At 37.9% G+C, this 58161-nt stretch overlaps 1 protein-coding gene and 1 pseudogene across 1 annotated transcript; both read left to right on the plus strand.

The window, feature by feature from the left end:
- The first annotated feature begins 2023 nt into the window (after positions 1-2023).
- LOC131839264 (small ribosomal subunit protein uS2-like) lies at positions 2024-3030 on the plus strand (annotated as a pseudogene).
- A 2289-nt stretch (positions 3031-5319) lies between these two features.
- On the plus strand, positions 5320-36917 carry MRPL42 (mitochondrial ribosomal protein L42). Its single transcript, XM_059186520.1, has 6 exons — positions 5320-5404; positions 6982-7147; positions 12971-13034; positions 15509-15593; positions 22779-22942; positions 36744-36917. Exons 2-6 carry the CDS (start codon positions 7078-7080, stop codon positions 36787-36789), a joined length of 429 nt encoding a protein of 142 aa, XP_059042503.1. The 5' UTR covers positions 5320-5404; positions 6982-7077; the 3' UTR covers positions 36790-36917.
- The last annotated feature ends 21244 nt before the right edge of the window (positions 36918-58161 follow it).

Here is a 58161-nt window from a genome sequence, read left to right on the forward strand (position 1 = left end):
GGGACTCGATCCCAGGACCCTGAGATCATGACCCGAGCTGAAGGCAGAGGCTTAACCCACTGAACTACCCAGGCAGCCCCATATATACATGTAGTTTTAAAAAAAGAAAATCTATAAATGCAAGTATATGTTGTTTATTTGTATATGTATATTTTTGGAATAAAAGAAAACATAAATATGTGTTTGTGTGAAAAAGAGGGAAATTGAGGGAGAACCAGTCTGTCTGGTTCATATGTCAGCTCCACTATTTACTGGCATAGGATTTTTTTTTTTTAAGATTTTCTTTATTTATTTGACAGAGAGAGACAGAGAGAGAGAGAGAGGGAACACAAGCAAGAGGAGTGGGAGAGGGTGAAGTAGGCTCCCCACCTAGCAGGGAGCCCAAAGCAGGGCTTGATACCAGGACCCTGAGATCTGGACCTGAGTCGAAGGCAGACGCTTAACTACTGAGCCACCCGGGCTCCCCAGGATCTTAAAACAGTACACATAACGTGTCCAATAAATGTTAGCTATTTTAATACAGACAAAAGAAGAGATGAAAAGTGGCAGATTATACACTGAGGTGTTACAGTGATTATCTTATTGGGTGTGGTTTTTTTTTAACATCTGTTATTAGTTTTTTTAATATACATTCTCTATTTGGAAATGAGCATTGCACAGGTTATGCTGACAGGTGCTGTAGTCAGTAGTTTCCAGGCTCAATTCACAGGTCTACCAGGTGTACCGTGCATGATGCTGAACAAGTTATTTCCCTTCTCTGTGCTTCTGGAACTTCATTTGTATAATGACAGTACAATAATTATACCCACCTCCTAGGACTCTCAGAAGGAATAGAAAAAAAAAAAAAACCTATGTAAACTGTTTGAAGATTAATTTCTGACACGTGGTAAGTACTCAAAACTGTAGACAATTTTATGTAATAAAATATAAATTAGAATTTTTAGAAAGATTAGTCCTTGTGGCTTGGCTTATTGCTCTGGAGTCTTTGATCTCTGACTTATATAAAAAGTGACTTTATTCTATGAAGTTAGGGAAGAAAAAAATCCATCCCCTTCTCAGCTGAAACCATTTGAAGCCAACATTTTGTCTGTTTCATCACGTTACTAGCACGAATTTAAACTGCTTTTATGTAGGCCAGTGTAAGTTACTGCTGGCATTTCCAGTTTGTATTGGGGGGAATTATAGTTTTAAACTTGAGGGCATCATATTTCTTTACGACATGCCTCTTTTAGCTACTCTCACCCCACGGTCTCTTGGTTTCCATAGTGCCTCTCTCCTTGCTGGGTGTCCTCTTCCATGCAACCTCTCAATGTTGGAATTCCCTGGGCCCACATTCTGGGGCCTTTTTCTCATTCTTTTTTTCTACAGTATCTCCCTATATGCACTCAACCTTCCCCTGGCTTCAAATCGGCATCTAGCCTACACTCTATTCTTCAGACACATCTGTCCAACCACCTGCCTCCTTTTATACTTCTATTATATCTCTATTTACATCTCAGAGATATCTCCAACTCAGCAATGCCCAAATGGAATTACTCATCTCTATCCTCACCGCTCCTCCCCTCCCCCGCCCAGCCTGCTCCTCTTTCAGTCTCGGCCTATCTCCTGAACCACACCACCTTCAAGGTAGTCATCAAAACATCTCCTGAGATGTCTTTCCTCTCTCTTAACTCCCACATCCAATAATCCAGCAGGTTCAGCCATCATTTCTACCTCCAATGTATACCTGGACACTCTGACTTCGCTTCCTCTCATGGTTGCCATCCTCTACCACGTCACCACTCCTCACAAGCAAAACCCCAGTGATATTTTAAAAGCATAAATCTGGGGCACCTGGGGTGGCTCAGTTTAACCAACTGAGCATCTGTCTCAGCTCAGGTCATGATCAAGGATCCTGGGATGGAGCCCCATGTCGGGCTCCCTGCTCAGCAGGGAGTCTGCTTCTCCCTCTCCCTTTGCCCCTACCCTTGTCTCTCTCTCTCAAATAAATAAAAGCTTTAAAAAATTAAAATATAGCTTTCTGCGCTACCCAGGGAAGGGTCCATACGGCGTTGTTTCGCGTTCCCATCGTAACTTAACCGAGAAACTTTCACACTGTCCGGAGCCCTTGATGTCCTGCAAATGAAGGAGGAGGATGTCCTCAAATTCCTTGCAGCGGGAACCCATTTAGGTGGCACCAACCTTGACTTCCAGATGGAACAGTACATCTACAAAAGGAAAAGTGATGGTATCTACATCATAAATCTGAAGAGGACCTGGGAGAAGCTTCTGCTGGCAGCTTGTGCCATTGTTGCCATTGAAAACCCAGCTGATGTTAGTGTCATATCGTCCAGGAATACTGGCCAGGGAGCTGTGCTGAAATTTGCTGCTGCAGCTGGAGCCACTCCCATTGCTGGTCGCTTCACTCCTGGAACATTCACTAACCAGATCCAGGCAGCCTTCCTAGAGCCAAGACTTCTGGTGGTTACTAATCCCAGGGCTGACCACCAGCCTCTTAGAGAGGCGTCTTATGCTAACCTTCCTACCATTGCTCTGTGTAACACAGACTCTCCTCTGCGCTATGGACATTGCCATCCCTTGCAACAAGGGAGCTCACTCAGTGAGTCTGATGTGGTGGATGCTGGCCAGGGAAGTTCTGCGCATGCGTGGCACCATTTCTCGTGAACACCTGTGGGAGGTCATGCCTGATCTCTGCTTCTACAGAGATCCTGAAGAGACTGAAAAGGAAGAGCAGGCTGCTGCTGAAAAGGCTGTGACCAAGGAAGAATTCCAGGGTGAATGTACGGCTCCAGCTCCTGAGTTCATGGCTACTCAGCCTGAAGTTGCAGACTGGTCTGAAAGCGTGCAGGTGCCCTCTGTGCCTAGTCAGCAGTTCCCTACTGAAGACTGGAGCGCCCAGCCGGCCACTGAAGACTGGTCTGCAGCTCCCACTGCTCAGGCCACTGAATGGGTAGGAACAACCACTAAGTGGTCTTAAGCTGCTCTTCCACAAAGGCAAACAAAAAGGAAATAAGGTTGACGGAAAATAAACAGTTTGTAAAAGTCGAAAAAAAATTAAAATATAAAAATAAATACAAACATAAATAATATCATATCTCTTTTTTGGTGGTAGAACACTTCAGTGACTCCATACTGCATTTAGCATAACACCAATGCATATGGCCTCTGTTCTGATGGTCACTACATAATGCCTATAATGCCCAACATGACCTGGCTCTTACTCACCTCATCTCCTGTCACTCTCCTCCACACCATATTCCAGCAGAGGATAAGATATTTCTACCCCCTTTAGACTTCTAAGTTATTCTCTTTTCCTAGAGCTGTCTCTACTCTCTTTCCCATGCACATTGTTGGTTTCTTTTCTCATCTCAGCTTTGTCATTTTTCCCCCCTGGTCCCAAGAAGTGAGTCTTCCTGTTGGTCAGTGGTCCCCACGCAGCTCTCAGCCATCAAGATGTGTCCTCTGGGGGCGCCTGGGTGCTCAGTGGGTTAAGCCGCTGCCTTCGGCTCAGGTCATGATCTCAGGGTCCTGGGATTGAGTCCCGCATCGCATCGGGCTCTCTGCTCAGCAGGGAGCCTGCTTCCCTCTCTCTCTCTCTCTGCCTGCTTCTCCATCTACTTGTGATTTCTCTCTGTCAAATTTAAAAAAAAAAAAAAAAAGATGTGTCCTCTGGAGTCATTATTGATCCAGCCCTCTTCTGCATTGCATAACAAATGTTTAACAAGTCCAGTTGATTGTTCATTCAAGTCTGTTTCTCTTCTCTGTCTCTTCCTCCAACATAGTTCAGAAAGACTAATGTCTTGTAATCAAGACAGCTTTGAAGGACGGACAAGATTAGAAAGGACAGACATGGGCCCTAAGATTAGTAGCAGAACAAGCTTGGTATTCTGTAGAAGTAAGGCAAGGCACCAAAGCAGCTCACATTTATTTTTCTTTACTGTGAACTTATATTATGTCCACTTATTTTCAATATTAACCACTCAGGATTATGCCCTTAAGTTTTTATTTTTGTTTTTAAAGTAGGCTCCAAGTCCAGCGTGGAACTTAAAACAGGGCTCAAACTCATGACCCCAAGATCAAGACTTGAGCTAAAAATCAAGAGTCAGACACTTAATCAACTGAGCCACTCAGGCACTCAGATCACATGGCCCTTGGCTTTCAAGGAGTTTATTGTCACACTTGAATACATGATAAAAGTTATGAATTCTTTTCGGAAAAATGTAGATATGTACAGATTTTTGCAGATCATTAGGAAAGGAATTCCCAGGCTAAACTGCTGCTTCAGCAGTCAATCAGCTATTGTTTTGGATGTCTGCAGGGTTATTGTTTCATTGGTTCAACAAATATTAGAGGCCTACAATGGGGCCAAATGCAGTCCTACATGTTAGGTTTTGCAGAGTATAGAACACAATAGGTACTTGTTCCTGCCTTCATTGAGCTTGCATTCCAGCATAGAACAGACATTAAACAAGGAAACAAATGATAATAGAATGTTACATAATGGTAAATGTTATGAAGAAAAATAAAGGAGAGCAATGGTTAAGGGCAGATGAAGTTCTTTTTCTTTCTTTCTCTCTCTCTTTTTTTTTTTTTTTTTTAGATTTTATTTATTTGACAGAGACACAGTGAGAGAGGGAACACAAGCAGGGGAAGTGGGAGAGGGAGAAGCAGCCTTCCTGCCAAGCAGGACTCCATCCGAAAACCCTTGGGATCATGATCCAAGCTCAAGACAGATGCCTAACAGCTGAGGCACCCACTGATATGGTCCTCTCCAAGGTGTTATCAGAGCAAGACCTGTATGAAATAAAGCAGTTGTCATGAAAAGAGGTGAGAGAAAAGCACTGCTGGCAATGAGAACCGGAAGTGCAAAGGCCGAGGGGCCTTCTCTCCTCACAAAAGCAAAAGGCAATGTCCAGGATTTTGCACATTTTCTTCTTCTCCTAATGAATAGCCAGTACAATTCTAAGAACACAGTTTTGGGCTTTCAGGTGGAAGGGCCTCCCCACTTCCCTGTGTCAAAAGTCAAATCCAACCCCACTGGCCTTCAGTGCTTCTCTGAAGTTACTTCTTCCCCCCCAGGAAACCTTAGCTTACCCACAAGGATCGGCCTTGAGCTTCTCTAACAATTTGTATAAAGTTTTTAAAAAGATAGTGCTTGTTACTTTCTAAGGATGTGTGCGTGGGGCAGTGATTTTGTGCTGTTTTTGAGGTAAGGTTGAAGCAAACAGCTACAACTAAACACAGGAACAAATTTAGTGATGCCGCCCTCACGATTCCATCTGGAGCTCTTCCCGCGGAGACTACATTTCCCAGAGTGCCCCGCGGGCCAGGGAGGCGCGAGAACCGGTGTGTTCTAGGACCCGGATTGAGGTAAAATGGCGGGCTCGTGGTGAGCGGCTGTCAGGTAACTGGTGTCCTCTCTTTCTCCGGCCAAGGAGTTTCTAGAAACTAGGCAGGCCCAGAATCCTTACGGGGAGATGTCGGTGTCTCCTACCTGTCGTCCCTGGCTGGGTAAAGCCCCTAGTTTCAACATTCTGGATTCGTCCTGCAGAAGGGTTGGCGTAGGGCCGTGCCCTTCCTGTGGGGCTCCCCTCGTGCCTGGGCTGATCGCTTGGGGACCTCTCCAATCCAGGTTTTTCGGTTCTGTCCCTGGGTGCTAGTCCCGACGTGCATGGTAGCGTGTTCCTCAAACCGCGGTTGCTTTGAGGCTCTCCGCAGCTTTTGCTTCGGGGTTGAATTATGGGTCAAGGAATGAATTTCTATCCCTGGAGTGAGTAATCTCACCTTCCAGCTGCCGTGATTGAAGGGACCTAAGGTCCCCCCAGATACTTTGTTCCTTGGTTCGTGGTCAGAAGCTATGAGTTTGCGTTCCACCCATGCAACCTATAAAGCAGTGGTATGGTGGGCAGTAAATCGCTTGACCTCTCTGAGCCTCAGGTTCTCAGCATATAAAATGGAGATGCCTATTTCACAGACTTGTGAAAGAGCATATCATGTATAGGGCAGCGAGGTTATAACCTGTAAAAACCACGCTGTATGCACTCAGGGAAAGTGATGCAAATGTACTGACGTGCAAGGAATCGCGCTGCATAGTTTAGTCTAATAAATAAGACTATGAGGTCTATGTCCCTATTCCATTTTATCACTGTTGCGAGAAGGGAATGAAGAATCATCGAGGCGGATTAAAAACAAGAGATGTAGCAATGGTTCTAAGTCATTTACTGACAAAAACCATGGAGGTTATGCTTGCTTTCCCCATTTTACCCTGAAGAAACAAAGGGTCGTTTAATTAATGACTTGCCCGAAGTTTCCCAGCTTATAAGTGACTGACTGTAAAGTTCTTGGAAGCAAATCATTTAAATTTTGTACTTAAGTTTTTTCATGAATGAAATAAAGATACCTGTCGTGATCAGTAGAGTAAAATGAAATGGTAGTGAAAGCACCTTGCAAAGTTAAAAACCTTAATATAAGAAGGTGAAATTTTACTTGGGACTTTCGTGTTTATATGTGTTCCTCTAAATCGGTATTTAATAGGTAAAGGATAGACTTTGCTTAATATTTAATTTAATTAGAAACAATCCTACTTCAAGTAATGTAATAAGATCTTGTGTATGGTACCTGAGAGGCTGTACACAGACACCTGAGCATTATGAAGGAGGATGTTTAGTGTAGCATGTGTGAGTGACTGTTTCTAAGCAGAATTACACATTTCCTGCGTGCTCACTAAGTGGAAAGAACTACACTAGGTGCTGAGAAGTTTGCAATTAAGAAAAATAATAATGGACATAGTTCCAGGACTTTAGGTCTTACATTTTGGTGTTGTTTTTTATCATATATCACATGGAAATGGAAAGTTGTTTAGAAGTTTTTCTTGTGACTGTAGTTCTAGCTAGCAATTCCTTTTGTTCTGGTAGCATTCAATATATTGTATCATTTTAATTTATCATGGGTAGTACTAATTTTTCTTTATCTTTTATACAGGAATGAAAATAGATATATGCCTTGAAGAAGATTTTAAAATCGGTTTCTCTTCAAATCATCTTCTTTCATACCACCCGATAAGGATCTTGATTCACCATGGCGTTATCAGCAATAAAATGGGTGATATCAAATAGAACTCTCTGGAAACATTTATTTCCAATTCAAAGTGAGCTTTTTTTCATGTTTGAAATTTTTCAAATATAGAAACTCATGTTCACTGTAGAAAATGTAAAGTGTTTAGTTGTTAGGCAAAAAAAAAAGTGTTTAGTTATTGTATAAGCCTCTTAATGGGAGTGTTTGCAATGATGGGAAAGGGGAGAAAGTCTAAATGGCTATCAAAAGGGGATGGATAAATTTTTGGCACATCTTTATGAAGATCAAACGGCTGTCACCAACATGAAAAGATCTCTAAGTAGAAGGGGGGAAAGTATGTCACAGAACAGTATTTATTGTATGATCCCATTTGTGCATTTAAAAGAGGATCTACAGGGGCGCCTGGGTGCTCAGTGGGTTAAAGCCTCAGCCTTCAGCTCAGGTCCTGATCTCAGGGTCCTGGGATTGAGCCCTGCATTGGGCTCTCTGCTCTGCAGGGAGCCTGCTTCCTCCTCTCTCTCTGCTTGCCTCTCTGCCTATTTGTGATTTCTGTCAAATAAATAAAAAAAATATATATATATAAAAAAGATCTACCATATACATATGTGTGTGTATGTGTGTATATATATGTATATATATACAGAGTAAAATGTTTGGACCAAAAAGGTTTTCTGTATATGCTACTAGTGGGATTTAGCTGAGGGCAAGTGAGGAATTGACAAAGGGGAACTTTCTGAATTACTTTGCATTCATTATGTTTTCACATACCGCTTTTTTAGTAGTTCTTAATACTAGCAAGTAAAGGGCAAATTTACAATTCCATCTTACAAAAATCATTGCTCATATTTAGGATTTCAGTTGTATTTTCTTTGTCCTTAGTCATTTAAAAATATGTATGTATGCTTATATTTAACATAAAAATACATTTTATATTTAATAGTATATAAAATATTTATAATTTATAGGGGCATCTAGGTGGCTCTGTTAGTTAGCAGAGCATGCAACTCTCAGTCCCAGAGTCATGAGTTCAAGCCCTGTGTTGGGCATGGCACCTAGTTTTAAAAAAAAGAAAAAAAAATTTTTAAAAGATTTTATTTATTTACGACAGAGAGAGATCACAAGTAGGCAGAGAGGCAGGCAGAGAGGGAAAGGGGGAAGCAAGCTCCCTGCCAAGCAGAGAGCCTGATACAGGGCTGGATGCCAGGACCCTGAGATCATGACCTGAGCTGAAGGCAGAGGCTTAACCCACTGAGCTACCCAGGTGCCCCAAAAAAGAAATTTATAATTTATATAATATATAATTTGTACTTTTCTGAAGAAATGTACATGGTCTAATATTTTCTTAAAAGCCTAGGGATACATGTTTGATAGTCAAAACATTGACCCATATAAATAAATAGACTATTAAAATCTTATTTCCCAACCAGTCTTGCTCTCACTCTCCATTTCCTCTGTGAACTCTCTTCTTCCATATCTAAAGCAGATATGGTTAGAGTGTAATAATCGGTTTGCTTTTTCTTTAGTTGTGCTAGCCAACTTTTTTACACATCTCTGGCTGACCTTAATCTCTTCCTTCATGTTTCCTATTTATTGCCATTTGTAATTGAATGTTCATTGAATTAGGGGAAAAGAGTTGAAAACTGAGTAATCAAGTGAATTAAGGAGGAAATTGTTATGAGACTAGATATAAACTAAAATCAGGGGGTCCTTGGGTGGCTCAGTTGGTTAAGCCTCTGACTTTTTTTTTTTTTTTTTTCAAGACTTTATTTCTTTGAGGGAGAAAGTGAGAGAACACAAATGGAGGGTGAGAGGCAGAGGAAGAGGGAGAAGTAGACTACCCACTGAGTAGAGAGCCCAATAGCTGGCTCTGTGCGGGGCCGATCTGGGATCATGACCTGAGCCTAAGGCAGACACTTCACCTGCTGAGCCACCCAGGCACCCCTTTGGCTCAAGGTGTCAGGGTTGTGAGACGGAGCCCTGCATTGGGCTCTATGGAGTGTGGAGGCTACTTATGATTCTCTTTCTCCCTCTCCCCTCCTTTCTCTCTCTCTGTCTCTCTCTCCCCATCACTTAAAAAACAAAAAAGAACAAAACAAAACAGTAGTTCTTGATTATTTAGGAGTATTTTTGTTGTTGAGAATTGGGAGAGAGACTTCTGCTTGTCCTCCGCTTGACTCTGAATAGAACCCAGCCTCTCGGCTGATGATAAATCAGACCTAATCATTTTTTCCTAGTTCATGTAGCAATTAGCCATCGCTGAGGTCAATCTGAAAACCAGTTAATCTGCCCCAGGATAAGTGAAAATTATCTATGTATACTTTACCGACTAGATTATAAATTTGTAATGTTTAATTTATTTTGGTTTCCTTAGTACCTCTCATACGTGGTAGATGATAAATGTTTGTGAACTGATTGGAATAGACTGGTGTCATCAAAATATCTAGTTAACTACGAATTAATTTAGGCTACCCCAGAAAATTACTGCATTATTACTCAGTCATCCTAATATTCAGTAACTGCCTAACTTCTTGTATCCTGAAGCCCCTTGTTCTCCACAAGTCCTATCATTACTATTATTGAAGGTAAAGTAGAATTACTGTTACTGATACCTTATATGAAAAGGAAGAACAGTAAGATTAGAGGCAAAGCAAAAGCGAGAAAGTTCAGTGAGCAGAAATAAAAAGGCCTCCCATAGGCCAAAAGGAACATTTAAAACCTTTCAAAATATGCAATCAACAATGGGAATGTAGGGAATATTTTACATGTTTTTAAGCATACTAAGTCATTTGATCTTTAAAACTTTGAATTTTACAACATTGAATAATACTACATGGTAGGTATTTTATGAAGATGAAGGAACTTAAATTCTCTGACCCCTCAGAAACTTACCCAAGGTTGTATATCTGGTAGATGAGAGCTGTGATCGAAACTTGGGTCTTCCCATCTTATGTAGTTGAATACACTTTGTGCTGTATATTCTTTCCTGTAGTAACTTAAAATATTGAGTATTTGAAGGTTAAGTGGGACTGTCAGTTTGTTTTTAAGATTTTATTTATTTATTTGACAGAGAGAGAGACAGTGAAAGGGAGAACACAAGCAGGGAAAGCGGAAGAGGGAGAAGCAAGCTTCCCGCTGAGCAGGGAGCCCCATGTGGTGCTCCATCCCAGAACCCTGGGGTCATGACCTGAGCTGAAGGCAGATGCTTTACTGAGCCACCCAGGCACCCCAGGACTGTCAGTTTTTATAGGTCTTATCAAAAAGCAGTTAAACGTGTGTACATAAAAAGAATAGCCTGTAAGTTATGGAGAGCTGACTCGTTGAAGTTCTTTTTGATAAATTGAGTTGACTGATGTTAACTTTGGCATTCTTTTTTAAAAAAGGTTTACTTATTCAATAGAGAGTGAGAGAGCATGCGCTCATGTGTGGGGAGGGGCAGAGGGAGAGAGAGAATCCTAAGCAGACTCCCCACTGAGCACATAGCCTGATGTTGGGCTCAGTCTTAGGACCCTGAGATCATGACCTGAGCTGAAATCAAAAGTTAGACGCTTAACTGTCTGAGTCACCCAGGTGCCCCAGTTCTAATTATATATTTAAAACCTCTGATATTTACCATATTTAGAGTTTTTCTCTCGATAAAGTGTCAGATGAATATCTCTAGTTATGTACTGATTGTGAATGAGTTAGCATTTTAGAGGCAGTTCAGCAGTCACTTCTCTGTTAGTAACCGCTGTAGGGGACAGAGTCATGATCAAGGTGTGGTTCCTGGCCTTAAGGAATTTATCTACACTTGTAGGTGAAACAGATGTTTATGGAAATAAGAAACAACTGAATATGACATAGAATGTTACGTATGTGATGAGGGTACAAACAAATATCTGTGTAAGTACAGGGTAGAAATTTAACAGTTTCTTGCTGAACTGAAACACCGTTGCCTTGAGTTTTCTCTCCTGCCTATTTTAAAAACACTTAATTCTGTCAGTCCTGCCTTTGCCACCCAACCCAACCCTGTTTCTTTCAATGAATGTGTATCACCTAGCTGGTTTATGTTCAGAGACTACAAACTTCTTTTCGTATTAATTCATACATAATTGAGAAGATTCCCAACAGTGTGAAGAAAATAAGTGTAAATAATGTTAACATTATTTACGTCATCCTCTGACTTGTCATGTTGAATGCTCCTCTCTGTATTAGCACAGATCATTGAAAATCAAATCTTTTTGAGAGATGAGGTTAAATTTCTAATTCTTTGCATTTTATTATATTACATCAATAGAATTTTGGGATTGACATTTTGCTGAGCAATCTTTTGTGATAAAAGTGAGTTTTGTTAAGGCCCTTTTTATGCTTTGGAGTAAGAATTTATGTTTAGGCCTTTATATGCAGTCCTGGGGAAGGGAGGAGTATACAAAGGTGGAAAATGTATCTTATTTACACATCTTTGATATATATAAATAACTGAAGCAGGAAAGAAAAAGACAACAAGGAAGGTATAGCGATGTGGTATGAGGCATGGGTTTTGGAACATGTACAACAGACTACTCTTTTCTCTGTGGTGGGAGTTGTGGGGAAGGAAAGGGAAAAAGGACTTCATGGAAGAGTAGCATTAGACATTGAAGGATGAATGGTGTTTGAACAAAATGGAGATTGCATTCCATACCGTGGAGCAAGAGGCTCAGTTGAGAGAAGTTGATCCTTGGCTTTAGCCGGCATATATTGTAGTTCACCCTTATCCACAGAGGTTATGTTCCAGGACCCCCAGTGGATGCTTGACACTGTGGATAGTATTGAACCCTATATATACTATGCTTTTTCCTATACATACATACCTGTGATAAACTTCAATTTACTGATTAGGCACAGTAGAGATTAACAACCATAATTAATAACAAAATAGGGCAATTCTCACAATCTACTGTAATAAAAGCTATGTAAATGTGGTCTTTCTCAAAATACCTTACTGTCCTGTACTCACCCTTCTTGTGATAATGTGAGATAAAATGTCTGTGTGATAAGATGAAGCAAGGTGAATGACGTAGCACTGTGGTGTAGTTAGGCTACTGCTGACTTGACACTGTGTCAGGGGGAGGCTCATCTTCTTCTGGACTGCGGTTGACCTTGGGTAACTGAGACTGCAGAAAGCAAAAACATGGATGGGGGAGGACTTCTCTATTCAGAACCATTTTTAACTATACTGAGCTACATTTACATTTTTTCTTTGTATTTAAAGGAGCACTGTTTCTCTGAACATAGGAGAACTTAAAGTAATTATGGCTCTTGAATTTGCAGGTATTCTTAAATAGGAAAATATGCTTTGAAGTGTGAGCATTTTGATTTCTTAAGAAAAGTTAAATTTGAACAGTTTATTTTGTATTTCATCACTTACCATTCTCCCTTTGTGAACTGTGCACCTGGTCTCACAAAAGCTTTTATTTATTTATTTATTTTTACAAGTTTTTAGAATACCTAAATACTTCCTGTATTCCTCTGATCCTTAGCACTTATAACTTCCTGGAAGGAACATTGTACTCTCTCCCCTACCAACTCCTGCTTATCCCTCCATCCTTCAGAGCACCTTAGACATCATCTTCACTGGAAAAGCGTTCTTAAACCTGCACAGTCCTATTTTGTAACCTGTCTGTGTGCCCTCTTCCAGTGCCTACCCTTCCTAACAGGGCTTGTCATTTATTTTGGAATTGTTTGTTTACTTGTCTCTCACCAGATTTTTATGCTTTCTGAGAGCAGGGACTAGATCTTGTTGAATCCCTGGTCTCTCTACGGCCCTGTTTCATAGTAAACGCAGTATATATTGGTTGAGTGAATGAAACTAGCTTTATATTTATATGAGAACATATGCTCAAATTAACTAAATCCATTTTACTGCTTGGGGTTTTTGCAGACGGAGCTTTATATTGTGTTTGTCATAAATCTACATATTCTCCTCTACCAGATGACTATAATTGGTATGTATTTAAATTCAATTGAAAAAATAACAGTCTGTTAGTTATATCTGAAATGATTTAATTTTATTTCTTGTTTTTGGTATCTTCTTTCTTTTCTGATTATTCTTTAATTTTATATTTAAAAATCATTTCAATGGCCTTATTTACACAGTATCTGGGCTCATAAATATTTTAAATAAAAATCATTATCATTGTGTTTCAGTGAATCCTTAATTTGTTGTTAAGACAGACATGCTGTTAGAAATGTCTTTTATCCCAAAGCGTTCTTTAGCTTTTTAGAAGTTAATTAGTTTTTATAGTTTTTTCTCTTGGGGTTCATATCTTTTAGCTTAAGCAGTTATTTATCTTATCTTTTGTTTGATGGTGAATAACCCTAAATTACAAATAATTTGATTCAGTTACAATTTATTTGGTACTTATTCAATTCTAGTCACTATACTAAGAACTAGGCATAATATATGAATAAGATTTTGTTTTCTTCTCTGTAGTAGAGTCTGATGTACAGAAACTGCAGCATATTTTCTTAAGCTATGATGTTTCTATTGCAAATTTTAGTAAAAATATATTTTCTTCCCTCTTGATACTAGTTTTAATTTGAATTTTAGGTGTATATTTAGTAAGTACTAAGATAGCAATGAAATTAGACTAGGTAATAGGTAACACTTTTTTAAACCTGAAAAGATTGAGTCTTAGAGGTGTTTTTTGTATCATGTAAAACTCCATTTTTCATCATAAATCACTTGATAGGTTAAATGTTCTAATTATAGCTATATTATGCTATTTGATCTTAAAATCATGGTGAAACAACCTAATACCAGGTCCTTTGTTAGCTAAAATATGCTGTAGTAATTGCAGATCTAGTTCAAATCTGGTTAGTATTGAAACCCTAGAAGCTTAAATTTATAGACATCTAGAGAACATTGTTGTAAGGTTAATGAAAACTGAAAGTTGTGCTCCTTAGAATTTATATGGATTTAAGTATAATTGGGATCTTTGAAAAACAATCTTAGTCAGTTGGTCCCTGAATGAGATCCAGCCAGAGTATTCCTTGAAAAAATATTTAGAGGAGTATTGCCCAAAATGTGTTTTTCTGAGGGATATTAATGGAGGGAAGAGATAGTGTTCAGTAATTCTCAGATTTATTTGACTGCAGAACTCTTTTTACGGGAGGCTTCTTGCAGCTGTACTGTTCCGCCAAAGGCACTTGGAGAAGGCACTTGATCTAGAAAAAGGGCTCAGCTACAGTCTTTATGATTGGAAGATGATGTACTTTGCTGATGTTTAATTCTAATAATTCAACAAAGTAATATACTTCTTACAGCTTTTTTTTTTTTTTAAGATTTTATTTATTTGACAGAGATCAAAAGTAGGCAGAGAGGCAGGCAGAGAGAGAGGGGGAGGAAGGTTCCCCGCCGACAGAGAGCCGGATGTGGGACTCGATCCCAGGACCCTGGGATCATGACCTGAGCCCTAGGTAGAGGCTTTAACCCACTGAGCCACCCAGGCGCCCTTCTTACAGCTTTATGAAAGTAGTCTTTATTTTTTAAGATTTTATTTATTAGAGAGAGCATGAGCAGGGTGGGAGGCAGAGGGAGAGGGAGAAGGAGCCTCCCAGCTGAGCAGGGAGCACAAGGTGTGGAGCTCAGTCCCAGGACCCCAAGATCAGGACCTGAGTTGAAGGCAGATGCTTAACCAACTTAAGCCATGGAGGTGCCATCAGGGTAGTTTTTAGATAAGGAAAGAAAGGTCTAATAATACTGATGCGTAAATATGAAGATCCCTTCCAAAGATCTGGGTAGTCTAAAAACAATTGGTAAAATAGTGGCTTAAGCATTAACGGTTTGTTGGGGCGCCTGGGTGGCTCATTGGGTTGGGCCGCTGCCTTCGGCTCAGGTCGTGATCTCAGGGTCCTGGGATCGAGTCCTGCGTCCGGCTCTCTGCTCAGCGGGGAGCCTGCTTCCCCCTCTCTCTCTCTCTGCCTGCCTCTCCGTCTACTTGTGATTTCTCTCTGTCAATAAATAAATAAAATCTTAAAAAAAAAAAAAGCATTAACGGTTTGTTGTGGTAGTTAAGCTGACGTATTTTGTGGGATGTCTGAGTTGTCCCCTATGATATGGGTACCAGGTCTGCCAGTCTGGTGCCATAGCGTATGTTCTTCAGGGACTTATGATTAATTAATTTTATCTCTAAGAAAATCATTCTGTCTTGGGCACCTGGGTGGCTCAGTGGGTTAAGCCGCTGCCTTCGGCTCAGGTCATGATCTCAGGGTCCTGGGATCGAGGCCCACATCGGGCTCTCTGCTCAGCAGGGAGCCTGCTTCCCTCTCTCTCTCTCTGCCTGCCTCTCCATCTACTTGTGATTTCTCTCTGTCAAATAAATAAATAAAATCTTTAAAAAAAAAAAAAAAAAAAAAAAGAAAATCATTCTGTCTTGAATACAATATAACTCTATTTCTAAAATGTTCTTTTTTTTAGCAAAGTAGAGCTTGCTTTGACATCTGATGGCAGGACAATAGTGTGCTACCACCCTTCTGTGGACATTCCATATGAACATACACAAGTATGTATAAGAAAATCTCTTCTAATTTATAATTTGCTGTTAGAAATATTCACATTTTCTTACCGTATCCAAAGAGAATGGAATTGTTTGTTTTCCTTTATTTGGATTAGACCTTTTTTGTTTTGTTTTTATTTTACTATTTCAATTTTTCTCCTATCTTTTTAGTCTTTCTTTAAATAAAGACTTTTTCAGTACACAGAGTGAACCATTTAAACACAGTTATGGCATCAGTTTTCTGGTCTAAAATCTGATAGATGATTTTTGACTAGTACAGATTTACAAAACATACTGTTCCGTACTACCTTATATTTTAAACTAATAAATCATGAAAAACTTGTATTTTGGCATGCTGTTTTATACCTTTTATATTGTATTAGTTCTGATAATCCTTTCAGTATTTAGTGAATTTCCTTTTTTTTTTCTTTTTCCTCCCAGTTTTTTCCAACATGGGCATATATTTTAAGGACTAGTTTAATTTTTTCCATATTTCTTCAAAAGCCAAGCATGAGATAGAGGAAGTTTTGGTTTTGTTTTCAGTACAATTTATTTTAGCTTGACCCAAGTCTTTTTCTTATTTTATATTTGAAATGCTTCCTTCTATGTTTTTAAGCCATAGTTTACTATATTTGGTAATGTTTGATTTGCTCTTTGAGGAGAAAATAATTAGATAATTCAAATCATCACATGATGCATCTAGTGGTAGCTATTTTTAAAAATCATCATTAGGGCCAGAATAGTGGTAGATTTGAGAAAAGAGCTTAATTTTATTTTGCTAGTTTATATTCCCTTTTTAACTTCATCATTTTGTCTGCCTAGTTTGTGTTCTAGCCACATTTCATAGGCAATAATCCAGTACCTCTTTTGTTTCATTTCTTGGGGCACTGTGTAGAAAATAAGCATAAATCACTGACTGTTGGCTTGTAAATACTCCAGCTCATGCTATATTGTGTCCTCCTCCATTGTTACTTTGTATTATATTTCTGGTTACATGGTTTATCTTTTAGTGGTTATACCAAGGCCACAATCACAAAGTCATTTCTCAGCTTCCAGACTTCCCTCCATGTGTAGTTTTTTACATCCCTGAATCTGACACTTTTCATATCCTTCCTTCTTGTCTAAACTTTCTACTTTACTTTTAGCACTCACTATCATCATTAAAATCTCTCATCCAGAATTTTGCCTTCATCTCTGTCTCTGACAGAAACCTTATTGGACCCTGGGGCCATTACTTCCCCAGCAGGTTTTTAAGTAGTTGATGTTTTCTTCCCTATTCCCTTTTACTACTAGACCTAGAGGGGAAGTAGGGATCCCTGTAGCTCCTTGTTGTCATATGCAGACCATTTTTCCTCCTCCCTAACAATTTCTGGCTTTGTTGTTTATATTATTAAACTATAACATCTGCTCCTTTTTTTTTTTTTTTAAGATTTTATTTATTTATTTGACAGAGAGATCACAAGTAGGCAGAGAGGTGGGCCGTGCGGGGGGAGCAGGCTCCCTGCTGAACAGAGAGCCCAATGTGGGGCTCCATCCCAGGACCCTGAGATCATGACCTGAGCCGAAAGCAGAGGCTTAACCCACTGAGCCACCCAGGCGCCCCTGCTCCCTTTTTTTATGGCTGTTATCTACTATCCTTTAGTTCACTTCTCTTCCCCCAATCCTTCTACTCTTCCTCAGAGATTGTAGATGTACCATCATTCCCTCTGATACTGTTTCCATCCTAATTCTTTGTTATTGCAGTATATGGAAATAATTTAATGCCCTGACCTCTCACTTCATCTTTTTCCCTGCTTCAGCCCCCACTCCCACTGCTGTACTCTAGTGATGTTCTAGTCGCAAATACCTGCCCCTCCTTCCTGCCAGTCTAGATTTCAAGAATTCCACTAGCTTCCTACCAGCTCCCACAGTTTCCCAGCTCCAAGAATTCTTCATCTCCGTAGGATGATACCTACATCCATTGATCAAAGCACTTTTTCTTAGCCCTCATGCATCTCACACATTCTCACTTCTCTCCTTGCCTGGCATAGATTCCATGGTCCATCATTGTAATCACTCCCTTGCATACATGTCCAATTCCCTGGTTCCTTTTTTTCCATTGCATTTCCCATTGTAGCAGTTGTCTCCTCTCCCATGTCATCAGTATTCCTTCCTATTTCCCTTTTATTCTCTCTCTCTCTCTCATCTGGAAGATTGCTCCTATCACTTTACATGTCATCATTCCACTGCTAACCACACTGGCCTCTCAGCTGTTCTTCAGGTACATTAGGCAGGCTCCTACCTTGGGGCTTAATGTAGTACCCCTGCGACTGAACTCCTTCCTATTGTCTTTTCACAGTAGCTTGTATCATTTCTGGCACCATAGATACTTTCTTGTATTTCTGTCTATCTCCCATCACTAAAATATAAGCTCCATGAGGATGCCTCTTTGGTGTTCTCTGGTATATCCTTAGCATCTGGAATAACACCTGTACTTGGTAAATATACACTAAATATTTGTTGATTAAATGAATAAGTTTGTTCCTTTCATGCTTATGGGTTTTCTGTTTTAGGGCTAAGAGACATTCACATGGGGAGGCATGGAATTTTTTTGTTGCTTAAGTAATAAATTGTAGATTAGGCTGCACAATAAGAAACATTCTTGCAAACACATGGTTGTTAGAATTTAGAATAAATACAGTGTGTTCTTTTTGAATCTAGATTTATAAATCTTATGCAGATAGTATATAATAATAAATAAATACCCTTCAACATGACTTGAAGTTTGTCTTAATTTTTTTCTTTTCTTAAGGAGGTAGGGCTGCTGTAACTCCAGTGTGCCCTTTGATTCTTCAGGCCCTAGAAAGCATACTGCATACAAAGATCCTGGTCATATGTAGAAATAACTACTGAGACTGGCTTTAAGAAAGTTAGGATGATTTGCATCTTTGGTTTTCTGGTAATTTAAAACATGTTGATTGTTTACTACAGATCCAGGTAGAAAGATCCTACTTCTTTTACTTGTATTAAAAGTATTAATATTCTAAAAGTGTTTTTCTAGAACTTGGGATTTCTTGTTTAGGAAAATAAAGATAATATACCAGGGGCAAAAATAGTGACTTGGAAAGTTTAAAATGCAAGTACTAAGCAATTCTTTTTAGTGGCTGATTTGGTGGAAAATTTCAAAAGTCAAATTTTGAAAATTCTTAAGAGAAACAAGGAAAATTCAGGATGACAGTTCTGAATGTTTCTTAAAGTTGACAGTTTTATTTTAGTTTTTCCTTTTTACTGAAATAGTCATGTATCCTTCCTTTGAACTTTGATCAAGGAGATCAAATACCACCTAAAAATCAATTCTGAATCAGCCAGAGGCTCTTGGTATAGACTTTGAAGAATCCATTAATTCCAGTGTCTTTTATCTATGTGCCTGGAAAAGAAGTGTTTTTAATCATACAAAGCAGAGAGAATTTGTGATATATTACAATTGAGCCTGCTTGGGAATAAGAATAGAGACAATGGAACATTCATGAATACTTGAAAACAATTTAACTTTTGATAATACTGAAAACTTTGATCTTTAGCAACAAGTACAGTCACCTAAAATAGAGAAAACTATTATAGGCTCTAAATTTGTGTTTGCTAGACCTCTGAGAGTCTCATAGTAACTTGCAAAGACAGTTTATATTTCACTTTACATACAAATGATAATCTTTTAAAATTACTGTAAATGCCTAAGGAGAACTTTTTTCCAAAAGTAAATTTATATCACTTCTCTTCTGTTTGAGGCCTTAAAGAAATCTTAGTAGCTACCTACCATTATTGAACTCTTAATTAAGAGTACAAGAGACAGCTAAGCATATATTATTATTTCATATGATCCTCACCAAGCCCTTTTGGGTGGGTATTATTTCTCTGATTTTACAGAAAGGGAATTTAAGAGCTTAAATAACTTGTCATGGTCACAGAGCTAGTAAGTGGTAGAATTAGAGACCAAAGCTCAAGTTCTTAACCTGTTTATTAGACTACCTCCTCATTCCCTCCCACACTAAGTGGTTCCTTATTTCTGCTTACCCCAAATTGTTACTTAAAAGTCTAAGTTTGAAGACCTTTCATAATCTGGTTTCTCAAGATCCATTTTTATTTTTTTAAAGATTTTATTTATTTGAGGGGCACCTGGGTGGCTCAGTGGGTTAAGCCTCTGCCTTTGGCTCAGGTCATGATCTCAGGATCCTGGGCTTCAGCCCCACATCAGGCTCTCCGCTTGGCGGGGAGCCTGCTTCCCCCTCTCTCTCTGCCTGCTTCTCTGTCTACTTGTGATCTCTGTCAAATAAATAAATAAAATCTTTTTTTTTTTTTAAAAGATTTTATTTATTTATTCATATTTTATCATATGAATGAGATCATATGATAATTGTCTTTCTCTGATTAAAAAGATTTTATTTATTTGAGAGAGAACCCCAGAGAGAGAGAGCACACAGAAGCAGGGGGAGGGGCAGAGGGAGAGAGAGAAGCAGACTCTCTGCTGAGCAGGGAGCCTGATGCAGGACTCCATCCCAGGACCCTGGGATCATGCATGACCTGAACCAAAGGCAGACACTTAACTGACTGAGCCACCCAATTACCCTCAAGATCTTTTTTTTTTTTAAGGTTTTATTTATTTATTTGGCAGAGAGAGAGAGATCATAAGTAGGCAGAGAGGCAGGCAGAGAGAGGGAAAAACAGGCTCCCCACTGAGCAGAGAACCTGACCTGGGCTTGATCCCAGGACCCTGAGATCATGATCTGAGCCAGAGGCAGAGGCTTAACCCACTGAGCCACCCATGTGCCCCTCAAGATCTATTTTTAAGGTTTATTGCTTTCTTATGTGTTCTTTCCTACTTTTCTTTACTTGTAATATTTGTTATCCCTTGTAGAACATATTCTGCACTCTGTAGCAAGGCTCTGATCTGGCTCCTATTCTGCCTCTTTCCAGTATCTTTTTGTTACTGTGCATTTCTGTAGTACTGAGCCAATTGTGCCCCCTTCATGCGCCTAGATACTGCCTTTTTTTTTTTTTTAATATTTTATTTATTTATTTGAGAGGTAGAGAGAGACAATGAAAGAGAGAGAGCATGAGAGTAGAAAGGGCAGTGGGAGATGCAGACTTCCTGCTGAGCAGGGAGCCCGATATGGGACTCGATCCCAGGACCCTGGGATCATGACCTGAGCCGAAGGCAGTTGCTTAACCAACTGAGCCACCCAGGTGCCCTGCTTAGAAGTCTTATTTTTTCATGTCCATATGCCTAACAAATATAAATATATGCTATGACATTTAATACAATGGGAGGATATAGTAGTTGTCATTAATAGTGTATGAATGTAAAGACATTTATGTTTGAATTATTTTTTTTCTGGTTATAAATTCGTATTTTCATGTATTGTAATACATATATATGGTATTTATAAAGCAAGACAATGTTACCACCTTGTGTTACATACATTCTCATTTAATATTTAAAATATACATGACTTGACTTTCCAAAACAGTGATTCTTAAAGGCTTTAATGAGCTAGGGTTACTGATGGGATTATGTTATAATCACTCAAATGTATTGGGAGGGAAATGAGATTTTTAATAGTTGATGTCTTTAGGTGAAAAAGTACTCACATTACCATAAAGTATCATTTGATGACATTTCAGTCACCTAAAATGAAAACACTGAAACTTTTTTGTTTGCTTTGGATATAAGAAATAGCATTTTCATTGTATCTCACTTTAATGATAAGCAAGGTTAGAGGTTGTAAACTCCCCCCCCCCACAAGGTTTTATTTATTTATTCATGAGAGACAGATTGAGAGAGAGAGAGAGGCAGAAGCAGTGGGAGAAGCAGTGGATGCGAGACTCAATCCCGGGATCCCAGGATCACGACCTGAGCCAAAGGCAGATGGTTAACTGACTAAGCCACCCAGGCACCTGAGACTATAAACTTCCAAGTTAAAAAATAATGGGCAAAATTTACAGTTTTGGGAAATAAAAATTAAAGTAATAAGTGCTTTTTTAATTGGGGGTACAATAATATTAAATGAGAAATTTATTATTGGAGAAAAACCCCAGAACTTGGTATGAGAAGAAAAATATTTCTCTTTTTTTTTTTTAGAGGGAGGGGAAAGAGAGATGGGGCAGGGGCAGAGGAAGGAGGAGAGAGGATCTTTTTTAAAATTTATTTTTATTGAAATTTAATTAACATGTAATGTATTATTGGTTTCAGAGATAGAGGTCAGTGTTTCATCAATCTTATATAATACCTAGTGCTCGTTACATCATGTGCCCTCCTTCATGTCCACCACCCACTTACCCTATCACCTAACCCTCTCCCCTCCGGAGCCCCTCAGTTTGCTTCCTATGATTAAGAGTCTCTTATGGTTTCTAAACAAGACAAATCTTGTTTTTTTCCTGTCTTCCCCTATGTTCCTCTGTTTTGTTTTTTAAATTCACATATGAATGAGATCATATGATAATTGTCTTTCTCTGATTGTCTTATTTCACTTAATACCCTCTAGTTCATCCATGTTGTTGCAAATGGCAAGGTTTCATTTTCTGATGGCTGAGTAATGTTCCATTATATATATATATGTATATTTACATATATACACACATCATCTTCTTTATCCATTCATCTGTTGATGGACATCTAGGTTCTTTCCATAGTTTGGCTATTGTGGACATTGCTGCTATAAACATTGGGCTGCAGGTGCCCCTTTGGATCAATATATTTGTTTCTTTAGGGTAAATAACCCAGTAATGAAATTGCTGCGCTATAGGGTAGTTCTATTTTCAACTTTTTGAGGAGCCACCATACTGTTTTCCAGAATGGCTGCACCAGCTTGCCTTCCCACCAATAGTGTAAGACGGTAGGGGTGGGGAGAGAGAATCTTAAGCAGGCTCCACACCCAGTGCCAAGCCTGACATGCAAGGCAAGGCTCGATCTCATAGTCCTGAGATCATGACCTGAGCCAAGATCAAGAATTGGATGCTTAAACAGCTGAGCCACCCAGGTGCCCTTGTTTTTGATTCTTAATGAATAAGGCAACTAAGTAAAATTCTGTTCTGAAAACACACTAACCTACTTTGAGGTACTATAATGAATTCTGGAGTGTGACAATTGTATTGTAAACTCAAATGCTGGTTAACATACCTACATTTTGATCCTGTTGATTACTGATTACTTTGTAGCCTATCCCTCGGCCAGATCCTCTGCATAATAATGAAGAAACACATGACCAAGTGCTGAAAACCAGATTAGAAGGAAAAAATGAGCACTTGGAGCAAGGACCCATGATAGAACAACTTAGCAAAATGTTCTTTACTACTAAGCACCGTTGGTATCCTCGTGGACAGTAAGTTCTTTTCTTTAACCCCCACTTGACAACTAAAAGAATACATGGCTTTTCCTGCATTAACAAACTTATGAGGTTGTATTCTGCATTGAGAAATTAACACCCAGTATGATCACCTACTTAATTGTATTTTTAGATATACATAAAGGATAACTAAAATGAAATAGTACTTATTTTTTCTTTTATTTTAGTGGGGGAATTTAACCAAAGCTTTCAGCGAATTTTGCAAGAATTCTTGAAAATTTTTCTGTTCTGTGATAAAGTCATTTACTGTTTTTATTCATCTTCCTGCCAAATAATTGATCTTGTTCTCAGCCCACCTATGCATTTATTTAACAGATTTCAAGTTATTGTTAAAAAAAAGAAATGCGGTACAGCAAATGATTGGGCAGCGTATATGGCTCTCGGTTCCTTTAGAAACTAGTTGCCCTGTTTGCTAATACTCAGATTTTATTGCATGGATTCTTATTACCTGACTCTGGTTTTAATTATTTTTCTTGTTTTGATTCTTCTTTCTTGTATATGTGTCTTATTCCCTACCAAAACTGAGAGCTGACTATTTTTAGTAGTTTATGTTTGAGCAAACTTTGTTCTTATTCACTTAGTCAGCCAGTAACTAAGCACTAGGCTGGCACATTTCATGGCCGGACGTGCTTATGGAATTAATGAATATACATTCACCCACCTGCTCTGCTGAGTGCTGGAAGATCAAAAATACTGTCCTTGTTTATAAGTTGTTTGTAGTCAAGGAGAGAAAATAATACTGTAAAAAAACGAAGTCAAGCAGTTGAGCCTTGAAGAATGGTTAGGAGCTAGCCATGGGGAAAAGGTTCTGCAGGCTGATGGAACAGAATGTCGTAGAGTATACTGGGGAAATTGCAAGTAGTTCAGCTTGAATGGGACCCAGAATATGAGGAGGGAGTGTAAGTCTTATGAAGGAGTTTGTGTTGTGCTGAAGTTAGATTTTATTTTCATTACCAAATTTTAAGAAGAAAAGTTAATGCATTAGAAAATCATGAAGTGGGTTCTGTACTTGGGATACATGGAAGGTGTATATGAAAAGTTTGGAGTCAGGGGGGATCTGTTTGGAAACTATTACAATAGTCTAGGCCAGAGATGGGAATAGAAATGGGGAAAATAAAAGAAAGGACTGTGATAACAGGAGGAAATAAAAGGAGAAAGGAGGGGGAAAAAGAATTTTAATCAACAGTGGTAGGTTACCAGCTAAGTGTGGGAAGAGACAGGCAGCCTCCCAAGTTTCTGAAGACGTGTTTGGGTGGATGGTGGTGCTGTTCATATATGTGGGGAAACAGGTTTGACAGGAAGATGAACTCATTGTTGGTCGTGTTGAGTCTGAAGGATCAGTGGATCCTTCTGCTGGGGAGCAATTCTGAAAGCAAATGGATGTATGGACCTGGAGCTTGGTTTCCTTATTTAGTTTCTCTTCAGAAGGTACTTCCTCTTTTATCCTTAGGTAAAATCGAGATTCCTTAGGGCTCTAGTCTCATACTCTGTGTCTTGCTGAAATTCATTCAAAGGGCTTTAATTATATTTACTATATAGATGCTATGCTCCCTTATACTTTTTTTTTATTTCCTTGGTCTACTTGTCTACTTTTTTTTTTTAAGATTTTTAAAAATTTATTTGAGAGAGAGTGCATGAGCAAGGGGGAGTGGCAGAGGGAGAGGGAGAAGCAGGCTCCCTACTGAGTAGGAAGCCCAACGCAGGGCTCAGTCCCAGGACCCGGGGACCATGACCCATGCAGAAGGCAGGCACCCAACTGACTGAGCCACCCAGGGGACCATTTATTTTCTTGGTCTTATTCCCAGTATCATTGTTCATAGAAATTTCAAAATAGGTATCTGTCCAAAGTTTTAAATTCATTATAACAAAAACATAGCTCTTTTTTTTCTGTATTAAAAAAGTTCCTCCCTTAATAATCTTTCTATAATAAAAGTGATATTTCTGTATTAATTTCCCAGGGAAAAAATCTGCAATTCTTTGGCCACCATGGTGTCTTTCAATTCCTGCTTCTGTTTTATATCCTCTTTGATTTTTCTTTCATATTTAGTATCCACTTTGTTTATACATGCTCTTTGGGTTTAGAGTATGTAGAAACAAATCAGTAAACAATTTCTTAGCCCCATATCTATGTCATTACTATATTCTGTGATTTCTTTCCATGATTCATAACATTACTTGTGTTTATACTTTATTTTGTCTCATTATCTAGATATTTTAGTTTAAGCCCTATCTTGAAATTCTTCTGTTGACTTTCAGTACCTGTTTTCTTCCTGTGTGTTCCATATTGCTACAGTTGTCTTCCATCCTTTGTGTATAACCAAATCACTGTAGTTCTAAAAATCCTGTAAAGGGGACTCTAAGGGAACAAAATTAAAGGCAGGAAGACTATTAGGGAGTCTTAAAATCATGCGTGTTAGCTTCAGACTTTTATGTGTAGTATCCCACCTATGTTTCAATATTTATTTATTTATATTTAAAGATTTATTTATTTATTTGACAGAGAGAGATCACAAGTAGGCAGAGAAGCAAGCAGAGAGAGAGAGAGGAAGAAGCAGGCTCCCTGCTGAGCAGAGAGCCCAATGTGGGGCTTGATCCGAGGACCCTGGGATCATGACCTGAGCTGAAGGCAGAGGCTTTAACCCACTGAGCCACCCAGGCGCCCTGATGTTTAAATAATTACTTGTTTAATCTTGTTATTGCTTATTAGCTTTTGACTGCTAGTTAATTTAATCTCTTGGTATGTCTTGTCCCATCAGGATTACCAGGCACTTGCAATTTTAAGCAGACTTTAATTAGATGCAGTTGATTATCCCAGTATCTCTCCTAATAAAGTTTAGCAGAAATACTCCAGATACTAGCTTATGTATATAAATAAAATTTTTACTAATAGACATTGTCCTTGTGATGCATCATCTTTCAGAATTTTGAATAAGCTAAGGTATGATCACTAATCATTCAACAAATACTTGTTTGGTATCTAAATACTTATTTTGGACTAATGTAAGCCATTTTCAAGTATTGATTTCTAGATGTCATTGAGGTCTTCTTAAATGTCAGGCAGTGCATAGAGGGATGTTTTATTAAATATTTCACAGTTTTTAGATCCTGGCAATCAAAAGACTGGTACTCATTATGAATGTAATAATTGCAGGTATATAGTATTTTTCTTTTTTTTTTTTAAAAGATTTATTTTATTTATTTGACAGGGAGAGAGATCACAAGTAGGCAGAGAGGCAGGCAGAGAGAGAGGCAGAAGCAGGCTCCCTGCTGAGCAGAGAGCCTGACATGGGGCTCGATCCCAGGACCCTGAGATCATGACCTGAGCTGAAGGCAGAAGCTTAACCCACTGAGCCACCCAGGCACCCCATATAGTATCTTTTTAAATAAGTTTATATTAACAGATACAAAATGCTTGTATAAAGTATTTTTAAACAATGCAGTGAAGAGTAAAGTAGAAATTTTCTTTGTACTTACTCATTCCTTATGCCCCATAAACACTGTTAAACTCTTCCTATATGAATAGACCTATCTCATATTATAGTCAATCTTTTGCTTTTTTTTTTTTTTAAAGATTTTATTTATTTATTTGACAGAGAGAGATCACAAGCAGGCAGAGAGGCAGGCAGAGAAAGAGGAGGAAGCAGGCTCCCTGCTGAGCAGAGAGCCTGATGCGGGGCTCGATTCCAGGACCCTGAGATCATGACCTGAGCCAAAGGCAGCGGCTTAACCACTGAGCCACCTAGGCGCCCCAATCTTGTGCTTTTTAAACTCCAGTAAAGCCAAGCTCTTTTCTGGTGTACAACTTTGCTTTAAAGGGGACTGGGCTTACTCAAATCATCTCCTCTGCTAGTTACTAGCTATTTATTTAATCTTGTTATTATTAAAGAAAATAGAAATAATAATGCCTAATTTGCCTGGCATAAAAAGTAATTGATTAATTTCCAGTGTTACATTAGTTTCAGGTGTACAATATAGTGAATCACCAATTCTATATATTACTCAGCGCTCACAATAATAAGTGTACTCTTAATCCTCTTTACCTATTTTCTTTTTTTTTTTTTTAAGATTTTATTTATTATTTGACAGAGATACAGTGAGCGAGAGAGGGAACACAAGCAGGGGGAGTGGGAGAGGTAGAAGCAGGCTTCCCGCTGAGTAGGGAGCTTAATCCCAGGACCCTGGGATCATGACCTGAGCTGAAGGCAGATGCCTAACAAGTAAGCCACCCAGGTGCCCCCCTCTTTACCTATTTCATCTGTCCCTCCACCCACTTCCCCTCTGGTAACCTTCAATTTGTTCTCTATAGTTAAGTATCTGTTTTTTGGTTTGTCTCTTTTTATCTTTGTTCATTTGTTTTGTTTCTTGATTTCCACATAAGTGGAATCATATGGTATTTGTCTTTCTCTAACTGATTTATTTCACTTAGCAATGCATATTGTCTAGATCCATCCATGTTGTTGCAAATGGCAACATTTCATCCTTTTTTATGGTTGAGTAATATTCCATTGGAAAATTATATGTGTGTGTGTGTGTATAGAGAGAGATTTATATCTCTCTATATATATATGTCACATCTTCTTTATTCATCTATAAATGGACACTGGGATTGCTTCCATGTCTTGGCTATTGTAAATAATGTTGCAGTAAACATATATCTTTTAAAATTAGTGTTTTCATATTCTTCGGATAAATACTACATGATGATTTTGATATAAAATATAATAATGTAAGGGGCGCTGCGTGGCTCAGTTGGTTAAGCATCTGCCTTCACCTCAGGTCATGATCCCGTGGTCCTGGAATTGAGTCCCATGTAGGGACTCTCTGCTCAGTCCGGAGCCTGCTTCTCCCTCTGCCTGCTGCTACCCCTGCTTGTGCTCTCTCTCTGTCAACAAGTAAATGAAATTTTTTTAAAAAAAAGATTTTATTTATTTATTTGACACAGAGAGAGAGATCCCAAGTAGGCAGAAAGGTAGGCAGGAGTGGGGGGAAGCAGGCTCCCTGCTGAGCAGAGAGCCTGATGCGGGGCTTGATCCCAGGACCTAGGACCCTGAGATCATGATCTGAGCCGAAGGCAGAGGCTTTAACCCACTGAGCCACCCAGGTGCCCCCGTAAATGAAATCTTTAAAAATATATATATATAATCATGGGAGTTAAGTGCCTAGCTTATAGTATATGCTCAGTGATGATACGGTAATGATAATTATTAATATTGTCTCCTACTCATAGTTTTCCTCTTACTCCTTTTGAAGTATCTTTTCTTAGTCTTTCTGACCATTAAAATGGTATATTTCTCCATTTATTTAAATCTTTAAAAAATTTTCACTGAACAATGTTTTATATAGATTGTGTGTATGAGTATGCTATATTTTTTGTTAAATTTACTTCAAATATTTCATAATTTTTATGCTATTATAAATAGTATTGGTTTTTTAATTTCAGTTTCCAAAAATTTTTTGTTTATAATAGTTTTATTTGTTGTAGAAATATGATTGTTTATTGATGTTGTCTCCTGTGATCTTGAGAGTAGTTCTAGTAGTTTTTAAAATACATTCCTTAGAGGGGCGCCTAGGTGGCTCAGTGGGTTAAAGCCTCTGCCTTCGGCTCAGGTCATGATCTCAGGGTCCTGGGATCAAGCTCCGCATTGGGCTCTTTGCTCAGCGGGGAGCCTGCTTCCCCCTCCCTCTCTGCCTGCCTCTTTGCCTACTTGTGCTGTCTGTCATATAAATAAATAAAATAAAATAAAAATAAAACACATTCCTTAGGGAAAAATAAATAAATGAATAAATAAAATAAAATACATTCCTTAGGATTTTCTGTGTTGATGATCATGGTATCATTGAATAAAGGCAGTTTTACAGATTCTTTTATAATCTCTATGCTTTTTATTTCTTTTTCTTGCCTCATTTCACAGCTTAGAGTCTCAACTACAGTGTTGCATAGAAGTGTTAAGAATGGACACCATTGCTTTTTTTCCAGTTTTAGTGAGGGAAAGCACTGAGTCTTTAAACATTAAGTGTGATGTTTCAATATGGGTCTTTTTTCTAGATGCCCTTTATCAGGTTGAGAAAATCCCTTCTATTCCTGGTGTGGAGAGTTTTTATCATGAATGGATGTTGAATTTTGTTAGATGCTTTTTTCTGTATTTGTTGAAATGATCATAACATTTTTCTCTTTTACTCATGTGATGAATTATATTGAATGGCTTCAAATTGTACTAAACCTTTCATTTGTGGGCTAAACTTCACTTGGTGATGATATATATATATATATATATATATATACATACATATGTGTATATATATGTTTCTTTTTTATGGATTGTTTGGATTCTGTTTGCTAAAATTTTGTTGTAGAATTTTTACATTTTTATTAGGGATATTGGTCTATAGATTTATAATATCTTTGTCTGGTTTTGGTTTCAGAGTAATGCTTGCAACATAGAGTAGGTTTGGTACTATTTCTCTGTGTTTGGGAAGAGTATGTGTAGAATGGGTACTATTTCTTAATGTTGGAATTTACCAATGAAGCCATCTGGGTCTGGAATTTTCTTTGTGGAAAGAGTTTTAACTGCAAATTCAACTTCTGTACTCAATAGATAGGACTATTTAGTTTATCTCTTCTTGAGGGAGCTTTGGTGGTTCGTATCAGATCATTTCAGGATTTGTCCATTTTATCTAGATTGTTGAATTTATTTTTACCTAGTTTATAATATTCCTTTATGTCCTTTTAGTATTTTCATAATCTGCAGTGATGTCATCTCCCTCATTCCTGGTGTTGTTACTTTGTTATTTTGTTATTGTTACTTTGTTGATTTTTTTGAGAACCAGCTTTCGCTTTAATTGATTCATCAGTCTCTTCCTCCTCTCTTTCTTCCTTTTTTTTTTTTTCTTTTAAAGTAGGCTCTACACTGGGGCTTGAACTCAGGACCCTGACATCAAGACCTTAGCTGAGATCAAGAGTTGGATCAGGGGCACCTGGGTGGCTCAGTCTATTAAGCATCTTCCTTTGGCTCAGGTCATGATTCCAGAGTCCTGGGTTTGAGCCTACTTCTCCCTCTTCCTGCCACTCTGCCTGCTTGTGATCCTTCTCTCCATCTCTCTCAAATAAATAAATAAAATCTTAAAAAAAAAAAAATAAAAGAGTTGGATGCATAACTGACTGAGCCACCCAGGCGCCCCAGTTTTCTATTTTTGCTCCTCGTTATTTCCTTCCTTCTGCTTACTCTGGGTTTAATTTGTTCCTTTTCTAGTTTCTTAAGACTTATTGTTTAGAAACCTGTCTTCTTTTTTAATTTTTTAATGCTGTAAATTTCCCATCAAGTACTGCTTTAGTGCATTCCACAAATTTTGATGTTTTCATTTTAATTAAGTTCAAAATGGTTTTTAATTTCTTTTGTGATTTCTTCTTTGACCCATGAATTATTTAGCAGTGAGTCAATTTCTAAATATTTTGGAAATTTTCAGATACCTTTCTGTTACCGATTTTTGGTTTAATTCTGTTGTGATCACAGAGCATACTTTGTATGATTTCAGTCTTTGAGATTTGTTTTATGGCCCAGATTATGGTCTGTCTTTGTGAATGTTTCACATACATTTAAAACGTAGGTGTATATTATGCCATTATTGCTGGTAGTGTTCTAAAAATATCAGTTAGGTCTACTTGGCTGATAGTGTTGTTCAAGTTTCAAGTTCACTAATTTTCTGTTTATCTAATTATTATTAGAGGAACATTGAAATCTACATCTGTACTTAATGGATTTTTCTGTTTCTCCTCCCAATTCTGTGTTCATATATTTTGAAGTTCTGTTTTTAGTTGTATATATGTTTACTATTCTATTTTCTTGATGAATTGACACCTTTATTTTTATGAAGTCTTCTTTTTAATTGCTGCTAATATTTCTTATTCTGAAATATAATTTGTCTAGTATTAATAGCCTATACAGCCTTCTTTTGACTAGTGTTTACATGATCTGTTTCTGTTCTTTTACTTTTAACCTTTCTGTGTCTTTATATTTTAGATGAGTTTCTTAGAAGTGGAATATAATTGGATTTTGCTTTTGTCCAGTTTGACTTTTCATTTCAATATCAAGCCATCTTAAATGCTGTTTCCTTTGATTTTCAGTACTTTCATTTTTCTACCATTTGCTCTTAGCTCACTTTCTTCATAAAATTTAACTTGGTTATAGTTATTTTGAATAGCTGTTACCCCCATTAGCCCAAGTATATATAACTATAGGTGACTAGATAATGTTAATGTTATAATTGTGGGTAATTTTTTATTTATATTTCCTGCTCTAAATTATTCTCTCTTCATCAGGAATGCATCTTTTGTTTTGTACTTTTCCACATGATCTCTAAGACAGTAGTCTTAATACAGTATGTGGGACCTCAGTTACTGTCTGATAAAATATTATCTTACCTAATTATCTTCACAGCTTCTTGAAGGTATTCTGTTTTTCTTTGAAATGGTACTTTATTTATGGTAGTTTTGGGGATAGTCCACTGATAAATTTCTCAGTGATTCTTAGAAGATTTATTCCCAGAGTTTAGCTATCATATTATGTGGGTTTATTCAGTTACCATTTTATTTAGAGTTTCAGGTAGAGTAAGATGTTCCTTATTATCAAATTCTTAATCAAGGTCAGCAAAGTGAGTTATGATCCCAAGGTGTTGCCTCACTTCATTCAGTCCTGAACCTACATGCATTTAATTATTGACCTCACCCAGAGTGGGTGGGCTGGAAGGGTAGGTAAGTATGATTGTACAAAACTGATTCTGGGGGCGCCTGGGTGGCTCAGTGGTTTAAGCCGCTGCCTTCGGCTCGGGTCATGATCTCAGGGTCCTGGGATCGGGTCCCGCATCGGGCTCTCTGCTCGGCAGAGAGCCTGCTTCCCTCTCTCTCTCTCTGCCTGCCTCTCCATCTACTTGTGATTTCTCTCTGTCAAATAAATAAATAAAATCTTTAAAAAAAAAAAAAAACTGATTCTGAAATAGCCCAGTGGCCAATAAACACGGTGATTAGATCATCTCAAGCTTGGAAGTCTAAAGTTAATATTGTTATATGAAATTGATGAATTGCCTTTTGCCTTTTCCTAATCCTGATGATCTTACTTACTTTAGAATGGCAATTCAAAGAGTCTTAGATTTTCGGCTTTATGGTAAGAGTGGGTGCTAGGGCTGTTTTGAATTTTTAGTGTTGGAAAGTGGGTACTGAGGAAACCCAAGACATTGAGTTTGGGGTTAAATTGAACTTTTAGTTCCTTACCCTCTGCCTTTGCCTGAATGACTATTTTTACATTGATTTGTAGAGAGTTTGATTTTAAAAGATAACATATGTAACCATGTGGCTCCTGCTACTTCCTGTTTAATGATATAACGGGTATGAAAACAAATTAGCTTAGCCAGGGACGCCTGGGTAGCTCAGTTGGTTAAGCAGCTGCCTTCGGCTCAGGTCATGATCCCAGCGTCCTGGGATCGAGTCCCACATCAGGCTCCTTGCTCGGCAGGGAGCCTGCTTCTCCCTCTGCCTCTGCCTGCCATTCTGTCTGCCTGTTCTCGCTCTCTCTCTCTGACAAATAAATATAATCTTTAAAACAAAACAAAACAAAAAAAAACTAGCTTAGCCATTATATTACAGTTACCTAAAGTCATGGAACTTGGAACATATTCTTTGAAAGGTGCACCAAGTGTGATGGTGTATTCCTTCCATTGTAATTCTTTCCAGAACACATCATTTTAAGTGTTACAGTCCCTAATGGTTGTATGTGGGTTTTATTTTTTCTCCTTAATTCAGCCTTAATAGCTCATTGAAATTCTTTTTACATATCCAAATACTATCTTGGTTTCTCCTACTGATTTCATCGTTTTTACCTCTTAAGTTCAGTCCTCAAGGATCAATCTTCCGTTCTCTGCCCTTTCCTGTCCCATTTTCAAAGATGGTGATCTCATCTGGTCTTGTAGCTTTAAATACCTTCTGCATTCTCATGGCTCCCAATTCTGTCTCCGGTGAAGACCTGTCCCCTCCAGAACTGTATCCATCCAGCTGCCTACTTGACATGTCTAATAGCATCCCTAACTTAATATTGTCTTCTAATGGAGCTTCTGATGGTCTCCCACAACCCAGCTTCTCCTTCAACCTTCCCTGTCTCAGTTAATGCTTGCTCCATTCTTCTGGTGGCTTAGACCAGAAACCTTGGTGCCATTCTTTACTCTTCTCTTTGTCTCACACCCAGCATTTGTCTCACACCCAGCAAATCTTATTAGCTCTGTCTTCTAAAATGTATCCACATTTGACAAATTATCACCATTCCTTTTGCCACCATCCTGGTCCATGTCACCATCTTTTGCCTGGTTTATTGAATTACTGAATTGCCTGGTCTCCCTCCTTCTACTTTACTTCTCTACAGTCTGTTCTTAGCACATTGCCAGAGTAGTTCTTACATTTTTTCTGTTGAAAACATTCCAATAGTTTCGCATGTTACTCAGAAAAAAGCTAAAGACCTTAACTGTTAACCTATAAGAACCTGTATGATCTGATCCTCTGTTACCTCTCCACTCTCATTTCCTGTTTGTTTACTCTGTTCCAGCCGCATGGCCTCTTGACCGTTCCTTGAACATGCCTTTCCTGCAAAGCCCTTACATATGCTGTTCTTGCTATGTAGAATTCTCTTCCTGCTAGTATCAGCGAACCTAGCTTTCTCACTTCCTTTGGGCTTTTACTCCCTGAAACCTTCCTTGTCCAACTTAACTTGTTTTCCTGTCTCCTACATTGGAATGTAAGCTTCATGAGGGTAGAGATTTTGTCTTGTTTTGTGTACTACAGAATTCTTAGCCTCTAGAAGTAGTCACTGGCATGTAGTAGATGCTCATACATCTAAAAATTAATAAGTGAATGGGTAAATGCCCCTGATTCTCATAATACCTCTTAAAAGAGAAGATAGTAAGCTAACATAGCTCAACTAGATGTAAAGTTATGTTGAGGGAAAGAAGAATGGAAGAATTGAAAGAAGGCTGGATGGAAAGTAAGAAGGATTTGGAAAATAATTTTAAATTTCTTGAAATGTAGAGCAATCCTATAAATGTATGAATAGCAATACTCTTTTATTTAAATAACTTTTATTAGTTTTCCATGGAGGCCACAAAAATTTGTTACTCCCATCAGTAGGAAACAGATTTGAATATCAGACTGCAGTGTGAACCAGGAGATAAAGTTCTCTGGATTAAGAACTGTGGACAGTTATTTCAGATGTCACTGAGTCATTGTGTAATTTAAGAAGGGTAACAGTGTGTCTTGGTATTCCATGAATAGTCTTGGGTTAACTCTCTTGTTAATTATTAGTAGGATGGGCTTTTAATTCTCTCAAGGGTTTGAGTCTGATGATAAGTTATAAGGGTACCCTAAAATTAAAGTGCTTGCCCCTGGCTAGTGATTGTAGCAGATATTGAAATTCATGTATCATAAGAAAATGTGACTTTCTGGGGCACCTGGGGGGCTCAGTTGGTTAAGCGTCTGCCTTAGCTTGGGTCATGATCTCAGGATCCTGAGATTAAGCCCCATGTCTGGCTCCCTGCTCCACGGGAAGTATGCTTCTCCCTCTCCCTCTGCCCCTCCCCTCCACTCACGTGCATATGCTCTCTCCCCCTTCCCCCATAAATAAATAAAATCTTTTAAAAAAGGAAAGTGTGACTTCCCAAACCCCTATTCTGGTGACTAGCTGCTTTGAGAGAACACCTTTCAGGGCTGCATTAGTAAAACCTTGATTATCTGGCACATAACTGGAACCCTTAAGAAAATGATACTTTTCGGGGCTGCCTAGGTGGCTCAGTGGGTTGAGCCTCTGCCTTCAGCTCAGGTCATGATCTTGGGGTTCTGGGATCGAGTCTCGCATCGGGCTCTCTGCTAGGCGGGGAGCCTGCTCCTTCCTCTCTCTCTCTACTTGTGATCTCTCTGTGTCAAATAAATAAAATCTTTAAAAAATGACACTTTTTTATAATTTTTCTATGCCGGTATTAGTACCTGTGGGAAAGTTTATGTAAATTATATTGTGCTATATGTTTTATTCTACAACTTAATGTTCTGTGTTATTTTATATAGATGTACTTCATTTTTTCAGCTTAATTTTATTTTTGCAATTTAAAAAGATCAGTATCAAATAACAATGCATAGGAGAGTTGCCAGTATGAAACCATAAAATAAGCAAAAAAGAATGCTTTACTATCTTAATCATAAATAAAGAGCACAAGCTATGTGTCTTACCATTTATGGTGTAGAAATCCTTACATTGAATTTCCACATTACCAGAAAATTAAATAAAACTTAGACCAATTTGCCAAAATGCAGTCTTGAGATAATTTTTGAAGAGAACTCATTACCATAAACATATGTACTCTGTGTAGAAATTCTCTTAAATCAATAAATAAAATAAGGAAAGCAAAGGAGCAAAAAGAAAAATTATTCTGGTGAAATCACTCCAAGTCAGTCACTGCTAACATGCATTTTATTTCTCTTTTTATATCTTTCCTAAGTTTTGTTAGTTTGTGTATTTTTACATGGCTTTAATCATACTGTATATAGGGGCGTCTGGGTGGCTCAGTGGGTTAAAGCCTCTGCCTTCAGCTCAGGTCATGATCTCAGGGTCCTGGGATCAAACCCCGCATCTGGCTCTCTGCTCAGCAGGGAGCCTGCTTCCCCTTCTCTCTCTGCCTGCCTCTCTGCCTACTTGTGATTTCTGTCTGTCAAATAAATAAAATAAAATCTTTTAAAAAAATCATACTGTATATATAAATTTACATCCTGCATCTCCCCATCCCTGATTAATCTTTAATATTTTAGTATTAAGATAGTTAATATTTTAACTATTTTTCTATATGATTTAGACTAGATTTCCAGAAGAGGAGTTACTAGATCAAAACTTATGACTATTTAAAAATATTTTTTGGTATATATTGCCACACTGCTTTTCATAAGTGTTGTACCAGTTAATACTTTAACCATTTGGGTCTGATGTTGCTTATTTCATCACACCTGTGCTTGGGTTGGGCATTATGATTTTTAAAATATTTGTGATTGCAAAAACAAAAGTTCCTCACTGTTCAATTTGTACTTCTTACGTTTTTTGTGACGTACATTTTCTAGAAACAGTATTAATTGTATCCTATTATATATTAAAACATGATTTTAAGAGACCTCCATTTAAGGGAGAACATCCCCTTATAAATAAAACTTTAATAGAGCATGTTCAAAGGACAATTATCGATTTTTGTGTGTGTCTTTTTAAAATTTTATTTTTTTATGTATTTGAGAGAGAGCACAAGCATGCACAAGCCAGGAGGAGGGGAAGATGAAAAGGGAGAAGCAGGCTGCCTGCTGAGGAGGGAGCCCAATGTGGGGCTCCATCCCAGGTCCCTGGGATCATGACCTGAGCTGGATGCAGCTGCTTAACTGGCTAAGCCACCAAGTCACCCCAAGGCAATTGTTAATTTTTAATTAAGGATCAATTATCCAGGTTACCATATTGAAATTAACTTCAAGAGTGGCAAAAGAAACCTTTCCAAAATGCTTATTTAGTAGAAAAAATTTTCACAGTGGGGAAAGTGGCTTCTTGTTAAGAAAAATTTAAATATTTATCTCGGATATATCTAACATCTATCTATATTAGGTTTCATTGAGATCATTGAGTACAAATGAACAACAAACTAATCATAGAAATTTGGTATTTCTTTCAGGAACAGTTAACATTTACTAAAATAATACCTTAAATATTTTCTTCTTTTCAAGGTATCATAGACGTCGTAGGAAACTGGATCCTCCAAAAGACAGATGATACTGAGGTTTTCAGGAATCGAAAAGATGTTATCTTGTGTCTCATTTGCTTTTTGAGAAAATGCATTGAGTATATTCACTAACGTGTTATATAGCAAAATAATAATAAAATGTGTTCATATATTACAATGTGTGTTTCTTTATATATATTAGGAGATTGTGGATTTGACAAACCTACTTCATCTTACTTTAGACATTAAGGTCTGCCATTTATGTTTATGTGTCTAGTGTGATTAAGTATTTTTACATCATCAGCCAAATATTGTTAGTAGTGTAAATATGATTAATAGAAATGTGCATGGTTCTTCTCAAGGAGATTTTTAAATTGCCTTTGGAAAGAAACTCATGAGGTCCACCCAGAAAATAAATGTTATAGTTCTTCCTTGTGGCTTCTAGGAAATAATTAAATTGCAGTTGATCCTGACCAACATGAGTTTGAACTATGCAGGTCCATTTATACCTAGATTTTTTTTTTTTTTTTGGATAAATATAGTCCAGTACTGCAACTGTATTTTCTCTTGATTTTCTTAGTAACATTTTCTTCTCCCTAGCTTTATTGTATGATTATAAAATACACATAACAAGTAAAATTATATGTTTATTGACTGTGTTATCAGTAAGGCGACAAGTCAACAGTAGGCCATTAGTAATTAAGTTTTGGGGGAGTCACATTTATAGATGGGGTTTTGACTGCATGGCAGATTGTATCTCTAATCCCCTTATTGTTCAAGGGCCAACTGTAGTTACATTTTAATTAGTTCTATTGTCTGCTGGGTCCTTTATATACATTATTATTAATTTCTCACAAAAATCCTTTAAAGAAAGAGCATTATCCCCATTTTGTGGGTAAGGCCAAGTGACTTGAACCCTACCTACTTAGCAAGTGGAAGAGCCAGAATCCAAATGGTTATGCGCCAAAGCTTTTTATAGTGCATTACAATGACAAAGGGGTATTTTCTTTCACCCAAGAATGTACTTTCCTAGAAAGAAAGTAGATTTTGCTTACAAATTATGTAATTTGTTTCGAGGGTTTTTTTTTTTTTTTTTTTTTCTGGCTCTTCAAAAAATTATGCTGGCTTCAGAATGCATGCAATTCTGGTTAAAATGTTAGTATCACTGAACTAGTGTTATGAGAATGTTAATAGATTATTCTGCTGTTGATTGTCAGTACCACCTTATATGTGATCCTTGATGGCCTTACTGCCCCTGTGATTTCTATTTAGGAAGTGAGGAATCTCTTAAGAAAGTGGAGAAGTATTTTATTCAAACTCATATTTGTGGTACTTTAATTTGATGTGAAAAATTATTTCATTGAGTGAAATTGAAATGAAATTCATTGAAATGAAAACTTCATTTAAAATCTGTTGTTTAGTTCTTTTAATAAAGGAACTCTATTTGAAGGTTTAAGTATTTGGTAGGATGTATGGAATAATAAATAGAGAAGAGTAAAGGAAATAATTAATAATGACCACCCTCTGTTACCAAAAGGAAATGTTTTTTAGTGGCTTAATTTTTTTTCATTAATACATTAATTGGGGGGAAAGATCAAAGAAAAACAAGTTGATAGAACTTAACAATCAGAAACATTTACCAGACATGTTTAATGACACTGAAAATGGTTAAATTTTTTTCAGATTGATTTATATCCAGATTTTTATAAAAATTGAGACATGCTGCATTTTAAAAGTAGGAAGGATAAAGAATTTAATTAATTTTTTTTTTACCTGGGGTGACTGGGTGGCTCAGTGGGTTAGGGCCTCTGCCTTCGGCTCAGGTCATGATCTCAGGGTCCTGGGACTGAGCCCCACAACTGGCTCTCTGATAGGCAGGGAGCCTGCTTCCTTCCCCCTCTCTCTCTGCCTGCCTCTCTGCCTACTTGTGATCTCTGTCAAATAAATAAGTAAAATCTTTAAAAAATAAAAATTTTTCCCCCTAAGTACAAACACATACTAAATGGAGATTATACAACTGTAAGATGTTTAAACCACACATCCACATGTCAAAGCTTTAGAGAATTAACTTCAATCTTACTGTATTGGAAATACAGATTAATACTGTAGTTGTTGGAATTTTGGTTTTCGTGGATTGCTGTTACTTAGTTTTGCTAAATAAGTACGTATTCTATCACCACTATCACCTCCTTTCTGCTCCTTCCATTTCTCCAGGGGCAACTTACCTGCCATCACAAGCATCTTATTAAATGTCTACTTATTTATTTGTCTCCTTTTTTTCCTTGAAACGTAAAAACTACATAGGGTGGGACGGTCCTTTAAATGGAATTAATTTAGCTTCATGAAAAATTCACTATCCAGTTCTTTTTTTTTTTTTTTTTAACTGCCCAGTTCAGTGTCTGTTGGTGAGGCAGATCAGCACAGCTCAAGCTGATAAAAAGCACTGTGAGTTGAACCACGAGAGGGCACTCTCACATAGTGTTCAATTCCGATGTTGCTCACCCAAAGGTAGTAGCTCAAGTGCTTAATTACCAGAGAGTATTTGGATATTCTTTAGGTAAGAATGACTAGTGGAATAAATGGCAGTAGTGAACTTATACGTATTGAAATATTCTAAGGCCATTATTCATTCTGTTCATCTAGTTGTGAAGCATTTCCCAAACACCTAATCCATATGAAGAGGCATTATACCTTTTGTTCAGGCTAATACCAAAAAAATGGTCCCTTCTAAGGATGATTGTATCTACTTCATTAGTATCTACTGAGCGCTTAATTTTTATAATGGTGTTTTTAAACCGTGAACATAGTACATTATTTTTTTTAATTAAAAAACAGATAAAGAGAAAATAAAAATTACTCCTAATTGTCCCTTGTAAAGAAAACACTGAAAATTTTGCTTTCCTTCCATTTTACTTCACTGCATAAATATATTTCAGAAAGTAAAAGTAGTATTAATTATACATGCTATTTTATAACTTGCTTTTTTCATTTAATTGATTTTCTTTGCCATATCATTAAATACTCTCATGTAACAAATGTGTATTATTGTATAATCTGATTATCAAAATTAACTCCCTACTTTTAGATATAATCTTGGTTTGTTTGTCTCCTATTATAAATAATGCTGTTATTAATATCTTAGTGGATATACGTCTTCTTTTTCCTAAGAGACTTCATTTTTAGGGGCACCTGAGTGGTGCAGTTGGTTAAGTATCTGACTTGCTTTTAGCTCAGGTTGTGAGCTCAGGGTCTCTGCTCAGCACAGAGTCTGCTTAAGACTGTTCCTCTCCCTCTGCCCCTCCCCAACTCAAACAAATAAACCTTTAAAAAAAAAAAGTAAAAGACTTTATTGTTTAAAACAGTTTTAGGTTCACAGCAAAATTAAATGAAAGTGCAGATATTTCCCATATCCTCACACATACATAGTTTCCCCCTTACCAATATCCCCCCACCAGTATAATACATTTGTTAACAGTTGATGTATCTACATTGATACATCATCACCTAGAGTTCATAGGTTTCATTAGGGTTCACTCCTGGTGTTGTGCATTCTATGGGTTTTGACAATATAGATTGGCATATATCTACCATAATAGTCTCTGTAGTGTATTTTCATTGCCTTATAAATCCCTAAAAATGGTGTCTGCCTTCATCCTCTTTTCCTTCCTATTCCCTGGTAACCACGGTCTTTCTTGTCTTCATAGTTTTGCCTTTTCCATAATGTTTTATGTTAGAATCATACAGAATGTAGCATTTTCAAATTGGCTTCTTTCACTTACTATGTCTTTTCCTAGAAAGAAAAGTATGTCTTTTTATATCTTGATAGCTAATTTCTTTTTAATGCTGAAAATTTTTCCATAGTCTGGATATACCACATTTTATCCCTTCACTACTGAAGGTTATATATTCATATATTGAAGGGTATATTGGTTGCTCCCAAATTTGGGAATTATAAATAAAGCTGCTATAAACTTTTATGCATAGATGTGTGGACATAAGTTTTCAACTCCTTTGAGTAAATGCCAAGGAGCATGATTACTGGATTGTAAGGTAAGAGCATGTTTAGTTTTGTAAGAAATTGCCAAGCTTGCTTCCAAAATGGCCAGAGCATTCTGCATTCCCAACAGTGAATAAGAGTTTCCATTGTTCCACATCTTTATCAACATTTGGTGATGTCAGTGTTTTTAGATTTTGGCCATTGTAATAGGTGTGTAGTGGTATCTTAATTGTTTTAATTTGCATTTCCTTGATATATTGCGTGTGGAGCATCTTTTCATATGCTTATTTCTATCTGTATATCTTTGGTGAAGTGTCTGTCGTTAAGGTCTTTGGCCCATTTTTTAATTGGGTTATTATTGTTGAGTTTTTAGAGTCTTTTTGTATATTTTGTATATTAGTCTTTTATTAGATAGGTGTCTTACATGTATTTTCTCCCACTCTGTGTCTTGTCTTTTCATTCTCTTCCATTGTCTTTTCACAGAGAAGAAATTTTTAATTTTCATTAAGTCCAGTTTATCAGGTTTTTCTTTATGGATCCTGCCTTTGATATTGTATCTAAAAAGTTATCACCGAACCCAAACCCAAGATCATCTAAATTTTCTCCTATGTTCTGAAAGTTTTATATTTTATAGTTTTGCCTTTTACTTTTAGGTCTATGATATGTGTGTGTGTGTGTGTGTGTGGTCTATTGAGTTAATTTTTAGGAAGGATGTAAGGTCTGTGTCTAGAATCAGTTTTTTTGCATGTGGATGCTTCATTGTATTGGATTAACTCCTATGTCAAGAATCAGTTGGCTAGATTTATGTGACTCTATTTTTAGGCTCTCCTGTTCTGTTGAAATATTTTGTCTATTCACTAGTACCACAATCTCTTGATAATTGTAGCTTTATAGTAAGTCTTGAAATAAGATAGTGTCAGTCCTCTTTGCTCTTCTTCAATAGTAGAGGGTTATACTAGTTGATTTTGAAAGTTGAACCAGCCTTGTATACCTGGCATAAATCTCATTTATACTTTTTTAAAAGATTTGATTTGCTAATACTTTGTTGAGGATTTTTGCTTCTGTGTTCATTTTAGGCATTGTCTTGTAGTCTTTGTCTGGTTTTGGTATTAGGATAATGTTGGCCTCATGGAATGAGTTAGGAAGTATTCCCTCTGCTCTATCTTCTGAAAAAAATTGTAGAGAATTGATATTATTTCTCCCGTAAATGTTTGGTAGAATTCATCTCTGGGCTGGGTGCTTTATGTTCTGGAAGGCTATTATTGATTCAGTTTCCATTTACTTATTTCTTGTTTATTTACTTTAAAACCTTATTTATTTGTAAGAAAAGGAGAGTGCATGCACAGTACAAGCAGGGGGAACAGCAGGTAGAGGGAGAAAATAGCTACCTGTTAAGCAAAGAGCCTGATGTGGGCCTCCATCTCAGGATCCTGGGATCATGACCTGAGCCAAAGGCAGACGCTTAACTGACAGTGTCCCAGTGGAATTTCTTTAACTGATACAGGCTTATTCAGGTAATCTATATCTTGTGTGAATTTTGCCAGATTGTATATTTCAGAGAATTGCTCAACTTCATTGAAGTTGTCTGTGGTTATAGAGTTGTCCTTGGAAATTTTAGTTATGTCCCCTCTTCCATTTCTGGCATCAGCAATTTGTGTCTTCTCTTCTTTTCCTAGTTAGCCTGGCTAGTGGCTTATTATTTTTCTATTGCTCTTTACAGAGAATCAGCTTTTGGTTTTAATCAGTTTTTTCTATTGATTTCCTGTTTTTAATTTCATTGATTTCTACTCCAATTCTTACTATTTCTTTTTTTCTGCTTACTTTGGATTTAATTTGCTCTTCTTTTTCTAGTTCCCTAAGGTGGAAACTCAGGTGGTTAATTTCAGATCTTTCTCTTTATCTAACACATATATTCAATGCTAAGATTTCCCTTTAAGCATGGCTTACAGTGCATCCCACAAATTTGATAAGTTTTGTTTCATTTTCATTTAATGAAAAATTGTGTTTAATTTCTCTTGATAATTCTTCTTTGACTCCTGTTATTTGGCAGTGTGTTATTTAAACTTCCAAGTATTTGGGGATTTTCCAGTTGTCTTTCTGTAAATAATTTCTAGTTTAATCCCACTGTGGTCTGAGAGTAGACATTGTATAATTTCTCTTTTAAGTTTGATAAATTGTGTTATATGGGGAAGAATGTGGTCTGTATTAGTGAATGTTCCATGTGAACTAGAGAAGAATATATACTCTACTGTTGAAGTAATCTGTAGGTGTCTGTTATATCTGGTTGATGAGTGGTGTTTTTGAGTTCAGCTATGTCCTTACTGATTTCCTGCCTGCTGGATCTGTCCATTTCTGATAGAGGGGATTAGATTTTGCAATTATAATACTGTATTCATCTATTTCTCCTTGCAGTTCTATCAGTTTTTGCCTCACATATTTTGGCATTCTCTTGTTAGGTGCACACACATTAACAGTTATGTCTTCTAGAAAAATTACCCTTTTATCATTATGTACTGCCCTTCTTTTCCTGATAGGGTTCCTTACTCTGAAGTTTGCTCTGTCTGAATTTAATATAGCTACTCCTGCTTTCTTTTGAATAGAATTAGTATGGTATATCTTTCTCTCTCTCTTTATTTTTAATCTAGGTGTGTTTTTCCATTTTAAGTGGGTTTCTTACAGACAACATGGAATTTTGTTTTTTATCTACTCTGACAATCTCTGTCTTTTAATTGATGCATTTGGACCATTGACATTCAAAGTGATTATTGATATTGATATAGTTGGGTTATTACCCACTATATATACTTCTGTTTTCTGTTTGTTGCCCTTGTTCTTTGTTTCTGTTTTTGTGTTTTACTCTTTTTCTGCCTTTTGTGGTTTTAATTTATATGATTCCGTTTACTCTCCTTTCTTAGCACACTGTCTGTTATCCTCCCCCGCCAAGGCCTTCCCACATGCCAGGCCCTATTGTAATATACTTCTTTTTTAAAAATCTTTTTTAGTGGTTGCCCTAGAGTGGTTGCATATATACATTTGCACCTAAGCCAAGTCCACCTTCAAGTAACACTATATTGCATCATGGGCAGTATGAGTACCTTATAATAACAAAATAATCCTAATAGCTCCCTCCTGTCTCATGTATCATTGCTGTCATTCATTTCTCGTACATAAGCATAATAAATAAAATCAGATACACTGTTGCTATTTTTGAAAATACATATTTTTCATTTTTAAGTAACCTCTATACCCTACATGGAGCTCAAACTCACAATGCTGAGATCAAGAATTGCATGGTCCAGGGGCACCTGGGTGGCTCAGTGGGTTAAGTCGCTGCCTTCGGCTCAGGTCATGATCTCAGGGTCCTGGGATTGAGTCCCACATCAGGCTCTCTGCTCAGCAGGGGGCCTGCTTCCCTTCTTCTCTCTCTGCCTGCATGTGATCTCTCTCTGTCAAATAAATAAATAAAATCTTAAAAAAAAAAAAAAAAGAATTGCATGGTCCACCGACTGAGCCAGCCAGGTGCCCCTGTTGCTATTTTTTAAACAGAATTATTAGATCAGTCAAAAATAAGAGTTAAAGTTTATATTTTACCTTCACTTACTCCTTCTTCATTGCTCTTTCTCTATGTAGATCGGAGTTTCTGACCTGTATCATTTTCCTTTTCTCTAAAGAAATTCTTTTAGTATTTTTTTGTAAGATAGGTCTATTGGCAATAAATTCTTTAAATTTTTGTTTGAGAAAGTTTTTATTTCTCCTTCACTTATGAAAGATAATATTGCAGGGTACAAAATTCTAGGTTGGTAGGGTTTTTTTGCTCTTAATCTTTGCTCTATTTCCTTCTAGTCTCTTCTTGCCCCCATGGTATCTAAAGAAAATTAGATAATTCTTACTCCAGAGCACTTAATCAGAGTTTTCAGTTAAGTATTTGTCTGTGTGTGATTAGATAAATATCCTTCTTGTCTACAAGACTGTACACTCCATAGCTTGCAAGGTCCCTGACTGGCTACACAGACCATTGTGTCCCTAGTACTTAATACGGCCTGGTACATTCATTGTACCACAGACATGATTTGATGAAAGAATTGCTGTAGTGCAAAGGATTGTAAACCTCCCATTTTATGAATGGGATTTGGGGTTGAGGGCTATCTATGAAACTCCTGAAGTTGTGTAGAATTTTGAGAATATGTATCTTGTGTGTTTTCTGGGGATAGAATCTATAGTTCTTCAGTTCATTAAAGGCTATGTCACATCGTGCCTTCATTCTTACTTGAATGCAGGTAAGTACATGATAACATTAGCGTCGGAATAGTATTGATATGCAAGATTGTAAGTGTGGTTTCCACATGTTCTACGAGAGCAACCTTAGATTCCAAGCATTTTTTTAAGAATGGAAGAAAGCAAGATCATGTGCCTTAAACATTAAGGGTATGTTTATATGTATATTCATGTGTACACATACTGATGAAATTTGCCTGCAACAACAGATGTGTTTATTGCCATACTAGTAGAGGTTCAACAACTGGCTCTGCCTGGTCATGTTTGCCAATTTCCAAAGTGTAAATGATCCCATTATGGCTGATTTAATCTACCAACAGTTTAACAACTGGCTCACAAAATTTCTGAAAATTTAATAACAGGATCTCAGATTGCTATGAACCAGGTCTAGCATGCCACTGGATGTGCCCCTGATTGAAATATTAAATCAGTTTCTCACTCATTCAAGTTATCCTTTCAAAGACACTCTACCTGATTTTCTGATTAATGTTTCGAGAGGAAATAAATGATCTTTACATGATAGCTTTAACCTTGACTTTCAGGGGTTTTTAAATTGTGTGTGTGTGTGTGTGTGTGTGTGTGTGTGTTTAAAGGGGTTAACGACTTCCATGGTCTGTCTCTTAGGAGAATTTTGGATGAAGCTTTGAATATCAGTTTCCTATTTGCTAAGTTACAAGTCACTCCAAATACTTACTAGCTGAAAAAAAAAAAAACCCTGTATTTATTTACAGTTCTGGGTAAATCTTTTTTGTCTAGGTTAGGCTCATCTGATCCTGACTGGATTGGCCAATGCATCTGAGGTCTTAATTGGGTTGATGAGGCTGGCTGGTCTTAGCTGGTGTTACCCGTACGTCCAGCGATTGGTGACTGTCAGCTGGAGCCATAATGGGAACTTTGTGTTTCTCAATATCCAGCAAGTCAGGCCTGGCTTGTTCACATCGCTTCAGGGTTTCAGGGGTATGGGACTGGAAACTGCAAGGTCTCTTAAGGCCTAGGCTGCAAACTGGCACAGCATCACTTCCACAAATCCATCCCAAGTTCAGGGATTGGGGAAATAGACTCTACTTTTTGAAGGGAGAAATAGCAAATACTGTGATCATTCCATTCCATTCCATTACTGATTTGTTTTGGGTTTAGATTGTCTTATCTATGGGACGGATACATTGTTCTAACTGGCAACTAGTGAATTGAAAATGAATTTTGAAAATACAGCATCACTTGTTTCATTTTGGACAAAGTTAATAATGAGTAGTCTGAGCATGTGGAAATTATTTTAAAACCTCTTTTTTCCATTTTCCTCATCATCCCTTTGTAAATACAGTTCTTTCATGATATTAAGGCAACACAGAAGAAGCAGTTTTGATATACATCATTCCCTGAAAGTAGTATTGTCAATCCAACCTGGATTAGATATTTTAGTAAGAAAGAAACCAACTAATCTGGCATATTAAAAACTTTAAAATATTCATACATATAGTATTTATTCAAAGTATGTATGTAATGGCCTAATCTAGAGAATTACTATTTCACTCATAATTTTCTTATGTTACAATTGAAGAACAACAAAATGTTAAGAGTTCGAGAAATCCTCTAATCTTAAGTGTGCATTTACAGTGAGCAGTTTTTTGTTCTAATTCTAATTGCTGAAATATGTTCATTGAATCAGATAGTAAAATATTTAAGCCCCTAATTTAATTTTTTTCTTTTCATTTTTAGTAATTTAGGGTTTTTTTTATTAGTTTATAAAAGTATCAGACCACAACAGATTAAAGAACCATCCCCTTCAACAGAAGATTTAACAACTCCTGTTTCACAGTATACTTTCCAGACCATTATTCAGCTTTGAATTGAACTCTTCTAGTAACTAGGAGATCATTCCCTTTCCAGGATGCCAACTCATCATTCTGATTATTAGTAAATGTTTTCTTAGATTGAACGGAAATCAATCTTCCTATGATTTGTAGTCTTCAAACTTGATCCTACTCCTAGAACTGTACAAAATAAATTTACTCCCTTCTGCATGTGACAGCTCTTTGGATATTTGCAAACACTCGTCATTATCCCTCCTTATTTTTCTGTAAGCCTCACTTGTTCTGATTATTCATATGATATTGTTTCCAGAACCTCCTTGTCCTGGTTGTCCTCTTCTGGACATACTCTTTTAATAATGTCTTTCTTAAAATATATTACCCAGGACTGAACTGCACATAAATTTCTTGTTCTGGACAATAAATACACTTACACTAATGGTGCCAGTACAGTAAGTTTTTTAGCAATCCTGTCATTTTATTGATTCACCTTGAGTCATAATTTCTTAAGACAGAATCAGAATATCAAAACAGTCTCCATATTCAGTTGATTCCTCATCTATGTTTTTTTATTCCTTTTAGGGAGAAAAGAAAAAAATTAATTTTCCTTGCTAAGCTTACTGATTTTTAATTTTACCATTTAAATATTAGCAACAGGGCTGGTAATGTAAACAAAGGAGATTTTAAGTAGGGATGCTGTGTTTACCCACATCATTGTGGGCAAAGGGTGGAGGGGAGCTGATGGACTGGAACAGGAGGGAGATGACATGTTGGATGAACTGTTCGGTGACTGATGTAGTCATTCAGATGACAAATGACAATGACCTGGGTTAGAGAGGAAGCAAAGAAGATGGAGAGAAGAGGGCAAAGCCCAGAGATACGTGAGAAAGTTACTAAGACCCAGTAACTAATTTACATGGGAATAATTTCCATAATAATATATGGGAATGAGGAAGGGGGAGATGGCAACTCCTGACATTCAGAAGCCAGCCTGGCGTTTACAGGTAGGCCATATTATTTCCTGCTGGGCGTAAGAACCTCGCAGAGCACCATCAGATGAGATTATTCTGAGGCCATAATAACATGAGACAAAACAGGTTTATTCCCTAATTTTGTCTAAGCACAGATGAAAGCAGTCACTGGGCCACCCACCAAATTGCAAACACCCCCTTCTTTCAGCTGAAATGAGTGACAGCTACTTCTTACTAATTATTAGCATTACCTTTGCGCTGGACTGTCCATTCTCTATGTAAGATGTATTGTGATCTCAGTCATAGAATTCCCCCTCTTTGTATGACAGCATCCAATCTAGAATAGGTCTCTGCTTCCTTGAACCCTCTCAAAGTGCTCACACAAATAGCAAGCCCTGTAATGGTTTCTTTATAATGCTCTTGTACTGAGTTCCATGGTTCCCTATGCTGGGTGTTCTTCCTTAAGTGAGTCATAAACTCACCTCCTTCAACTAGAGATGTGTTCCTGGTTGTATCTGGCTAAAAGATATTAAGAATAATCCAAGTTTGGGGTGCCTGGATAACTCAGTGGGTTAAAGCCTCTACTTTCAGCTCATGGTCCCAGGGTCCTGGGATTGAGCCCGGGGTTGGGCTCCCTGCTCAGCGGGGAGCCTGCTTCCTCCTCTCTCTCCACCTGCCTCTCTGCCTATTCGTGATCTCTGTCTGCCAAATAAATAAATAAAATCTTTCAAGAAAAAAAAAAAGAATAATCCGAGTTTCTTGCTTGGACAATCAGGTGTTGGTAGTACCAATAACAGAAATAAGGAATACTAGATGAGAGAAAGGTAATGTCTTCACTTTTTAACAGGTTATCTTTGACATAATCATGGTTTGAACTTTGTGTAGATATCGAGGAGGCTTTTGGTTGTCTATATGGCTCTATGGCTTAAGAGAGATGTCTGTGCTGTGCATTTACCTCTCATCTCTACCTCTCATAAGGAGACTCAGAAATACATATTTGAGAGCCATTATTTATGTAATAATTAAAGCTGTGGGGTTAGCTAAGATCACCAGGGAGGGAATAAAATGAGAAGAGAAAAGGGCTGAGGACAGAATCCCAAGGAACACCTAGATTTATGAGGTGAGTGGAAAGTGAGATACCCAGAAAAGACTCTTTGAAGAAGCTGCCATTGAGAAAAGAAGAGAATCAGAAGTAGAAAAAGACCAGAAGTTAGAGAAGGAAAAGGTTTCAAAGAGGAGGATGAGATTAGGAGTTTTGTATGCCGCTAAGAAGTCAAGTGAAGTAAGGAGCTGTTCAAGCCTTTGACATTCCCCATCATTTTCGAGTACCTCTTTACTTTCTCACACAATAGGATATTCAGCCTCCTCTTATTCTTCCTTGCCCTAGCCCTAGCATCAGCCCTTTGTCTAAGGACTCCTGTTTCCTTTGAGTGGAAAAGATATTTAGGAACCATGATCTGGGGTACTATTCCTTCTAAGAAGCTTGCCTGTGAAGGCCTATGGCCACATGGTGATCACATGAGGGAATGGAAGGTCAGAGAGCAGGGGGAAACTTGGCTTAAGTAAAGATAAGTAAAGGAGAGGTCTCATTATCAGACCTGAAGCTTGAGGTCAGAAGCAAGATAAGGATGATTAGACCTTGAGTCCCAGAGTGGCATATAGAACTCCAAAGGTTAGGATTCATTTTAGGAATCTGGGTGAAGCTCTCCCTTTCAGGAAGTATTAAGTGAGGCCATCTGCAAAGGCTGGGCACCAAAGCAAAAACTGAAGCCACTTGTGAAATATTTGGGTTATCTCCTGTGTCAAGCATTTTATCCTGGCATGTGGGCTCTCGTGTTGGAATTGTTAAGTCTCTACTTATTAAAATGATAATTATGTTTATTGACTTTAATATTTTTGTTTAAGATTTTATTTATTTATTTGACAGACAGAGATCACAAGTAGGCAGAGGAGCAGGTAGAGAGAGAGGAGGAAGCAGGCTCCCCACTGATCAGAGAGCCCGATGCGGGGCTTGATCCCAGACCCTGGGATCATGACCTGAGCCAAAGGCAGAGGCTTTAACCCACTGAGCCACCCAGGCGCTCCATGTTTATTGACTTTAATAGTCTTTATCATCAAGAAAAGAATGGGGTTTCTGGTGTAAACATCTCTGATTTTGTCAACCAAGTACTCCAACCCCTTTTCTTCTAGAAAATGTCCATTATCCTCCCACAAACATCTATAGGGAATTCCAACTCCTGGCTAAAGTTTATTGGACTAAAGATGAGTAACCACATCAAGTAAGGCTGATCAAAATACTGTGTTTTGGTCTTCAGTGAGCAGATGACCTAAACCAGGCCAGGGAGGGTCCTTCCTTGGGATTTGAAAAACTGATCCTGGGGAAGAGGCTTACTCCCTTTCTAAGACAGAGAGGTGGGGAACCGATATGTTTGTGGCATAATTCCCAGGAAGAAGTCAGTATAGGAGAAACAGAGATGGGAGATGAAAGATGACTCCAGGTGGCATTTGAATCTCTGATCCCTTGTCTGCAAGGCCCAGGTGTGCTCTTGCCATCTCAGAACCAATGAGCTTTCTAACACAGATTCCTTTTTGCCTAAAATAGTTTTGACTTGGGTTTCAGACCCTTTTCACCAAAGGAGAGAGACCTCATTCATACAATGACTTCAAATAAATCTTGTTTGAATTTGTATTGTCAAAAGCTTATTACCTCATTTATATTATCAAAGGTTAACTTCATTTCCCCCTTTTTAAAATATATTAACATTCACTTGACATGTCCAATATAGCGATTCAACGATTCTATCCATTTCTTAGTGCTCATCAAGATAAGTGTTCTTTTGATCTCCTTTATCCATTTCACTCCTCTTCCTACCCATCTCCCCTCTGGCATCCACCACTTTGTTCTTTGTTTGTTTGTTTAAGATTTTATTTATTTATTCAACAGAGAGAGAGAGATCACAAGTAGGCAGAGAGGCAGGCAGAGAGAGAGGAGGAAGCAGGCTCCCTGCTGAGCAGAGAGCCTGCTGTGGGGCTCCATCCCAGGACCCCGAGATCATGACCTGAGCTAAAGAAAGATACTTAATGACCGAGCCACCCAGGTGCCCTAGAGCTCATTCTTTTTTATGGCTTTTTAATATTTTATGGCTAAGTAATATTCCATTTTATACATATATATATATATATATATATATATATAAACTCATATAAGTCTATATATCATATAAACATATATAAGTATAGTATGTGTAAAACTCACAGCTTTATCCTTTCATCTATCAATGGATACTTAGGTTGCTTCCATATCTTGGCTATTATAAATATGCTGCAATAAACGTAGGGATGCATGTATCTTTTCAAATTAGAGTTTTTCTTTCTTTGAGTAAATACCCAGTAGTAGAATTGCTGGATCATAGGGTAGTTCTATTTTTAGCTTTTTGAGGATCATCCATACTGTTTTCTACAGTGGCTGCACCAGTTTGCATTCTCATCAAAGTGCATAAGGGTTCCTTTTTCTCTATATCCTTATCAACATTTTTATTTCTTGTGTTTTTTATTTTAGTCATTCTGACAGGTATGAGGTGATATCTCATTGTGGTTTTGATTTGCATTTCCCTGGTGATGAGTGATGTTAAGCATCTTTTCATGCATCTGTTGGCCATAACCCTAACCCTAACCCTAACCCTAACCATATGTCTTTGGGAAAATGTCTGTTCAGGTCCTCAGCCCATTTTTTAAATTGGACCATTTGTTTTTTTGGTGTTGAGTTGTATAAGTTCTTTATATATTTTCAGTATTAACCCAATATTGGATATACCATTTGCAAATATTTTCTCTCATTCAGTAGGTTGCCTTTTTGTTTTGTTGATGGTTTCCTTTGTTGCGCAAAAGCCTTTTGTTCTGTGGTATAGTCCCAGTGATTTATTTTTGCTTTTGTTTCCCTTGTCTGAGGAGACAAATCTAGAAAAATGTTTCTATGGCTGATGTCAAAGAAATTGTTGCCTACATTTTCTTCTGGGAGTTTTATGGTTTCAGGTCTCACATTTGGGTCTTTAACCCTTTATCCTTTAAATCCTTTAAAGTGAAGTTAACTTCATTTTGATAAACATTTCAAGTATTGAACCCAAATGGTAGGAAACAAAGTGACCACAAATGGCTGTTTTGTTTTTACTAATAAAAACAGCATTTGGGGCGCCTGGGTGGCTCAGTGGGTTAAAGCCTCTGCCTTCGGCTCAGGTCATGATCCCAGGGTCCTGGAATCGAGCCCCGCATCGGGCTCCCTGCTCAGCAGGGAGCCTGCGTCCTCCTCTCTCTGCCTGCCTCTCTGCCTACTTGTGATCTCTGTCTGTCAAATAAATTTTTTAAAAAACAGCAGTTGTCCAAAATGATTTTTTTCCTACTTATGCCCAATATCAGAACATCTATCCCAGGTAATCTCCCAAGAATCTTTTTCATATTAACAATCTGAGTTTAAATTGTATTTCCCTTCCTTACTTTCCCCATCACATTATTGCTCTGAGTGTATATTATCTTGTTTATTTATTAAATCATCCATTCCTAAAGAAACAAATAAATGGTTTGTAGGATAAAGTAGGTATACTTTTTTAACTTTCTCCCCTTTAGTTACAAATAATCTACCAAGTGCTTGCTCAAGCCTACACTTTCTCTAACAGTCATTTTGACAGATTTTAGTGTCTACTCTTTCAGCTTTTGTAGTCCTTAAGGGTAGTAGAACCCTTAATATTTGTGTTACCCAGACATTTGCTGAGTTTAAGGACAGCTATACAAGTTGGTTAATGGCTTTGTTCTTTAAAAGGACTCTGATTGGGGCACCTGGGTGGCTCAGTGGCTTAAGGCCTCTGCCTTACCCAGACATTTGCTGAGTTTAAAGACAGCTATACAAGTTGGTTAATGGCTTTGTTCTTTAAAAGGAATCTGATTGGGGCACCTGGGTGGCTCAGTGGCTTAAGGCCTCTGCCTTCGGCTCAGGTCATGGTCCCAGGGTCCTGGGATTGAGCCCCACATTGAGCACTCTGCTCAGCAGGGAGCCTGCTTCCTCCTCTCTCTGCCTGCTTCTCTGCCTACTTGTGATCTCTGTCTGTCCAATGAATAAATAAAATATTAACAACAACAAAAAGGAATCTGATTTTGGTTCAATGCTTATAATCATTAATGTATTCAATGCAGTGTTAAGTCATTGTGTTCTATGGTTTTTCATTGCCTGCCTCAATAGAATTAGCCCGTAGTTTTCTTCTGGGGATTTACCTTTTCCCCATTCTGAGTCTGTGAAGTCTCAATGCATTCCGCATTTCAAGAGTGGAGCCATGACCCAGGCCTAAGGCAGCCTGCACGTGTGTTCCTGAGGTAGCTGCATGACCTAAACCAGTGCAGCCTGAGGACATTGCAGGATTTCTATGAATGCCACAGTAGATATGTTTTTCCTCTCCTTAGGATATGAACTTAAGGGTCTATGAGGTTGGTATTTCTGCAGCCATCTCATGAACATGAAGGGATTATCTGAGAATGGATTCAACCTAAAAGACATGGAGTCAAAAGATGGAGAAAGAGAAACCCAGGCCTAATTATTTAAATCAAAAATCAACTTTTTGCTCAAACCCATCTGAATGAGTCTTTCTGTTACTTATAAACAAAAGGATCTTAACCAATGTAATAATGGTCATGTGAAATTCACTTGAATAAGAGGAAAAATTAGATAAGTACATATATATCTGAATTTTTTAGAGCAATATCTGAGAGACAAATGAAAACTCGGACTATTGGCTGTGTCAGCTTGTCCTACATACTTGCCAAAATTAATCATCTAGAAAAGCGTAAGAAACTAGGCTCTGAGTGTTCTAAAAAAAAAAAAAAAATCCAATCAATTTCTTGGGATATCCTGAGTCTGAGAGATATAGCCCAGCCCTGTAACAATGCATTATAGTGAGAAAAGTTCTGAGTAGTGATCACGAGGTACAGGGAAGCCACAGTTATCACAGAGTCATAGGCTCCATGGATGGAACTTAGGTTATTATGCTCAGTGAAATAAGTCAGGCAGAAGCAGGTAAAATACCATATGATTTCACTCATATGTGGAATTTAGGAAACAAAACATTAACATAGGGGAAGGGAAGGAAAAATAAAATTAGTTGAAAATAGAGGAGGAGGCAAACAGTAAGAGACTCTTAACTCTAGGAAACAAACTGAGGATTGCTGGAGGGGAGGTGGGTGGGGGGATGAGGTAATTGGGTGATGGGCATTAAGGAGGGCACTTGAAGGAATGAGCATGGGGTGTTGTATGCAACTGATGAATCACTAAATGCTACCTCTGAAACTAGTAAAACTATATGTTAATTGAATTTAAATAAAAAATTTTAAAAAATGAAGAGTCGTAGGCTCATAGAATTTTAGATCTGGAGGAGTTAAAATCACCTACTGTTTAGTAATACAGGGGAATGGACTCATGCCATTTTCAACAATGTAAGTTGAAATACATGGTTTAAGTTAATCCTTAAATAACTGAAAATTTAAATATATGAACACAACAGTTTTCCAGTCTCTCCTACTGACTAAAGCTCTACAGTACAGGAGAATTTTTTTTAAAGATTTTATTTATTTATTTATCTATTTGGGAGAGAGAGAGAGCATGAGCAGGGGGAGGGGAAGGGGGGGGAGGGCCAGACTCCATGCTAAGCCCAGAGCCTGCCCATGATGATAACAACGATGGAGGTCATCATCATGGGCTCCATCCCAGGATGCAGGATGCTGACATTATGACCTGAGCTGAAGTCAGATGCTTAACTGACTGAGCCATCCAGTACAGGGGAATTTTTTCTTGGCTGAGACTCATCAGGTCTTGAAGGACATAGAAGTTTAAAAAAGAAACTCTATCTCTTTTTCTCCTATTTCATCCTATAATTCGTATAGTGGGATGCATCTTCTATTTCTCAAATCAATCTTTGAAGAATGTAATATATTTTGATTCGTATTATTTGGGAGGAAAGATGTGGAGTAGAAAATAGAAGAAATTTAGAGTTAGCAGGTTTCATTTGCATCCTAGCCCTGTCTAACTGTGAGCTACTACCTTAAGCCCCATGAGGGCATAGCCCAGATTTGTCTTAATTCATCGATGTACACACAGGGCCTTATTGTGTCATAATATCTGGCACATATAACAAATGCTCAGTAGACTTTTGTTAAATTAATATCTAGATTTTGCATGAGTCCCTTAACATTTGTTAGTTAGTCTAACCAGTACAATAACCACCAAAACTTCAGTGTCTGGACACAACAAAGGTTTATTTCTCACTCCTGTTACAGTGGAACTTGGGTCAGCAATTGGGAGAAAAAAAAAATCTCTGCTCCACAGAGTCGTTCAGGGAACCCAGGCTCCTGCCACATGGTGGTTCCTCATCCCCTGCGGCTTCAAGTCCTCTACTGGACCTGGGGACTTAGATCCTGTGCATCTAATGCTCTAATGGCAGACACAAGAGAAGAGTTAATTTGGGGAAGAGAGGATTCTATGTCAAGTTTTGGTCAGCCCAGAAAGTGTGTGGGGGGGCTTTTTGCCACATTCCATTGGCCAGAACTCAGTTCTCTGCCAGCCACCCCCCCACCCCCCGCCCAGCTTCCAGAGAGCTGAGAACTGTGACCTTGTGGCGTGTCCTGCAAAGGGAGAGGCTTGAGCATTGATGAGAACGAGCTTTCTCTGCACCACGCTTTGAGCCCCAACTTTTCTTCTGACAAGAAAAATTAACAATTGCTGTTTGCCAGCACTTTATGAGGATTTAATGAGGGAATAAATGTGGAAATGCTTGGTGACATTCTAATCAAATGTTTGTAATGAATATTTCCAGGTAATTTTGTTCCCTTTACCTCTGCATTTCCTCTCTGAAATGTGTAGGCTGATATGCTTTCTGAGAATCCTTCCCAAGTCTGAAATGATTAGATTTTGTCGTTCTTTTAAACCTTCATGAAGCAGGTGCCCCTTTGTCTTTGTATTGGTGCCTCAGGATTCTAGCACACGTGATGTGACAACGCAGTCCTGCCCCAAACCCTCTTCCATTGCTTAATATTTCCCATGTTCTTGTGGAGACATAACCTAATTCTTATCTCATTTTAATTCTGTTCATTCTAATTATAGATAAAAGATAATTTTTGCCTGCCTATTGCATCAACCAGTTCCAACCTGCTCCATTTCCTAATCTCAGAAGAATAATTGTAGATTTGGGGAAGATAACCCAAGAAAGCATTTTAACAGATTTGAAATAATTAAAACAAGCACGATTACTTTAATCCTGTCTTGAAAGAACCTACGTAATAGAAATCTGGTTGGACCCATTTCCTTTGTCTGTGGTTTCCTTAGTGCTCTTAGCCCAGTTTCCCATCTTTTTTTTTTGTTTTTTTCCTCCAGCTGAATTTCATTTGTGGTCCATTGACAATTGCTTTGCACAGTTCCTGGGGGATGTCAACAAGCAGAGGTCTGAATTGTACTTAAAGGCTGATGAGGGGCTGATACGCACTGATATTCAGGAGTATACTGGCCTCTTCTTATCCTTCTCCAGATCATAGCCAGGGGACTCTTGTCACATGACAAATCCCATGATATTGCTGTGCTTTAAACACTTTATAGTATGTACTGAACTTAAAAAAACCCCAAACACCCAACTTTGATATATGTTATACAAATAACACAATGCACAGATGTTTAGTACAGTGTGAGGAGTTTTGGTAATTGAATGTGCCTGGGAAGTCACCACCCCAAACAAGATACAAAACATTTCTTTTTCATATCTTTTTACTTCAGAAAGTTCCTTTGCTCCCTTTTACTAGTCATTGGCCCCTCCCCGTCCTTCACTCCCAGACGCAACCACTTTTTGATTTTTATCACCATGGATTAGTTTTGCTTGGCCTTTGGATTTGATACAAATATAATCACAGAGTGTGGACTTTTTTGTGCCTATTTTTACTTAATGAAGATTTTTTTTTTAAGATTTTATTTATTTATTTATTTGAGAGAGAGAGCATGAGCAGGGGAGAGAGAGAGAAGCAGGGTCCCCGTTGAGTAGGGAGCCCAACTCAGGGACTCAATTCCAGGACCCTGGGATCATGATCTGAGGTGAAAGCCAATGCTTAACTGGCTGAGCTGCTCAGGCACCCCCTCAATGGAAATTTCTTGAGAGTGTTCCACGGTGTTGTGTTCATTCCTTTATATTAAGTATGAATATAGCCACAATCTCTTTATCCAGTCTTGTTGATGGACGTTGGGATTGTTTCCAGTTTTAGATGTTTTAAGGCTGCTATAAATATCCAGGTCTTTCGAGGTCGTAAGTTTTCATTTCTCTTGGGTAAATACTTAAGAGTGGAATTGTCAAGAAATATGGGCTTCGATAATCTAAAGACCCATTTAGGATGAAGACCGAATCCCCTGCATGGCCCTGATCATATCTCTGGAGTCTGCACACGCCCCCTTCTCCTCACTCTCTGAACTTAAGTCCCTCTGTTCATGCTTTTCCCTCTGACAGAAACACAGTCCATCCCACAACTGCCCGCCATCCCCATTAAGCTCATACCGTATCGTACGCATTCATGGTCTGTGTTCTTGATGCCCTGGCACTTACCAAGACTATGGTTTTATATTTATGGGCATGATCATTTGTTTAGTGTTTCTCCTCACTCAGGAGCAAGCTCCACGAGGGCAGGTTATCTGCCCATTTTACTCACACAGTGTCCCACCAGCCTAGTTTCTAGCATGTACTGAACATTCAGTACCTCGTTGATGGGTGAACGAATGGTGGTCATTCTTCACCCACCACAGATTCTGTTCTCCTCTTTGGTAAAACGCCTTTTGGTCAGCTGGAGAAGAAAGTCTGCCTTCGTGGGGCGGGGGGGGTTGCTACAACCTGGACTGAGTCGGGGGGGGGGGGGGGAATCCCAAGCAGTCAGTTCCCTTTAGGTGGCCTGGCTTCCAGGAAAGAGAAAAGCTTGAATTTCAATCTTCATACCTCTTGTCCTAAGCAGAACATTTTAAAAACAAAAGCCCCTGCTCAGAGGGGCTTCTGATACAAATAAGACAACAAGGCAATGCAGTTAGCAGATATTCTCCCTCAAACTAGACCAAAGGGGACTTGCTCCTGGTTCTGTTTTAACCCCCTAGTGTATCTTCTTGAGCATCATGTACTGGGGACATACTCAGGGTGGCACTGGTTCTCTTGGAAAGCAGAAATTTTTCTTGAGAGGGAATGAACTTATTCCAGAAAATACTAAAGGACCAAGTGCTATGCAATGAAATTTACTTCTACATTGAAAAGAACCTCTGTGAGGTATTTTTATCATTTGATTTACCAGAGCAGAGATGCTGATGAGCTAGGACGGCTC

This window comes from Mustela lutreola, chromosome 8 (assembly GCF_030435805.1).
Source record: "Mustela lutreola isolate mMusLut2 chromosome 8, mMusLut2.pri, whole genome shotgun sequence".
In the NCBI taxonomy this organism is placed as follows: domain Eukaryota; kingdom Metazoa; phylum Chordata; class Mammalia; order Carnivora; family Mustelidae; genus Mustela; species Mustela lutreola.

Coding starts and splice junctions, on each gene's coding strand:
- MRPL42 (XM_059186520.1), top strand. CDS start 7,078: ATGGCGTTATCAGCAATAAAATGGGTGATATCAAATAGAACTCTCTGG. Junction 13,035..15,508: donor CTACCAGATGACTATAATTG/GTATGTATTTAA, acceptor TCTTTTTTTTAG/CAAAGTAGAGCTTGCTTTGA. Junction 15,594..22,778: donor TTCCATATGAACATACACAA/GTATGTATAAGA, acceptor ATTACTTTGTAG/CCTATCCCTCGGCCAGATCC.